Source organism: Panicum virgatum, chromosome 7N (genome assembly GCF_016808335.1).
Source record: "Panicum virgatum strain AP13 chromosome 7N, P.virgatum_v5, whole genome shotgun sequence".
In the NCBI taxonomy this organism is placed as follows: Eukaryota; Viridiplantae; Streptophyta; class Magnoliopsida; order Poales; family Poaceae; genus Panicum; species Panicum virgatum.
The window spans coordinates 31,491,559-31,552,894 of record NC_053151.1 but is presented as its reverse complement, the minus strand read 5'-3'; the positions used below and the strand labels follow the sequence as shown (position 1 = coordinate 31,552,894).

General features: G+C 49.2%; 7 protein-coding genes across 9 annotated transcripts; 3 read left to right on the top strand and 4 right to left on the bottom strand.

Annotated features, from left to right (window-relative positions):
• The first annotated feature begins 2,331 nt into the window (after positions 1–2,331).
• LOC120682829 (potassium channel KOR2-like) lies at positions 2,332–6,098 on the top strand. 2 transcript variants are annotated; one of them, XM_039964858.1, is made up of 12 exons: positions 2,332–2,542; positions 2,882–3,103; positions 3,241–3,304; positions 3,410–3,749; positions 3,834–4,129; positions 4,228–4,308; positions 4,407–4,505; positions 4,623–4,844; positions 4,913–5,101; positions 5,353–5,428; positions 5,561–5,855; positions 5,944–6,098. In XM_039964858.1, exons 1-12 carry the CDS (start codon positions 2,361–2,363, stop codon positions 6,038–6,040), a joined length of 2,163 nt encoding a protein of 720 aa, XP_039820792.1. In that variant the 5' UTR covers positions 2,332–2,360; the 3' UTR covers positions 6,041–6,098. The 2 variants fall into 2 exon arrangements, with proteins under 2 accessions (XP_039820792.1, XP_039820791.1); XM_039964857.1 differs by having other exon boundaries at positions 3,410–4,129.
• A 166-nt stretch (positions 6,099–6,264) lies between these two features.
• LOC120682831 (translation initiation factor IF-2-like) lies at positions 6,265–21,470 on the bottom strand. Of its 2 annotated transcripts, XM_039964860.1 has the most exons (11): positions 21,018–21,470; positions 20,841–20,933; positions 20,697–20,743; positions 20,509–20,580; positions 19,597–19,668; positions 11,705–11,795; positions 11,535–11,601; positions 9,932–10,248; positions 8,275–9,309; positions 7,944–8,093; positions 6,265–7,152 (listed from the first exon to the last, which is right to left on the bottom strand). In XM_039964860.1, exons 6-11 carry the CDS (start codon positions 11,750–11,752, stop codon positions 6,718–6,720), a joined length of 2,052 nt encoding a protein of 683 aa, XP_039820794.1. In that variant the 5' UTR covers positions 11,753–11,795; positions 19,597–19,668; positions 20,509–20,580; positions 20,697–20,743; positions 20,841–20,933; positions 21,018–21,470; the 3' UTR covers positions 6,265–6,717. The 2 variants fall into 2 exon arrangements, with proteins under 2 accessions (XP_039820794.1, XP_039820793.1); XM_039964859.1 differs by lacking the exons at positions 19,597–19,668; positions 20,509–20,580; positions 20,697–20,743; positions 20,841–20,933; positions 21,018–21,470 and adding an exon at positions 11,901–12,130 and having other exon boundaries at positions 9,932–10,262.
• Positions 16,574–17,198, top strand: LOC120681152 (serine/threonine-protein phosphatase 7 long form homolog). The gene is made up of 3 exons (XM_039962685.1): positions 16,574–16,792; positions 16,877–17,011; positions 17,085–17,198. The coding sequence occupies exons 1-3, from the start codon at positions 16,574–16,576 to the stop codon at positions 17,196–17,198; spliced, it is 468 nt and encodes a 155-aa protein (XP_039818619.1).
• A 2,416-nt stretch (positions 21,471–23,886) lies between the features above and the next one.
• LOC120682832 (PHD finger protein ALFIN-LIKE 7-like) lies at positions 23,887–26,617 on the bottom strand. Its single transcript, XM_039964862.1, has 5 exons — positions 26,297–26,617; positions 26,158–26,190; positions 25,259–25,487; positions 24,512–24,629; positions 23,887–24,418 (listed from the first exon to the last, which is right to left on the bottom strand). Exons 1-5 carry the CDS (start codon positions 26,403–26,405, stop codon positions 24,143–24,145), a joined length of 765 nt encoding a protein of 254 aa, XP_039820796.1. The 5' UTR covers positions 26,406–26,617; the 3' UTR covers positions 23,887–24,142.
• A 4,978-nt stretch (positions 26,618–31,595) lies between these two features.
• LOC120681466 (ferric reduction oxidase 6-like) lies at positions 31,596–37,103 on the bottom strand. The gene is made up of 9 exons (XM_039962962.1): positions 36,675–37,103; positions 36,476–36,566; positions 35,706–35,903; positions 33,977–34,211; positions 33,350–33,677; positions 32,991–33,261; positions 32,636–32,891; positions 32,081–32,534; positions 31,596–31,965 (listed from the first exon to the last, which is right to left on the bottom strand). The coding sequence occupies exons 1-9, from the start codon at positions 36,928–36,930 to the stop codon at positions 31,775–31,777; spliced, it is 2,280 nt and encodes a 759-aa protein (XP_039818896.1). The 5' UTR covers positions 36,931–37,103; the 3' UTR covers positions 31,596–31,774.
• Positions 37,104–39,980: 2,877 nt separating this feature from the next.
• Positions 39,981–42,096, top strand: LOC120681652 (probable methyltransferase At1g29790). The gene has a single exon (XM_039963239.1). It carries the CDS (start codon positions 40,526–40,528, stop codon positions 41,921–41,923), a length of 1,398 nt encoding a protein of 465 aa, XP_039819173.1. The 5' UTR covers positions 39,981–40,525; the 3' UTR covers positions 41,924–42,096.
• A 469-nt stretch (positions 42,097–42,565) lies between these two features.
• LOC120681653 (26S proteasome non-ATPase regulatory subunit 11 homolog) lies at positions 42,566–46,219 on the bottom strand. Its single transcript, XM_039963240.1, has 2 exons — positions 45,918–46,219; positions 42,566–44,080 (listed from the first exon to the last, which is right to left on the bottom strand). The coding sequence occupies exon 2, from the start codon at positions 44,069–44,071 to the stop codon at positions 42,791–42,793; it is 1,281 nt and encodes a 426-aa protein (XP_039819174.1). The 5' UTR covers positions 44,072–44,080; positions 45,918–46,219; the 3' UTR covers positions 42,566–42,790.
• Between the last annotated feature and the right edge of the window lie 15,117 nt (positions 46,220–61,336).

Here is a 61,336-nt window from a genome sequence, read left to right as displayed (position 1 = left end):
GGAAGGATGAAAGTCTACTATATATAGCATTAGAGCTTCTGACATCTAGCCTACTACTCTGTGTCCGGTGATAAATACCTACTCCCTCCATCCTAAAAAAAATACTCCCTCCTTCCCCGTTTATAAGGCATACACGTATATCAAGATTCAAATCTTCTCATCTTTGACCAATAATTTGACTATTAAATTTTTATTTTTATAATGCAAATTTCATATGATTGGATTCATAATCAAACATAGTTTACAATGATTATAAGTTTATAATCAAAAGTGATATAATATATGATAAATAAATGGTCAAAGTGTTGTTTAGAAGACCGTGTCATGTTCCACCATGCCTTATAAACGGGGAAGGAGGGAGTAAGTCACTCTAGGATTCAAAATTTGTCTTAAAATAAGTTATCTTACTCTATTTAAAAAGTGCATGTGCATGCACAAATCAATTAGTATCAAATATGAATAATATATAGGGGCAAACATTGTTATTTTACCTTCTTATTAAGTTGTCCTAGAATTCCTAGGATGACTTTTTTTTTTGGACGGAAGGGGTATATCTAATTTGGTAACAAAATCATAAAGGTAGATTTATCTTAAAAACGTTCATGACCTTTTAAAAATTGTTAAATATTCTAATTGTATTAAACATAAGTATTAGTCGTGCAAGTTTTTTTTACTGAAGGGGCTAAAACTTGAGAAGTCTTTTTAGGTAAATTCCAGTTTACCATTTAGTTATTCTAAAATTTTAAATGCACAGCTGCGCACTTTTTATCTGGAGTAGAAACAAATTAACAAATGAACATATGAGTTATCCTCCTCATCTGAGTCAGCATTGTAATTTGATATTCATGTCAACGTAAAAGCTAAGGTTAGTGAAAGGACTACGCTAATCGGTTCATCGGGCTAGTGTCACAACTCACTGCCACCTTTGACCTCCTCCCTTATCTTCTGTGGCCCAACAGGACTCGGCGGCACCACCGAGTACTCTGAAGCTCTGAAGACGCCACGCAGGATACGCACTAGCAAGATGCCCTGACACTGACTGACCTACAGTTTGATTCAGCTTTGACCCGTTTTTACCTAGATGCTGAATCTTCTCTCGAAAATCTTTCATCCGGCAAAGCCCGCAGCTGATGAATTTGGTTGATTTCCAACATCTAGACGAACTTGTTCTTCTTGTTTGAATGTTTGATCTTAGGCAGGCAAATTGCCCATTGTTGCTGGTCTGGTTGGCGTCAAACTTTGGGCATGGAAATTTGGCAAACGCCTCGATCTGAAGTTGCACATGCACGATGCACTCGTGGCTTGTTGGGAAGGCACGAATTTACAAGATCCAGTGATGTACCCGCGTTCCAAACGGGGCCTGAAATCTAAACTGACAGGATTCCTGATGCACGCTACTGACTGCAGAAAGCCCCAAAAATCAGTTGATCCCTGCTGCAGGATCTTTCACCAGCTATATCCATGTGACTCGTCCTTGAATTGCAATGCAGCTAAAGTGACTTGCTGAAGGCCAGGATGCATAAAGTTTGAGAAGACCATTGCAATGTTGCAGCAATTGAGCTGAAAAACATGTAAAACTTAGCTGTGCGCGATTGCAGTGTCCCAGCAGCTAGCAGCAACCATCAACAGTGGTCATGATATAGTAGCTGCCTACAGCTGTAGCTGATGATATGCATTACAGAAGCAAACTTGAATAGAGCTCCTGCATCGCAACTTGCAATCAGACATACGGCATTCAGCAGCAAAAGGGCCTCCGGATTGTAGGATACAACGGTTTGGTCAGAAACAGACGGCTCGGTTTTTAAAATGATCATCCATGTCAGCACGCCGTGGGAACTGGAAACAAGCAGCATCACAGCAAGCTGAAACCGCACGGAGCAGAGGGCGAAAAAGGCGCCGGCCGGTTTGCTCCATTGAGCAGAAGATAAAAGGCGAGTGCGCCATGCCATGCGCTGCAGAGCCTGCAGGTTTTAAAAGGGCGACGAGATGACAACATGTGCTGCGACTGGAGTCTGGAGTCTCCCGGCAAGGCCATCCCCAGATGAGCCCCGGCGCCCAACAAACCTTCTGCCGAACGCCGGTGGCTAGTGGCGTCTGCCTGTGCAGAGGCTGCAGAGCCCAACTGCCAATTGCTCGCTCCATGCGCAACAACCACAACTCCACAAGTGGCAGGGCCACATTGATGCCACGGCCATATTTGTACTTATATATATGCAGTGTGTGTGGCATTCTGGACTTGCATGGCACTGCACAGAGGAACGAGAAAGTGGTGTGTGAGAGAGAGAGAGAGGGAGAGAGAGAGAGAGAGAGAGAGAGAGAGAGAGAGAGAGAGAGAGAGAGAGAGAGAGAGAGAGAGAGAGATGTCCGAAGAGTATGAGCTGAACGAGATAGATGCCGACACCTTGCATGGCTCCGTGGGGAGCAGGCTCTCCCTGGTTGCGAGGGAGCTCAAGTCGAGGAGGAGCAGCTGGCAAAGTAGTAGCAGCGTCCTGAGGCTTCCACAGAGCTGCTATGGCAGCTTCGTCATACACCCCAATGGAAGGTAACTAATGATCTAACTCAATCTCATCAGTATCAGAGTTCTGTTCAGTACTTCAGTTTGCGTTCAAGGCTGTCAGTAAACTTCACCGAAAACAACTGAAGCTATACCATTTCATGAAAAAGTTAGTCTTTCCACGTGTGTGTATGACGTTCATGAGATAGAGTGAGAGCAGGGATGTTTTGTTTATAGCCAATCAGAGAACTTCTGCATGGAACGAGGTTTCTTGATTAAGACAGGAATCATGCAGAATAGCTGTACCATTTCGTATCATTTTCAGATGGATGTCGTCCAAGGATGCCAATGTTCTTGATTTGTTGCTGCCTGATCCATCCGTTGCAGGTGGTACAGGATCTGGTCAAACGTGATGTTTGTATGGTCCATCTACTCCACATTCTTTACCCCCTTCGAGTTCGGCTTCTTCCGGGGCCTCCCGGAGCACCTGCTGGACCTCGAGTGCGTGCAGCTCGTCTTCCTCGCCGACGTCGCCGTCCACTTCTTCCTCGCCTACAGGGACGCCCACACCTACCGGATGGTCTACGACAAGCGGAAGATCGCCCTGCGGTGAGGCCGTAGTGCTGCACTGCCTGTTGCTCTGGCAGGCCTGGCCTGGACACCATTGTTCTTTTCTCAAAATATCCAAGAGACCAAGACCTAGCTTGCATCTCTTTCTCAGTGTCTCTGAACATGCTGTTCTGCAGCTACATCAAAGGAAGCTTCGGACTTGACATCCTAGGTTGCTTCCCATGGGATTTCATATACAAGGTGACATCTCAATTCCTGCAACTGCGATTACCATTGTGCGTTCGGAGAGAAGGAATTTATGTTCATTACAGATTTTCAGAATTGTTCGTTCTTTGTGTCTATCAGGCCACAGGAAGAACGGAGATGGTGAGGTGCCTGGTGTGGCTGCGGCTGTACAGGGCCCGCAAGATCATGGCCTTCTTCAAGAGGATGGAGAAGGACATCCGCGTCAGCTACCTCCTCACGCGGATCGTGAAGCTCATCACCGTCGAGCTCTACTTCACGCACACCGCGGCCTGCGTCTTCTACTACCTCGCCACCACGCTGCCGCCGGCGCGCGAGGGCGACACCTGGGTCGGGAGCCTGACGCTGGGGGACACCAGCTACATCAACTTCAGGGAGGTCGACCTGCTCACCCGCTACGTCACCTCGCTGTACGTCGCCATCGTCACCATGGCGACAGTCGGTACGATGATGCTCTGCTCTCGATCGACCATCTTGTTGTCCACCATGAAATATCTGCAGTTTCTGATCGTGCAAAGGCATTCAGGTTACGGCGACATCCATGCGGTGAACCCGAGGGAGATGACCTTCACCGTGGCCTACATCTCGTTCAGCATCCTTCTCAGCGCGTATCTGATCGGCAACATGACAGCGCTCATCGTCAAGGGCTCCAAGACGGAGAGGTTCCGGGACAGGATGACAGACCTCATCAGGTACATGAACAGGAACAAGCTAGGCGCCGGCATCAGGTCCCAGGTGAAGGATCACTTGCTGCTGCAGTATGAGAGCAGCTACACCAAGGACAGAGTCGTCGACCATATCCCGGTTGCTGTTCGATCAAAGGTAGCCAATCTTCTGCATAGAACAGGAGATATTCAGCTAAATTGTTTTTTTTTGTCTGTGTGGTGATCAGCATCATGAGCCTTTGTTTCGTTTTGCAGTTGTCCCAGACACTGTACCTCGACATGGTTTCTAAAGTGCGCCTGTTCAACGGATGTTCAGAGGACTTCCTGAGCCAAATTGTAAGATTTTGAGTGGATTCATGTTTCTCAATAGTGGTGCATAAATATAGTTAGTATTAGCATAGTAATCATTCAAAATTTTCCACCGAAAATTTCAGGTGGTAAAATTGCATGAAGAATTCTTCCTCCCTGGTGAGGTTATCTTAGAGCAAGGCACTGTGGTGGATCAAATTTATATTGTCGTACACGGATGCCTGGTATTAATTTTCAGCAACAATTTTGTAACCATGAATCTAAAATTTCCACTATTTATTTTGAAGGAAAAGGATACATGAATTATGAGAAAATAGAACTCAGCTGTATCACTGTCACAGGAAGAGGTGGCCACTGGAGAAGGTGGATCAGAGGAGATCATCTCAGAGCTGCTGCCTTACGACATCGTCGGCGATGTTGCTGTAGTTTGCAATGTTCCACAGCCACACACAGTTAGGGTCTCTGAGCTTTGCAGCGTCCTGAGAATCGAGAAGCAGTCCCTGACCAGCATTCTGCAAATTTACTTCAAGGATAGCCGTCAGATCTTGAGCAACCTACTGAAGGTAACATGTCAACAACAGCGAGTCTGGATCAAAACTTAGCTGCAAATGAAATTTTGTTTTTCCTGTAGTGGAGGAAAACCGAATCCAGAGGGAAGCAGCTCGAATCAGACATCGCATACCTGACATCAAGGCAAGAAGCAGAACTTGTTCTCGGAGTGAACAATGCTGCTTACCATGGAGACTTGTTCCGTTTGAAGGGTTTGATCAGTGCGGGAGCTGATCCTAGTAAACCCGATTACGATGGAAGGACCGCACTGGTATGTGAACTCTCTCATATAGTAATTGTAATCCTTTATTTCGAAAAAATTGTAATTCAGAGTACAGAAGTTCATTTTCACTGAAACAAATGCAGCAGGAAACACATTTTACCCTTTCTGAAAATATCAAATAGCATACAATTGTAAATTACCTCCTCTTTTGGATGGAACCATGTGAAGAAAAAAATACCTGCAATTTTGAACAAATTGTAGATTTACCAAACTCTTTCCTGGCCTTTACGTTATTGCAGCATGTGGCCGCGTTAAGAGGATACGAAGATATCGTCAGGTTCCTGATTCAGAGTGGAGCAGACGTCAACAGCATAGGTATGCAAGCTTTTTTTAAAAAAAAAAGAAAGTATGCAAGCAATTTATTTATCAAAGGCAAACACAAATATTTAAAAACAACATTTTTTTATGAATCTCTCTTGTGATAGACGATCATCCCAAAACATGCAGATAAGTTTGGGAATTCACCGTTGCTGCTAGCCCTGAAATCAGGGCACGATAGGATCACCTCCCTCCTGGTGAAGCACGGCGCGGCCCTGAACCTAGAGGATGCCGGAGGGTACCTGTGCAGGGTGGCCACCGACGGCAGGATCGGCCTGCTGAATCGCCTGCTCAGGTTCGGCGTCGACCCCAACTGCAAGAACTACGACCGGAGGACGCCGCTTCACATCGCCGCCGCGGAGGGCCTGCACCTCGTCGCCAGCATGCTCATAGGCTTCGGTGCGGATGTTCAGGCTAAAGACAGGTAACCCAGAACGCTTGGATTTCACAAGGGTTTTTCAGGAATCCCAGAGGAAACCGTGTGATTCCGCTGTTGAAATGAAATGGTGCAGGTGGGGAAACACGCCGTTGGACGAAGGGCGGAGATGCAGCTGCAAGCCACTGGTCAGGATCCTGGAGCAGGCTACAACAGCTGCAGTCGCTCAGTGATCTGGAAATCAAATCTGCATCCTAATGTAGGAACTGCTGGCAATGAAATATTCTTTCTGAAATGATGAGACTGTCACAAATGCTGGCCCCAGAAAATCTGCAGCTGAATTTTTTTTACCTAAAACGGTCACACATGAACCAGCTTTTTCCGAATTATAGTAACACATAAAATAACAATAAATCAATAATCACACAATAAATTTTCCAACACCGCATTCACCTTATGATATAGATGCATCTTCAAATTTCTGGGCATGCAGTTAAACTTACAAGCGTCTTCCATACAGTAGTCAGCATAATGCAATACAGCATACAGAGTTCATAATACGTACAACATAAAAAGGCTTCAGTTCGACTCCAGAGAGCGGGGAATCAATCAAATGTGTGGCGATTACAATAGCAGATAACTTGCATTTTTCCTGCAACATAGTTTGGATGAATTATGAAAGGGAATATAGAACTCACTGATCCTTCTCACGTAGGCATGGCCCCGAAGGCTGTAAAAGCTCCTGAATGAAATAATTATGTGCTAGTTCATATCAGAATGTGTGTTGGTCACAGTTGCAACAAGTCACTAGGGAGCAAAATCTTGTTACACTCAGGAACCTTGGTCAGTTCAGCACAACTGGCTGAATTAACAGAAAACCAAACAATGTCAGGCGCAAATAATTACTATATTAGCATTCAATCCGAACCGAACCGCTCTGTGTTGAGATGAACTTGGGCTTCCTAATCACTTGCTCCAAGCACTGGATAACATCCCCAACCTGGAAATCATCACAATCCTGAATCACCAGTCCACAGTCATTACCCTTTTCGATTGTCTCTGCATCCTGCTTCTCCCGCTTCAGAGACGAACAGGGACCCTCAAATACAATATCTCCACTCCTCAACAGTCTCATGGTTCCAGATTTGCTAAAGTGGCCATCAGTTATACGGCAGCCAGCAATTTTGATGTCCGGTCCTTTCGACTTGCTGCGCCCTTTCAGCTCGAATATGTTCAGAACCTCAGCCTCCCCTGAAACCTGGGTTTCAGCAGTCCCTGGTGCCTTGTCTACAATGGCCCTTCCCATTTCCTCAAGGAGATGATAGATAACCTTGTGCAGCAAAACCTAAATATGAAACATTAATGAGCCAGATCCCCTCAGATGTATATAAAGATTAAAGATCAACTGAGAATATATAAATATTACAAATGAGTTCATGGAACTTGATTAGTATGTAAAGTGGTCATTGATACTTCGGCGTGTAGAGATACAGCTATACTAACAAACAAGGTCCCCTATCACCACACTCAAAGCAAACAACACATGTTGTGACAAACAATAGGAGACCAGATTTTTTGAATACTTCAACACATAACTGTTTCCTTTCGGTATGATGCTATATAAAAATAACCACATTTTTTGGGGAAGTCAGCTGATGGTAGAAAAAAAAATGTATATGAAGACGTGAGGTGCTGAAGCAGTGGAAGAAGCAAGCAGATCTGAAGCTCAGGCTGCTGTTCAAATCCAAAGAACGAAAAAAAGGGAACAGGTCACTCCACATTCAGGATGTTACATCTGTATTATGTACTTGAATTTTGAAGCTACAATCCACATTTCAATCCAACTAGGCAACTAATTCAATGATAGTCGTATCATCATTCCTCCAGGAGATAAATTACCATGATATCATTCTCCTGAATGATTTCCATAACATCTAAACAATATCTTTAATTGTTTACCACGGCAAAAGAAAAATTGTGCATGTATACTGTAGATTCTAGCATCTCTGCACAGAACCAAATGTTTCCAAAATTGAACATTTATCCAGAGATGCACTCAAACACAATGCTAACATCAAACTCACAAAAACAAATCACAACTGGCATTAGAGAAATAATGGTTCATGAACATGGTACCTTTATGTTAGCTCTTGCTGCTGCTTGAGTGATAGCAATAGGAGGCGTGCGAATGTTGAAACCAACTATATACGCTCCGCATGCTTGTGCCAGATCAATGTCATGCTGACTAATTGGACCAACACCTACATGAACAACATTCACAAAAACCTACAGAGAGCGAACTACGTATTAACATAAGAACTCAACCAAAAAAAAGGTGATGTAAACAGAACCGTATACCAAGAGATCACAACTGGCACTTAGGGGTCGATTAAACTTAAAAACTGCAATGTTATTGTGTTACAATATTTCCAAAAGAGATAAGCATCAAATCTGCATCAGAAAATACCTGTGCACTATTAAGACTCCTTAATGCATCTGTAACAGCTTGAACGCTGCCTTGAACATCAGCTTTGACAATAATGGGCATTTCTACTCTTTCAGGAGTCTCTTCTTTAATTTCTAGCTCATCTGCCATGCCTTCATCAATCTTTCGAAGTCTATCTTTCTCCTGCTTCTTCTTCCGCCCTTGACTAAGCATTCTTGCCCTTTCCTCTGAATCAACAACCACGACATCATCCCCAGCCATAGGAAGGCCCCTTAACCCCTCAATCTCAACAGGCATCGCAGGTTTTGCAGACTCTGTAATTTTTCCTGCTGTGTCTCTAAGAGATCTAATTCTTCCCCACTCTGCTCCTACAACAATGTGTTGCCCACTAACTAATGTGCCAGACTTGACTATAGCTGTTGCCAATGGACCCCTACCCCTGTCCACCCTTGCCTCCACCACAAAAGCCTGAGCAGGGCCATCAATTCTGGCTTTCAGGTCCATCATCTCAGCTTGAAGGAGCAAAGCCTCTTCCAATTTATCCAAACCAGATTTTGCTACGGCAGAGATTTCAACCACCTGCACATCCCCACCCATATCCTCCAAAAGCAAGCCTTCTGAACCAAGTTGAATTCTGACCCTCTCAGGATCAGCTCCAGATTTATCACATTTGTTTATGGCAACTACAACAGGAACATTTGCTGCTTTTGCATGAGACATAGCTTCAAGCGTCTGAGGCATAACACCATCATCTGCTGCCACCACAAGGACTACAATATCTGTAACAGCAGCACCTCTAGCCCGCATAGCACTGAAGGCAGCATGTCCTGGAGTATCGAGAAATGTGATAGATGCTCCTGATGGCATCTCGACAACAAAAGCACCGATATGTTGAGTGATACCACCAGCTTCCTTAGCTGCAACAGATGTTTGCCGAAGAGCATCCAAAAGCGATGTTTTACCGTGGTCAACATGGCCCATTACTGTTACTACAGCAGGACGTGGTTCATTCGTGCCTTCACCAGTGTGCATTCTTCTGGTATTAACACCAAGTTCCTGAGGAAGAAGCATGAAATATATGATTTCATATTATAAGAAACATGATTTTCCTAGTGGTGCTTGAACATTTCATGATGGCAAAGCTTGCCATAAAAATGAAGAAAATTGGAAGTATTTGGAACTATGCTACTTAAATAAAAGGTAGCATGTGTCTATTAAAATAAAAATTAATCAAATCAGCAGTGACGCATACTTAATTTTGCTACTGTCGAGTCATGGAATATACCACAGCCAGTCTGCGGTATTTCACACTATGATTGGAAAGAATACACCTATAATATAAGCAAGCTAAAACTGTTGAGATGGATTATAATAGAATGGGGGGGGGGAGCAAACTTCACTTGAAAAGAACCAAGTTTGCTCCAACAGACCAATTTTTTTTAGGTAGAAGTAATAAAGGCATAAGAAAGATACCAGATTTTAATATGATCAGAAAACTTCTGACCATTAGCATATCACAGATTGCAACAAAACATCATTGAGGTGCATTATGCTCGCATGGTATAATTAAATAGGAGTGAAGAATTATATCTATAGCTCATTTCTTGTATGCTTCAGGCAACTGAACAGAAAGGACAATACTGGTTTATGCAATATGAAGAGAATAATTAAGACATACCATTGCAACCAACTCAGCAAGATCAATGTTGATAGAGTCAAACTCTGATTCGACCTTTTCACCAAGATCTGCAAGTATGCCTTGAAGCCTACTAATATATGCACCGGTTCGTTTAGAGAGGTCAAGCAACGTCATCCCATCAAAAATCTCAACAGTTTTATCTGGTGATTTGGTAGCTATCTTCGGTTTTGGTGCAACATATCGTGCTTCTACAGGAGGTTGTGTTCTATTTTCTTTCTTCACTCGCTTCTCCTTTTTAGGAGCTTTCAGCCCTACAACATCCTCCTTTTTCCGACTCCATGTTAACATATAAACACCTGCATGAAAATTCCTATAAAGAAGATGGTATAGTCACCTGACATATAAAGCCTGAGAAATCAAGATAAAAAAAGTAATAGTAACAAGAACCCTACTAGACTGATGCTTGAACTTCAATGCTAAAAAATTACACAACATGAATTGTTTCGGAGGATGAAACAGATAATTTTTTTCTAGAACACGCAGGAGAGCTGCGTATCTTTTAATTAAGAGAGAAAGAGTGGTCCAAGTACAAGATAAACTCTCCTCACCTTGGACCAGAGTGAGGAGCGTATTGTGCTAGAAAAATAAGATTCACCTTGGACAAAACAGATAATGAGAAAAAGGAATATAGAATAAGACGAGGAAATGTGAGAAATCTGGAATACTAGTTACGAATTCTTTGTGACTGCACCAAGGTAAACAAACTGATTACATTCCTTTGTCAGTCCATAATGTTAATCATCATTATCCGCATATGCTAAAGTCAGAACAATACCCTATATCGGTCAGTCATCAGAGGACAAAATTAAAAAAAATAAGTTTAATAAAATAAGCCATGTAAGCCAGCTCAAAATAGACTCCAGCACCATTGTGATGAAAGAAACAACCCAGCATCATGTCATAGTGGTCCATCTATAAAATCTACCAACAAGCTTTCTCTTTAGCGGGATGTTAACTTCAACCCACCCAACAATATTCACTTTGTACTTCCTAGTTCCCACTTCCCAGTTAATGAAACAGATCTAAAATAATCAAAAAGTTCACATCCATATGCTCATCGGTCACATATATATCAGTGATAAACCTAAGATGATGTACTATATTCACTTGTTCAGCATTAACCAGTGTGGTGGAGTTCACATACTTGTCTAGCAACAACTGAGATATTACCAGGTCACATACAAATGTGTCGAATGTCACCTCAGGATACATGTGACGAATATAGCTTACAGCCATTTACATCTGTATGCACACATCATCAAATTTGGACAAAAAGGAGCCTTACCCCATGAGTTATCACTTTCCTAATTTGCAAGTCACATAAGGTCAAATAAGATAAGCTGTGAATTGTGCCATGCAGAACGACCATCGCTGAGAAGTTTGGAAGATTAACAATAATGTTCAGGTAAGTTTCGTCCAGAGGTGATTTCTGATTGGATCTAATAAATCATTTTGTCCATCTCTGATAGAATCCAATAATAATTCATTTATTTGTAATACTTGTGCTGGATACTTGAGATAGGTCTCGTATGTTTGCAGAAAATGAATGTGCAACCATGTAAATCACACAGATAAAACATACCTGATAATGAAATGGTTAGAGGGCATGCAACTAGCAGCATGTTTGGGCCTATCACTGCGGCAGAACCCTGCATTTCGGAAGCATATAAAACAGATGTAACCCCAATACTTCACTCTCTGAGAGGTTTATGCTAAAGTCGACAATGGGACCAGAGACTATAATCAACTTACGTGCCAGATTTCCAATTGCTCCATTGGAGAAATGCTTCTTACCCTCATGATCTGCCCGGAACGCCAAATTCAGAAGGCTCGTGTGGAACTCCTGCAATACCCAGGCGTCAGTACAGCCGCTGCGAAGCCTAGTGCCGGAAAAATCGGAGCCTCGTATGGATGCAAAGTACGCCCTCAGCTGTTAGCTCCGCCGTACCTTCCTCCGCAGCATCCGCCACGCCATTCCTCTGGCCGCGTCGGCGCCGACGGGCTTCAGCCAGGAGGCTTCAGATTCAGGCTCGCGAGAGTCGCGCTTGGCCGCCGGTATATTGGGGTTGGTGCAGGCTGTCGGCTGGATGTCCGGCTGGGGCGGCCGCACGCCGAGGGGCAGCGACCTGCGGCGGCGGCTAGGGAAGAACAGGGACGGAGAGGCGGTTTGGGGCTGGGGCTCCGGTGTCAAGTCTAGTCTAGACCAGGGTTAACCAAATCGGTGGGAACCGGTCCGGTTTGACCGGTTACCGGTTAAATCGGTCCGGGTCGGTTCCGGTTTCGGCCGGTACCTAACCGCCCAAAATTCAAAATTTAAATTTAAATTCAAAAAATAAAAAATTCTCAAAAAAATCCTAAAAATATTTCAAGGTGCGATGAATCTAATGGTGTCAAATTTTCTCAAAATTCGGACTTTGGGGGGGGAGTTGGGGGAAACGTTTCCCACCCTTCCCCGAAGGTATTGCTCCCATTTTTTCCTCTTTTATCCGTGCACATTTGTAGATATTAGGGATTCTTGGTGATTAGGGTTGGGTTTTGGATTTGAAAAATCATGTCGTAGTTGATTGTTTTCTCGTGATTAGGGCTTTAGATGATGCGTAGATAATACTCTGCTCTCGATTTGGACGTGAGGTAGTACGTGCATGCATCGATTAATATGATTTCTATGATTGATTAGTGGGATGTTAATATGGCTTTCACTAATGGATACTAGGCACCGTAAAGAATTGTTTTTTAGTTCATCTAGATTGGTGTTACCATAGCCATCTATTAGCATTGCTACCTGGTCCAAATCCTAGTATGAGGACAAGTAGAGTTCTGAGAGAGAAACAATTACTTGGACTCCTTTGGAGTTGAGCTTATTAAATTTGTGGTCAGGTTCGTAAAAATCGGATCATCTTGTCATGGTTGGTTAAAGATCCATCTAGTTGTTCTTAGGATAAGGTGCAAGCTCATGTGATGTAATACTGGTAATATTGTTTCAAGATCCAAGGGTTGTATAAGTGATGAAGGTACTCCGATTTTTTTTGTTGTAGATGGACGAATTAGTTCGGGTTTTTCATGGTGGTATGGTTAAGGAAACTGGGGAGTTTGAGAATATGGTAGAGGATATCGAACTGTTCGATAGTCCTCCATTGTTAAAGGATTTGGTAGACCGGGTGGTTTCGAAACATTCATGTGGAATTGATGAAATATCTCTGAAGGGTAGATTTGATTGTGGTAAAGCTAGAGCACATTATGTTTTGATGACATTGGAATCTGAGATGCATTGGAGAAAGTACAAGGATATAGTAGCTCGTGCAAATGTGATTTGTTTAGAGGTGGTTGTTGAAATAACCCGTAGAACAAGATTAGAAGAACCAGTTGGGATAGTAGATGAAGTTCAATTTCGTATTGAGAATATAACTCAAGAGTCAACTCTTGTAGAAGATGTCCCAAATCTCACTTGTGCTAGTGAATTTATTGCGGATTATGATATGGCCGTCGCTTGCGATCATTTCGACAGTGGTACCTTCGAGGAGGAGGATGAGAGGGGTGCTGGAGAGGATGATGATGTTTCTTTAGGTTCAGAGGACAATGAATACGATAGTAATGATGATGAGGACGATGATGAAGCCACTAAGGAAGAAGAACCGGAGGGTAATGCTAGGGTGCCCCAAGCAGAGCAGGAAAATGATGATGGCGACGGATCCAGCCCTAGTCATGAGGACATAAGTGGTGATGAGGAGTGTAGGGATGGGGCAATGGGTCGAGCTGTTAATAATGCTGAGACACGATTTAGTTATACCGCTGAAGAGTTGCGCATGATGAAGCTAGCCCACGTTGAAGTCCCGGCGGTTTCAAATGATAAGGATCTTAGTAGGATCCATAGAGCAATTTGTGACTCATATGTCTTTGAAACCGAGTATGTAATTGATAGTGACAGTCCAGAGATTCGCAAGGGTATGAAGTTTAATTCACTTTCAGAGTTGCAGTTTTTCTTAGCTGATTATGCAGTGCGTCATCATCGTCCATTTAATGTGATTCATTCGGACAAGAACGTACGGTACGATGTGCTATGCAAGCAGGGGTGCCTATGGGGTGTATGGGCACGGATTGTTAGGGGCACGGGTCAGTGGAAAATCACCAAAGTCAGACAGCCTCACACATGTGCATCCTCCAGACCGAAACAAGTTCACGCACAGTGCATGGCACGTTAGCTAGCACATCGCATTCTTGGTATTGTTCGGAAGGACAGCGACACATCCGTTCCTTCGCTTATGGAGTCAATTTTCGGCATGTGTTCTTACCGGGTGAAGTACTCGAAAGCTTGGCGTGCAAAACAGCATGCTATAGCTCTTTGCTGGGGAGATTGGCTTGAGTCATATGCAAGGGTGCCCAGAGTCTTGACGGGCATGTCCCTATACAATCCAGAGATTACATGGTTCGTACACACGGGAAACATGATGCTTCCTCACAATGGAGTGTACAAATATGTTTTACAAAGAGTGTTCTGGTGCTTTCCCCAGTGTGCTGAATCATTCCTGCATTGTCGACCTGTGATCCTCGTGGATGCCACATTCTTGACGGGTAAATACAAGGGGACACTAATGATGGCAGTTGCCGTGGATCCAGAGAGACAACTAGTTCCGTTAGCATTTGCTTTGACCGAAGGAGAAAACAACGACAGCTGGTCCTGGTACATGAAGCTGGTGCGGCAGTATGTCTTGGGTCCCTCCAGACAAGTTTGTATGATTTCTGACCGGCACCATGGCCTCTTAAACTGTGTTAAAGAGCACATGGATGGATTTCCCCCTCTTGTGCATAGGTGGTGCATGCGACATTTTGCAGCAAATATGTGGAGGCGTCAGAAAAAGAAGGAACTAATTGGGAAACTAAAGTTATTGTGTTCAGTGCGCACAGAGAAAGCTTTTGAAGAAAAACTTGCTGATTTAGAAAAGAAAATGAATGACACGGCCAAGGAGTGGCTGAAAGGCGAGATGGTGGACAAGGATAAATGGGCTCTTGCTTATGATGAAGGGGGGGAGCGGTACGGTATCATGACCATGAACAATGCTGAGTCATTAAATAATATTTTTAGGGGTATTCGGTCAAGACCTGTTGCAGGCATTGTAGAGTACTCCTTCGAGAAGTGGAACGAGTACTTCGTCGATAGATGGGGTAAAAGCAGGAGTTTGTTGGATAAGGGTGGACAATGGGGACTAATAGCGGAGGAACACCTGAAGGATGCTGAGGATAGATCGGTGAACCAGCTTGCAGCGCCTTACGGCCCTGAAAGAATGATTTATAGTGTTAGAGGTGCAGGTGGTACAAATATAGGAGGAGAGAGTCATGGAGGACGCCATTACAAAGTGGACCTCAGATCTGGCGAGTGCACTTGCATGACACCACAGCTGTTGCACCTTCCATGCTCGCACCTAATAATGGCATGTAGAGATCGAGGACTTTGTTTCAAAAGCCCACCTATTTGAGCCCGTACTACGCTCGGTCGAACACAATCAACATATGGGAGTCCAGTTTTGAGCCTTATCTCGATCCGTCCCAATAGCCCGAGTACAAGAGACTAGAGTATGTGCCAGATGCGTCGCTATTGAAACCTAAAAAAGGAAGGAGGCGGAAGAAAAGGCTCAAAGGTGACATGGACGAGTCGCAAGGTCGGGCTAGTGCGGACTATGGCACCGGTGATTTCGATGAGGACAGGAGCCAGAACCGTTGTTCCAAGTGCCATAGATTTTGTTCTCAGTGCAAGTGTAAGAAGAAAAAAAATCTAAACGAAAAAGAACATCCACAACAAGTGTTAGAAAGAGGACTAGGCATATCACACGGGGAGAGGTACAGTAGTTTGTGCTTCGCACAAATATTAATATATACATACAGTATTTTGCTAATCATTATTAGTTGGGTTTGTCTTGGTCTTTATTTTTGTCTTATACTCATCGAGTTTTGATTCATCATTGCAGGATGGCGCACCCCACGTTCCCCCTACTGGAGATGTTCTACGACTCCAAGCACCGAGCACACGTCCTAGTTGACCGTGCCGAGGTTAGTGTTACTATTTCTCAATAGTTCAATTTAACTTTTTAGCTGCCTGTAACGACTCATTTGTTCCCATATTAGGTGTTGGCGCCCCTCCGCGCACGTACCCACTCCCCCCTTCGGTGGGATGAGCGGTATGTGCCGTACCTTCGCCGGGCTGGGATGCTTCCTGTTGCTCGAGTGGTCTGTGCGGGCCTCCCAGCGATGGATGCGCCTCTGCTAACTACTTTTGTGGACCGTTGGAGGCCGGAGACACATTCTTTTCATTTACCTTGCGGGGAGGTCACCATCACCTTGCAAGATGTGGCGATGATTCTTAGGCTGCCTTTAGAGGGAATAGCAGTGACCGGCATTATACAGAATGATGGCTGGAGAGATATGGTAGAAGCACTGATTGGGATTCGGCCTCCAGAACCACCTGAGGGGGTCAAGGACAGGAAGACCTCAGGGGTTAGCTCGGCTTGGTTGAGGCAGAATTTTAACCATTGTCCTCAAGGAGCACCGCAGGGGGTTGTAGAGCGGTATGCTCGCGTATGGTTGTGGCACCTGTTTGGAGGTTTTCTGTTTCCTGATGGTTCGGGAAACATGATTTCATGGATGATACTTCCAATTGTGGGCCAGCAGTGGGAGAACATTGCTCAGTATAGTTGGGGGACGGCAACTTTAGCTTGGATGTACCGGCAGCTTTGTGACGCATGTCGGCGGATTGCTAATGATTCAAACCTAGGAGGTTGTGCATACCTCCTGCAAATCTGGATTTGGGAGCGCTTTCCAGTAGGCCGGCCGTACCGAGGCGAACTTGAGGTATTAATTAGCGTTGCAATCTCACTTTTCGTTTGCGGGACATTAAATGATTTTTGGATAACCATAATTTTCCTCCTTTTGCAGCCGTGGCCACACCATGATGAGGAGTCCAGGCCCACCGTTGCTTACTGTTGGAAGAACGTGGGAGCTGTAAGAGGGGATCCTGCACGCCGCTACATGCGTTACATGGACGACCTAGACTGCCTCACTCAAAATCAGGTTATAACCTTCATACCATTCGGTAAATAAATGCTTCTGTCTACATGATTTCTAATGCGTACGTGGTATGCAGATCTTCTGGACACCGTACGGTAGAGCCGAGCTGGACGAGTTGGAACTGAGTGATATTTGCACACGCGATGCCGAACTGTGGAGGACTTGCGTGCCTTTGATTTTTTCTTTGTAGTCGAGATGCACTTGCCGCACCGTGTCAAGAGACAGTTCGGCAGATTGCAAGACTTCCCTCCGGAAGGAATTTCGACCTCCCACGCGATCCTAAAAATCATATTAATCGATGCATGCACGTACTACCTCACGTCCAAATCGAGAGCAGAGTACCATCTAAGTATCATCTAAAATCCTAATCATGAGAAAACTATCAATAACACCATCATTTTTCATATCAAGAACCTAACCCTAATCAAAATAACCACCAATAACTACTAATGCACACGGTTAAACGATGAGATATTAGGCGCAATACCTTCGGGGAAGGGTGGGGAACTATTCCCCGTACTTTTTCCCCTCAAAAAATCCGATTTTTGGGGGAATCTGGGGGGGGTGGCGGCGGCCAACGTCGACCCCTGGACACGCTGTGGTCGGGGTGGAGCGAGGGAAGGAAAGGGAGGGTGGGGGAGAAGGGGCCGGCGGCCCAGGACATTGGCCTTGTCGCGCCAGCCCGCATGGCGCGACAGGCTTGTCGCGCCAGTGCATGTGGCGTGACAGAGAGGGCCACGTCATCGCCATCGCGGCGCTGCGCTGGCTCGGGCCGCCAGCGTGGCCACACTGTCGCGCCACATGCACTGGCGCGACAGAGGCTATTTGTCGCGCCATGCGGCCTGGCGCGACCAAACGGGCTACGCGCTGCAAATAAAAACCAATACGGGTTAAACTTAAAATATTATTAAAAAAAGGTTAAAAATAAAAAAATTCGCCATACGGCCTGTCCCTTTTTGGCAACAGATGTCCGGACCCGCTACTGTTTACTCTTTTTAGAAAAATTAACACCGCAGCCCAAATGCAATGATGATTGAGGACCAGAAAAAAAAGCAAAGGCATATTAGAATGTACATGTCTTGATATACAACACATGATTTTGAACTGCAAATGATTGTAAACCCAACAATTTGGGTAATAATTGGTTATTTACACAAACATATTTGCCTCCCTAAATCCAATACTACATCACATGCAAAACTAAACATCCATGACTCATGGTGTTGTGCATGTATGTTACTAAAAAGAGATCTACCAGCATATTATTACAAATGCACGTTATCGACGTACTTGCATAACTGGTGATCTTTTTTATGACCTGTCGTCCAATGAGAAAAAAGAGAAGCAGATCAGTTAGTTTATAGCATGCAAGAAATAGGTTATGTATCCTAATAGTCAATGGACAATCAATAGGCACACAAAAAAATGTTATTATTAAATTGCTTAGGATGACCACTTTGAAATTGCCTACCAAATATTATTAAATTGCTACCTCCGTACTACTTAAATACCAATTTAATATTGTTAAACTACTTTGTCATTGCAAAAGAATGTGAACATGACCTCTAAAAATATCCTGAAAAGGGTTAATGCCAATGTGCACTATTAGCTGTAGTTTTACAGAGATATGACATGGATAAAAAAAAGGCCGAGTAGGCAGGCTACATGATGTGTATAGATAAGGCTACATAGTCTAACAACCAGATATTAGTCTTGTGTAAAAATCCGGAAGCGTGCGCTTGAAATAAAGGTAGGATGGAGTGAATTAAGTTTATCCATGCTCTCATGATATGTTTGCCAGAGGGCCTGCTACCCCTCCATACAGAAATAAGGAGAAACATATCTAATGAATGGAGAGCATGTTACAGTGCCCATTCACCAAGAAAACTTGCAGGCAGAAAAAGGCATATCAGGTTTCAGGTCCTAAAAATGAGGAAAAAGGAGCATAGATTAGAGAAAGAATAGCAAGTGCAGAAAGTATTAGGAGTAAATAAGCAAGGCTGGATAAACATTGCTAGTTCTATATGATCTGATTCATGATCATATTTTTTGCTAATTTCATAAACATATTATTGCCTAAGGAAATGTGTTGTTTTGCTTGTCTATAACCAACATTTTGCCAATACTAACAGCAATTTTAACAGTAATTTGCCTAAGAATGATACTTTGACTAACTGAGAATAAGACTTTGCCTGACCAAGAATAACACTTTGCCCAAATATGAGAGCAATACTTTTGCCTAGCTATAAGCAACATCATTAACTAACATAAAATAATACTATTGCTTGATAAACCATGTTATTGCCAAATGAAAATAATATTATTGTCCAGTGAAAAACATGTTGCCATATTTATTAAGCTTAAAGAATAAGCATCATCTAATATGCAGGTCAACATGTGCTGATCACTAATTTAGGAAAAGCAATCATGTACCTTGAGTTTTCTTGAGTTTTCATTATGCTCTTTCAACGAGCCTGTTCATAGCATGTCGCTCGAAAATCCTGTCAGATAATCTTAAAGTTAGCCATTACAGTTACTCCATGCGCTAATCTTTAAGATATAATCAAGAAATATGATTCACTCGGTACCTCTTCTAAAGATCCTTTGTATCTTGGAATGGATTTATCTAGCTCGAGTAATCTGCATTTCTTTTAATTCACCTGCAAACACAAGGATGTTACCATTTTAATATGCATTGGTGCAACTAGAACAAAAAATTGTTAGACTGAATGAACAATTTGTATGTTGATTTAGCATAGATGGTGTACACATTACTGCAAGCAGTGATCACTGATCAGTAGAAACGAAAAAAAAACACACATTGTCACAATACGTGAAAAATACTAAAAATTAAGGCACAAGAATGCTTAGCTAGTATAATTAATTTTCTTGTTGACTCAGCATAAGTTGCATATATGAAATCCAAAAAAAATGATTAGTAGAAACATGGGAAAAATGCTAGAATCAGAATGTAGAAATGCTTAACTAGTACAAATAAATTGCTTGATGATTTAGAAAAAAACTTGCCTACAAATAAATTCGAGAGGGGTATGATCCTAGCTACCAATCTGTTCTTCTTCCTGTGCATCAAAGCTGAGACACATTTCTATTGTCTATGTACATGATACAAACTCCCTACAAACTGAACTGTGAATATTTCAGTAGTGCATTGATCCCAAAATATAGAAAAAATAAAGGAAACATCTATCATTGACAAGGGACAAGGAGGAACCAAACCTGAAAAAGAGATGTGATTGTATTGATAAATGATGCATAAAACAGAAAAAGATGGCTAGTCCAGCTAACACAGAAAATAGATGCCTAGTCAAGCTAAGATAAATGATGCCTAGTAAAACGGAAAAGGAAACATCTATCATCTATCCCCAATGCAGGACTAAAACACAAACAGATGCCTAATCAAGCTAAGAAAAAAAATCTAGCAACTAGATATACCGTTTCTTATACTGAATTGAATAGGGAATGGGATCTACTTGACTAACCTTTCCGCAATTTCTCACCAGCAGGAGCCAGCCCTCCCACTAGCAGCAAAAATTCTGACGTTCTCCAGGGGCCTTGGATTCCCAACAAATGAAGGTTGAACAAAATGCACAAACACTCATGGATTGGGGGATAAAAATGTGTAAAGAAAATGCTGTAAAGTTGAAGAACGGGTCAAGAAATCTCTCACCTGATCTCAACCGGATGTGAGCGTGGATGCCTCGCCCGAATGAACATCTACAAGCAAATCCCCTCCCACAAAGTTAGTCGATGAACTTGATGCAGAGGATTTGGGATGCTCGATACAGAGGATTTGGGATACGCATGCCCCCACCTGGATCCGGAAACCTGCGGTTCCAGTCCTTCTCCCCACCGTGAATACCTCGTCGAAATCGAAATGTGGATGCCAATGATCTCGTCCCCAAGCCTAACAAAACACGAAAAAACATCAAAAATCAAATTGATAAACCAAAAGCGAGAGGATTTGGGCATGCGTGGGCCATGAACTCACTTGTTTGAATATGCGCTTCCCAGTCCCTCTTGCAACCACCGTCGAAGCCTCGCCGGATTCCAGATGCGCTCATCGGCGGCGAATCTCGTTGTAGGTCCGTCAAATCGGCGTTGGGCCATGGCAGTGCGCATCTGCGGCCGCCTTCGGGTGGATAGAGACATGGGAAGTGATGACCCGGATCCGATACCTGGGCACCATCCTGTTCCTCCCCAACCTGCACAAGTGCCTGCTGGCGCTGCTGCGCGCGGCGCAGGTGGTACTCCGGGCCGTGGCAGCGCCGCTGGCCAACACCGCGGTGCCGCTGCTGGCCACCTGCGCCGAGCTGGGCGGTCTGCTGGCGGAGGGCCTGGCCCCTGCATGTGCGCTGCTAGTGGATCTAGTGGAGGTGTTGTGGGTGCCCTTCGACCTGGTCCTGGACGGCGTGGAGGGGTGCCTGGGGCCGCTGCTGCAGGTTGCGATGCTGCCGGCATGCAGCACTCGGCCTGGGCATTCGGTTCCTCGGTTCTCATAGAAATTCGGTTCCAAGAAATAGGAACCGATCGGTACTTTATATAGTTAAGAACCGAGCAAATTCGGTTCTCGGTTCTTCGGTTCGGTTCTCGGTTTTAACCGAGGAACCGAAATATCAGAAGACGGTTGGGGACGAGCGCCGAGCGGAGCTGGGAAAGGCACTCCGCCACGCCGGACAGGGTAGCCGGGCAGGGGCTGGCTTGCGGCAGAGGTGGCCGGGGCCGAGGCAGGGGTGGCCGGACACCAGCCGGCAGCCGTGACGCGCTCGCAGAGTCGCAGGAGGGCGGGCGTCGGACGCGGGCGGGGCGCCGCCGCGCCGGGGGCAGCTTGGCGGCTGGCGGCCGGACGCGAAAGCCGAGCCTGGGCGCGGGCGGTGGCGGCTTGGGCAGGGACCGACGGCCTGGCGACGGCCTTGCCGGCGGGGGTTGGGGGCGGGGGCGGTGACCGGCGATGCAGCTTGCTGGCAGCCCGCGGCCGGCGCGGTCTCGACCCTGGACCTGAAGGCTGGAGGCCTCGAGCAGGGGTGCTCGTCGCTCGGTGGGCGCCGGGCGGGGCGGCTGTCGCGTCCGCCGTCGGCGTCGGGGATGGGAGTGTCGGTCGGGTGGGAAAGAATCAGGGGGAGGCCGGGAGGGCGGAGGGGATCTAAGGATGGGGTTCTAGGGTTTGTATTGGGCCGACTTGGGCCTTTCCCAGCTGGGCTAATTTGGGATTTGGCATAGGGGTTCGGTTCTTCGGGTAACCGAAGTCAAGAATCGAAGTTACCGAGGAATTTCGGTTCCTCAGAACGTGGAACCGAAGTAGAACCGAAATTTCTCGGTTCCGGTTTTTTCGGTTCCGGTACTCGGTTCTTTCGGTTCGGTACTCGGTCCTCGGGTATATTTGCCCAGCCCGATGCACCACCATGGGTGTTGGGTGAAATCCCAAAAGAGGGTAGGGAGAGAGGAACCCTAGAGAGAGGGGGGAAGACGTACACTGCGTTCGGCTGGTCTCCAGCCATCTAGCCCTACAGTTTTTCCCTCTCACATCACTCCAGTTCCAGCCTCCAGCCACCAGTCAGGTAACCGTGTTTTTCTCTCACATCACTTCAGCTCCAGCCTGCCGAACGCGGTGGTAATGAACACGCGGGAGGGAGGAGCGGTGGAGACCTAGAGAGAGAAAGGGGGAGAGGGTCTAATGGAAAGAGCAGAGGAATTGGCCCTGTTTGGTTCGGCGCTGCATTCTATGCATGTTTTCTGAGAGAATAATCTCGCATACATGAAGTACTAAATGAAGTCTATTTGCAAAACTTATTCAGAAATGGGTGTAACTTTTCGCGACGAATCTAATGACGGTAATTAATCGATGATTAGCTACATTGATGCTACAGTAACCATCCTCAAATCACGCGGTCAAAGACATTATTAGAATCTTTAGGGTTCATAACGCGGGGGTTCTGAAGTTGGTTTTGTAAACTGATTTTATTTGACACTGTATTTAACGGTCAAAGTGTATTCTAGCTTATTCTAAAAAAACCAAACAAGGCCAATCAAGCGGCGCATGTCCCAATGTTTAGACGTTGCGGCTCTTTAATTAATGATGGACCGATGGATTGAGCCGGCCATTTCGATGAGCAAAATTACGGCCAGCTGGAAACAAGTCTTTAACTTATCAGTAAGGTCTTACTGGTTTATCAGAAAAGGTCTTTGATGTAACTTATTTTTTTACATCTTTTTGTATCGAGCTATCTTTATTCTGTACTGGCTATTTGTTGTAATCCTAATTTTAATTATAGTCCTTTCATAGGCTGCCAGGCTTATACATGAGAGCTTGAAAAGTTTACTGTCGCATCACTATGGACCTGTATTAAGCGTCTTGTTAATCACCTTGTTCGTATACATCAAGCTTTGGTGCTCAAATTGGCTCGTTCAAGAGTTGGTGCTTAAATAGGTTCATCCACCTTGTTAACACACTGTAAGCAATGGCGCTAGTCCATGCTCTAAACATCTTGAGCACTTTACAAGCACATGATCCTCCAACTAAATGTTTGGAGGTGAGATCTTCAACGGTGATGACTTCGACAAAACAATGCTACCATATGCAGTAGCCACGTAGCCCAATCTGATCCCTTTATTTCCTGCAAGCAATCGGGGTACGTAGCTAATCTAGTAGGTCCGTTTTACTCTTCTACTTCTATCTCCAGTGTCAACAGCAACAAAGACAACTTACAAAACCACTGGGAATGTAATATTCGCTACGAACCATCTGAATCGAAAACATGCATGCAGATTACGTCAGAATATTTCCAGGTAAAATGTGGCTACTGAAAAAAAGCATAAAGCAGAGACATCTCTTGTAAGTTGCAACAAAGGAATCACAGCGGTGCGCAAGAAATGGGTCATTACCTACTAAGAAACCACTTCGTTACTCATGGAGAGTTTTGACAATCCATTAACATAACACTTCTAGGGCACTAGGAGAGCAGCAGCGGTCTCTACAGTACTAACAACTACGCCCAATGTTTTGATGACACTAATACAACTGCCGGGGCAACTGGCGCTGCTGAAACAGCAGGAAACAAGAATGCCCCGGCTCAAGCCCTACCAACCCAAACTACATCAGCCAGGAGCATCCCACGCTCAGTCTCTGCTCCTCTTGGTGCTGCAAGCCGGGCACTTGTACTGCTTGATGTGCTCTGCCTTGGCGGGAGTGATGCGGACACATTCGCCATGGTACCAGTTCTCACAAATGTCACAGCCTATCCAGAATTCACCATTATTAGAATAGCTCCTACCACAGGTTCCGCACAGGTAAGCTTGATCCTTGTCACCTCCCTCTTCTTTGACCATCTGTTCCTCCTGCTTTGGCAGGGGCTGCTTTGCTGGCTTGCTATTCGAATTGGGTTTCTTGGATGGCTGGAGTTGAAGGAAAAATGAACGAATTGTCAAAAACCAGTGTGAATATTTGAACAAGAAACAAAGCATGTTATGTTGAGCATGTGTGCTTACTTTAGAACCCGACTTGCTTTTGCCATTGCTGTTGGGGGGTTTTGATTGCTTCTTCCCACTTCCTGTCACAACTTCATATACAGTGGGAAGATTACTGATCATCATAAAGAGCCGTCTCCTGTAATGGCCAATATCAGATTTCCCAATAACTAGTAACTTTTAGCAAATACAACAATGTACTACTACCTCAGAAAGCAGGTTTCTTCACAAGCAACAATTTAAACGTCATCATGCAAATATAACCAGAATTTACTATTAGCACTTGGACTTTGGAAAAATAAAAAAAAAACAGCTGAAAAGGTGGGCCCAACTCCCAACTCTTTACTGCTATGCAAGAATTAAGTTGATGACAGTGATGGTGCCTTCATCTTGTGCTATCTTTTATAGATAGATCTGTGCATACATGTGCACCCTAGGAGGATGGGATCATATGGATATGTACCACATATTGATGCTTGTTTATGAATAGGTTGACAGTTTATGGTTACTACAGGTATGTGCTGGGGAGACCCAACTATCCTTTCCAATATTGGCAATGCCCCTAGCAGCCTAGATTCACAGATTTAATGCTATGAAACTGGAACCTAACATACACGGCATTTCTGAATGACATCCTGAGAAGAACCGTAGCAAGCAAAGTAAGCATTCTCTAACACGATCATATTGGACACATGGAAATAATCTATTCAAGAAGTTTGGACTTTAGAAATCGAATATAAAGACATTGCAATGAAAACTAAACCAGACCTGGCATCTTTATCAAATCCAAAGCGAGCTCCAAAGTAAAATGCCACAGCAATTAACCAAGCATCACTGTGTACAGCAACCAGCGTGAGCCAATCTTTCTCAGCCATTCCATCACGAGCAAAGTTTATTCCCAGTGCTGGCTCTGGAAGTTCAGGAGGAACTTCCTCAGCTGGAAGGGTCACTTCCCAGGTTTCATTAGATAGTCCATAGAGGCACAAGTTCTCCTTCTCTGGAAAAATAAAGACCACTTTACATCAGCATTGTGAGTACGAAAGAGACAACAAGGCCCATTCAACGAAACTGCCCACGACACAAAATGACACATAATGTGTAAGACAGTAGTAGTAGGTTGATTAATTAAAGAAAACAAGGAAGCATGTAAAAGTTAATTCTGCCAGAACCAACAGAACAACTAATCTGTCTTGCCAGAAGCCAGTAACAATGCAATGCAATTGGGACAATTCTGCAGCTTCAGGCACAAAAGGCCTGTCCAGTCTAAGCTTGTGGTCAACTGGTCACTGCCCATAATTTTTATTTTCCTGATTCCCAGATAAGCATAAATGCAAGTGAACGCTAGCATCCTCTAACTCAGATTAACAATTGCCGAAGGTCAGATAAACAATACAAACCTTCAGGGCGCCCTACAAGTGGCCCATATTTGCAAGTATTTACATAGACTTAACGCCATCAGTACAGTTGACTAACTATAATTCCACTCCGTCGATACAGACGCCCGTGCATCCTAATGGATTAATTAAACACCACAGAAATCAATCCTGCCACAGCGGCGCACTGGAACTTCAACTAGCGCCACAACCGCAGTCCCAATCCAGTATCCCAAGCTGTAAAGCAATTGAACACCGAAACCAGCGGAAATAAAGGAAGAAGCAAATCCTCACCTGGGTCGCACATCTTGTAGAACTTCTCCACATCTGCGCGCCACGAAAACAGCCAAGCAAACGAAACCGTAAGCCACGAATCCCGTACCAAAATCCAGAGGAGACGACCGCGGGAACGAGAGGGGGGAAGGGGGGTCACCGGTGGTGAGGGCCTTGATGATGCCGGCGCGGCGGCCGCGGAAGTCCCTGAACACGTCCTCGGGGGTGCGCACGTTCGGGAAGATGGGGGCCGAGCCGGATTCGTCCATCGCGGCCGTCCGGCCGCACCACGACCGCCCGACAGGAGCGGCGGAGGCGGCCGAGGCGAGGCTAGGGTTCCGGCCGAAGAGGCCGCGGAGACGGCGGCGGAGGTGGTGGGCGGCGGTGGTGGGGGCGGAGAGGAATAGAGGAAAGAGGATTAGAAATTCGGAGCCGGGTGAGCGGAAGTTGAGGTGTTACTCTAATTTTGGTGAGGGAGTGGGGGATTGGTGAAGGAATCCGGCCCCGAGGTAATCCCTCAGGTCTGAAGATGGGCCAGGCCGTATCTATTGGGCCGATTTGGTTAACTTGTCTTCTCGCGTCTTTTTTATTTTTATATTTTTCAAAAAAAAAATTACAAAAATATATTTTTGGTTTTAGATTTTACAGTTCTATACCCCGCCCTCGAGTGCGGTAGGTAGGAATCTATATGTAAATAAAAAAAATTTACGCAGATATCCTTGGCGGGTGCCTGCCGCCCCAAATATAAAACTCCGCCCCTTCCCTCTGCGCCCTCATTTTCTGCCCACGAGATCCAGAGAGGGGAGAGGGAGAGAGGAGGGGTGATGGAGGTAATTCCACTGGCGAAGCCCTGCCGGATTTTGGATCCGAACTGCCAAGTGGGCGGCAGGGGGGCAGCAGACACCCGCCAAGAACCTCTGCGCAAAAAAAATTATTTTTATTTACATATAGAACTGCAAAATCTAAAACTAAAAATATATTTCTGTAAATTTTTTTTTGAAAAATATAAAAATAAAAAAGACGTTGTCTTCTCTGATTCGACCTTCCATAGGATTCTGGCGAGGGATAAAAACAAAGTGGATATATGAACGAATATATAAATATGAATATAGATATTTACTTTTATTTGGATTCGAAATCGAATAGCGATAAATGTACCGAATTGATATCATCTTGTTCTTATACTGTATATCTTATTTAAGTATTTAGATAAGCATACGGTATGGATATTAAATAACCAATTACATATATGGTATACTCATTTTATCTCTAAACCCATTCGATTGGACAGATGGATGCAACCATACCATTTTCATCCCTAGGAGTGAGCACCGAACAACAACAACATAGTCTTTTTTCCCAAGCAAGTTGGGGTAGGCTAGAGATGAAACCCGAAAGAAATAAGTTCAAGATTCAGGCACATTGATAGCTAGTCTCCAAGCGCTCCTATCCAAAACTATCTCTTTAGAGATATTCCAATCATTAAGGTCTCTCTTAACCAACTCATCCCACGTCAGTTTAGGTCTACCTCTACCCCTCTTTACATTATCGACCCGCTCAAGAACTCCATTACGCACCGTCGCCTCAGGAGGCATTCGTTGGACATGTCCAAACCATCTCAGCCGATGCTGAGTAAGTTTCTCCTCAATTGGTGCCACACCGACCCTATCCCGAATAACTTCGTTCCGGACTCTATCCCTCCTTGTGTGCCCGCAAAACCACCGCAACATCCGCATCTCTGCTACACTCAGTTGCTGCACATGTCGCCTTTTTGTAGGCCAACATTCAGCACCGTATAACATCGCCGGACGAATTGCTGTACTATAGAATCTGCCTTTTAGCTTTTGTGGCACCCTCTTGTCACAAAGGATGCCAGAAGCTTGCCGCCATTTCAACCAGCCAGCTGAAATTCTATGCCTAACATCTTCATCAATGTCGACATCTTTTTGTAGCACCGATCCTAAATACCGAAAAGTATCCTTCTGGACTACAACTTGCCCATCTAGACTAACGTCTCCCCCCTCATGCCTAGTCGCACTGAAATCGCACATCATGTACTCGGTCTTGGTCCTACTAAGTCTGAACCCTTTCGACTCTAACGTGCGTCTCCACAGCTCTAACTTCCTATTAACCCCTGCCCTACTCTCGTCAACTAGTACCACATCATCAGCAAAGAGCATACACCAAGGGATCTCACCTTGTATATCCCTTGTGACCTCATCCATCACTAAAGCAAATAAATAAGGGCTCAATGCTGACCCCTGGTGTAGGCCTATGTTAATAGAAAAGTCAGTGGTGTTGCCATCACATGTCCGGACAAACGTCGTCGCATCCTTGTACATATCCTTAATGAGGGTAATGTACTTAGTTGGGACTTTGTGCTCTCCAAAGCCCACCATATGACATTTCTCGGTACTTTGTCATATGCCTTCTCAAGGTCAATGAAGACCATGTGCAAGTCCTTCTTCTGCTCCCTATATCTTTCCATCAATTGTCGTATTAAGAAAATCGCCTCCATGGTTGACCTTCCAAGCATGAACCCAAATTGGTTTTGGGTCACACTTGTCACTCTTCTTAGGCGATGCTCGATAACCCTCTCCCAAAGCTTCATCGTATGGCTCATCAGCTTAATCCCACGGTAGTTAGTACAACTTTGAACATCGCCCTTATTTTTGAAGATAGGTACTAATATACTTCTCCTCCATTCTTCCGGCATCTGTTTGACCGAAAAATGAGGTTAAAAAGCTTAGTTAACCATACTATTGCTCTATCTTCTAGGCATCTCCACACCTCAATGGGAATACCATCAGGGCCCATCGCTTTGCCTCTCTTCATTCTCTTCAAAGCCTCCCCGATCTCTACCTCCTGAATTCTCCTCACAGAACGTCTGTTTGTATCGTCAAAAGAGTCATCTAAGTCAAGGGTAGGGCTCTCACTCTCCCCATTAAACAACTTGTCGAAGTACTCTATCCATCTATCCATGATCTCCTCATCCTTCACTAGCAGTCGATCTGTCCCATCCTTAATGCATTTGATTTGGTTGATGTCCCTTGTCTTCCACTCGCGAATCCTAGCCATCCTATAAATGTCCTTCTCCCCTTCTTTCGTGCCTAGCCGCTGATACAGGTCATCATACGCCTTACCCTTTGCTAGACTCACAGCTCGCTTTGCAACCCTCTTCGCTAATTTATAGCCCTCGATGTTGACTGCACTCTTGTCAAGATAGAGGCGCTTGAAACACTCCTTCTTCTCCTTAATAGCCCTTTGCACCTCGTCGTTCCACCACCAGGTGTCTTTCCCCTCCTGTTTGCCTCCCCTACTCACGCCAAACACCTCTGAGGCCACCTTCCGAACACATGTTGCCATCTTTAGCCACATGTCATTTGCGTCTTCTCCTTCTTCCCAAGGCCCCTCACCTAACATCCTTTCCTTAAACGCTTGTGCCGCTTCCCCTCTAAGCTTCCACCACTTTGTTCTCGCAATCTTGGCACATTTGTCCCGGTGGACACGTACCCGAAGACGAAAGTCCGCCACCACAAGCTTGTGTTGAGGGACAACACACTCCCCAGGTATCACCTTACAATCTAAGCAATCACGTATATCCTCCCTCCTAGTAAGGATAAAGTCGATCTGGCTCGAGTGTTGTCCACTACGAAACGTCACAAGATGGGATTCCCTCTTCTTAAACACAGTATTCGCTATCAACAAGTCGTAGGCTAACGCGAAGTTCAACACATCCTCCCCCTCTTGACTCCTGCTACCATACCCAAAACCCCCGTGCACTCGCTCGAACCCTAAATTAGTCGCACCCACATGGCCGTTGAGATCTCCCCCTATGAAGAGTTTCTCGCTGGTAGGCACGGTACTAACCATGCTATCTAGATCTTCCCAGAACTGCATCTTGGTGCTCTCACTAAGGCCTACCTGAGGGGCATAGGCACTGATCACATTCAAAACCGAATCTCCAACTACCAACCGGATTAGGATAATCCGGTCGCCTTGCCTTCTAACCGAATCTCCAACTACCAACCGGATTAGGAGTGAGCACCGAAGACGAAGGAAAAAAAAAAAGGAGGGCACTAAGAGCTTACTTGGTTCGATGCTAATTTTTGCCTAGCTAAAATTATGGCAAACTAATATCTGGCTTGCCAAATTGTTGGTAAGAAATTTAGGTATTCACTTGATTTAGTGCCAAAATATGCCAACCAATACTTGTTCCTCTTATATGGTTTATGAAATTTCGAATAACTTACCATGATTTTGTCACAAATACTGAGGTGACCAAATTGTAGACATGAAACAATTGCATGCCAAATATTATTAGCATGTCTTAATTTTGGCATAGCAAAAATTGGTAGCAAACTATTTAGGCTCTAAAAAATGATGGAGACGGGGAATTCAAAAATCATCAGATGCACTGGTATGTCGGTTTTCACACAATGCAATGTCTAGTACCACTGCTTAGACTCCCGAACCTCTGTGCTTTCCCCCTCAAATACGTAGGAGAGCAATGCATCTCTATATTACATGGCAACGTATCTGGTGGAAATCACAACATTCGTGAAAATTTGTGCAAACCACGACAAAAAAAATCATCTAAATTCACCAAAAAATCACACATGTAGATGATATGATAATACACAACCGTAAAAAGGTTGTGTATTATCATATCATCTACATGTGTGATTTTTTTGGTGAATTCAGACGACTTTTTTGCCGTGGTTTGCACGAGTTTTTATGAAGGTTGTGGTTTCCACCAGATACGGTGTCACATTACATATTATATTAAGTAAACGATATCTTGAGTCTGATTTACAAACACAACGTGCCACACTGGTAGTGGGCGCTCCCAACTCTACTGCTCACTATTACACAAGAGCAACCACAAGCATGATGTGGGGGAAAAGCAGAGGTAAAGCCAGAGAGCTATTACTCGACAAACAGACAACCTAGTTTCATCGCGCCCGCTAAAATCCACTGCTCTCCGAAGTGCGTGATGGTCCGAACCAGCTGTGAGGGAGAAGTTTCAGCGTTGCGGAACACTAGCATTCCGTTCTTTCCACAGCTGACAGCTCTCACGCAATCAGCCAGAACAAAGTGTCGAACCCTTCTCGCTTGGTCGGAGGCAGGAAGGATCTCCAGAGCCTGTGGTGTGCGACATCTCGAAAGTGAAGAGGAGCAAAGGAAACACCCACCAGACTTGCAAGGAACCCTCTGTGTTTCGATCATGCATGAATATGCTATACGCGTACACATACACATGCTTGTCTAATTAGTAACATTTTTAACTTACCATCTACGTATAATAATATACACTAATTAACTATATACTCCCTCCGTTTTTTATATGACACCGTTAATTTTTTTCTTCAACTTTGACCAATATTATTTAATTAATCAATTAGTTAAATGAAGTGAAATGAGTACCTTTACGCCTATTATCAAGAGTCTCTTGAATCTAACTTGAAGATTTGGTTATTTGTATAAATATTTGTAGAAAAGACGAATAGTCAAACGAAGAAAAAAAGTCAATAGTGTCATATATTTAAAAACGGAGGGAGTATACAGCATAATTACAGAGGCAGCATGCATGTGTGCTTCACGGGCCTATCCTATATTCCTATCGGCGCGTGTGTAATCAGAGGTCGAAGCTGTGGCTGTTGAAGTGGAAGACCGCGCGGCTGCCGCTCTTGCCCGCCCCGCCGCCGCGGCGGAGGTTCCGCGCCCGGCACTCCCTCGCCACGCTCGTCTGCAACCCCTGTGGACCGCACACCAGCACGCCCACGTCCGCCGCGTCGCCGGCGCGCTCCGCGAACGCCGCGAACTCCGCTGAAAAAACCAATCCATCGCATACAGATTAAGCCCGGGGCCGTCCACCCGCTGCAACACCGCCACCTTGACTGATCGCCACACAGCCAGTTTCCGTTTCAGGATAGCAAGTTACCTTCGAAGTCTGGCCGGCACCCGTACCGGGTCGTCCGCAGGGCGGCGAGGCCGACGCCGGGGGCGGCGTCGGCGTCGGCGGCGGCGGCGTCACCACCTGCCGCGGGCGCGGCTGCCCGCGGCGACTGGGAGGCGGCGGCGTCCCACTTCTCGTCCTCGAGCCTCCGCTTCTCGGACAGGTGCCACAGGAGCACGACGAGGCCGCCGGGGAGGGCGACGCCGGCGGCCATGCACAGCATGAACAGGAGGCCCAGGTACCACCACGCCACCACGTTGTGGGGCTTCACGTAGTACACCTGCACCAGGGCGTACGCCAGGAGGAACCCGAGTGTCGACGCCAGGAAGTACATGGCCGCCCAGAAGTTGTCCCCGGTGCCGACCAGCCCGGACATGGTCGTCCTGTTTTTGACGAACATGCCAGGGACTTTCTGGTCATCGCCAACGATGCCATCCTCCTGGTGCCATCGCCATGGAACAGTGAGCTAGCTACTTCTTCGGGGTCGTGGATAAAAAGGAAGCGAATTCTTTGAGCAATAATGGACTGCGTGATACTTACCAATGGAGCCTGGGTTTCTTGGGTCACGAATGCCTGGATATCCAAGCGCAACTTGTCAGAGACAGATGAACTGATGGTCTGCGCATCGACGGCCAACAAGAGAGAAAGCTCCTTGGACTTCTTCACTGACCACAGGACCAGCACGTTCTTGGGCATGCATTGCTTGCCCTCCTCGATCCTGTGGATTATGTCACTCAAGATCGCCAAGAATGGCGATATTCCAATTCCTCCTGCCACCAGGATGAGATTCTCGTACCTGGATGTGTATCATGCTAAAGTCATGAACTTGAACTTTTAACCAATGCCATTTTTTCAGCTAGTAGCTAGGCAGTCTTTGGGTTAACTGAAAACTCACATCAAGTGATAGGGAGATTCATGTCCATACGGCCCTTCCACACAGGCTGTTATGCGACCACATTGCAACTCAGAGTCACCCCTGTTCTGCTCCTGGACATCGGTGATGATGCTCCTCAGCTTCTCAGTCCATGTGCCCAGTACTTTTATGAGAACCGACATGTGGTACCTCCCATCCATTGGACTCGAAGATACGCTGAATGGATGCCACTGCAAGAACGACAACTCGCGCACTTGAATGAAGATGAAACTGAGAGCATTGTAGCGGAGACCTGTAGAACAAGAAGCAACTGTTAAAGAAACAGTAACAGCAGAAATGAAACAGTGATTAATGCAGTACAAGGGAACTAAGCACTTTACTTGCTGGTTTTGAGAAGACTAGCTCCACTGTCCCGCATGGGCGGCAGGCAGCTGAAATGATGTCAACTTTGGCCCTTGACTGCCAAAACCTTAGGAAGCGATCGAGCATGAAGAGGAAGACGGCCCCAGCTGAAATGCTGAAGATGAAGTCGCCGACGTGTAATGCCAAGAACACGACAAAGATGACGTAGAGTTGGTGGGTGTAGAAGAAGAGCTCAAAGAACTTCTTCCTCACTGGGTGAAGTGAGGTCACCCACATAAGTAGGCCAGCTGCCAAGCTGATCACGCCAGGGAAGTTTGCAATTCCAACTTCCTTCCATCCTGCCATCTAGAAAGACAAAACCATGTACACTTAATAAATCACAAGTACTAAGATATAGAACACTAGTAACAACAAACTTTGCCATCAGCCACAACTCGTATACTTTTTCGGATCTGAGAGTGTTTTCAGTCATATTCTAGTTATTGACCATCAGTATTTTATATGTTTCAGAAACATTTCCAACATGAATTCACTAGTCAATAGCAATTTCTTATAAACCAACAAAACAGCAAACTAAAAGACAGGTAAGGCATCGACCATGCAAAATCATAATCCGGAATGATTCTACATCACTCTGTACTTACCTTTTTAAGTAGGAGCCCTTGCATGGACCATTCGATCACATAGCACAAGCCATGCAATGTAAAGAGAGCCATCGTGAGATGTCCGAGCCAGACGTGGTATCTAGTAGCATGCTCAAACGGAATGTCGATAAGCCGAAGAAGAACTGAGCCCCTTGCAACTGGCAGGAACAGGAACAACATGCAGAACAGCCCAACTGATCCTAAGCGAAGACCGATGACATGCAGTATCAACTCACTGCAAGGAAAAACTTATAATACCTTAGAACTTTGTTGATCAGATCATCAAGAAACCTATCTCACCGACTACATTAGGCTATTCAACTTTTAGTTGTACGAGCATGGTACTTATCTTCAGACTCGACAAATCATCAACTTTTGCGGCAAATTACATTTTCCCAGATTTTCCAGCTATTTTTAGAATATCCTTACTATCTACTTCCACCATTAAAACATTATATGCATCATTCTCCGTATTACCATGAGGCTAAATTTAAAGTATTGCAGAGACAAAGCTGCGGGGAATATAAGTTATTACAAGGTAAATGGGACAGGGATATCGTAATAAACAACATTAGATAGAAATATCGATGAAATAGTATCTGTGCATGCTCCAAAACTCAACCAGTGACACTGCAATCAATATATAATCATGCATCACCCACAGCAGTATTTTCTGAAAAAAATGGATCTTCATTGTGGAGTTTTTTTAAAAATAAATTACATGGTGGAGCATTAGAAATACAACCTTTTAGCGTCAGCAATGGTCAACTATATATAGTGGCAAGGTACAAATGATGAGTGGGACACGGCTAATTTACGGCCGGCCGTAAATCAGACTAGTCGTACGGCTGTTCGGACAGTGGGTGTTGCATGCATGTGAGGGACAATGACAAAACCAAAAAGTGCATGCATGCACATAATTTCGAGATAAAAAATACTATAGTTTCAAAATCGAGCGTCGAAATCAAAATCCGATTGCACAATTGTGTTTGTTTCAATAAAAACTTCAAAAAAGGATCTCACAACACTATATTTTAATGATATATTTTCTTTGAGAGAAAATGCTTTTTCATGTATTCTAATTTGCTTATAGTATTTGCGAAAATTGCTTATGGATTTACATAATATTGCTTCGCATGCTTGAGTTCAGTCAAGTGGATATCGGTATTAATATTTTGAATATAGATTGTTTGGTGTCATTAGTGGATAAGGGTAAACAAGTTTGTTAGGTAGCTGAATGTTGATTGCATGGATCAATAATAGGCAAATTTAGCAAATCGATTGAGCATTTTAACCAATTTACTTTGGTATTTTTTCATTGTACATAAAGCAATTTATGTGATTTTGAAAATATTATCGAAACATATTCAAGTGGGGTCTTGTTTTGAAGATCTTATCGAAAGAAATACAGTTGCGCAATCAGAATTTGAATTTGATGTATGGTTTAAGAACTACAATTTTTTTAAGTTTTGAGATCGTTTTTGCACGTGTCACTGCCCGCACGGTGGAGGGCTAATTTAGACTGCCGTGCAGTAGTGTAAATGTACGGCAGGCCTTAACGAAGTCATTACCAAAAGTAAAACTTAGTTCTAGAGCCTAATAAAGTGTTGCTGGCATGCCTAACATTGTTGACTTCAACAGGCTTTCAGTCTGGGCCACAAAATTTAAAGAAAAGCAGAAGAAACGGGAAATAGCTTTCAATCAATCTATCCTTCATTATTGTACATACCTATCAGTCTTTGATGGTGTATCAAATTTTGAGACAAGGCTCACACTCTCCAAAGCATAGTAGGTCATTGAGTAGACAACATAAACGATAAATAGGACAATTCCGATGAATTCAACTGCAGAAACAACTCCAAAAGGGCCATCGACAAGAACAGGGAATGTCCAGAGCCGGAAACTCAATGACCTCAGCTTCCTCTTCCTGGTATACAAGTAAGAGTAATGATGAGTTATGGAGATGAACCCAAAGCAGGCACAGGTCACTCTTCGAGAAATGTATGTAAAAGTCCTGCAATTCAGTGATCTGAACTTAAAATGTTCAGATTGTTCTGAGCTTACAATATCAGGATCTGAACCATCGTGCTGTGTTGGTTTTGCTGTAGAATGAGAACTATTTACAAGCGTTGTAAGCCTGCTATTTAGGCGTGTAATATAAGCGCTTGTGTGAGTAGGCGTGTGGCGAGTCAGCTCGTGTTGTATGAAAAACTCTATTCTTCTTGTTAATATAAAGATGGGCAGCTCTCCTGCGCATTCGATTAAAAAAAGCCTGCTATTTCACCTAAAGAATTTTTTTTTCACCTAAAGAATTGGACTAGAATACCTAGGTTTGTTTTAGTTAATGAAATAGTTTAGTACAGCGCACTAAATAAAATATTCCCACAATTCAGTCTCTTCTAAGCCTCTAGGATTTCTCCAAACGCCTATCATGGAGCCAGTAACCAAATTCCCCCACAAAAATCTCATAACTACATGACAAGGGAAAAAAAGACTTACTCCATATGATCACTCGGGAAGAAGGAGATGTACACATATGCCAGAAGCGCAATTATCAGGATGGGTGCGCTGAAGGTCAGAAAAATGCTACCTGCAAGAACCAGAAACAGAAAAATGGGGAAAGACCAGTCACTTACTTTCCCCTGCTTTCACATCGGAAAAGGAAGAAGAAGAGTACGATTTCTTGATGAGAGCGTACCGGCGATGCCCGTGGAGTCCCTGGTGAGCCCAACCCACTTCTTGAACACGGCCTGCGCGGGCTTGGTCGGGTAGAAGAAGATCCCCGCGGCCCAGGAGAGGAACACCGCCCACATCAGGAACTTGAGCACGGTCCTGGCCAGCGACGGCAGCGGAGCGGCGGCGGGCGCCGAGGACGAGCCCTTGGCACCGGCGGCATTGCCGCCGCCGCCGCCGCTCTGCGGCTGCTGCAGGAGCGGCTCCCGTTCGTGGGCCATGGCGCGGGGAAGGCCAGAAGGAGAAGGTAAAGTGGAGGCGCGAGAGAATCTGGGGGCCGCGCTAGCTTGCTTTGCCCGCTCTCCAATGGGGCTAGGCCCCGCCGCTTTTATACGGCCATGGTACCAGGCGCAGGCGACGCCGTCCGCGATGGCGACGAGTTGGCGCGGAGGGCGCGGCACGGCGCGCAGGGGATGCCGATGCCATTATCAGGTGGTTGAGGCTGCGGCTGCGGCTGCGGCGTCGGCGTCGCTGAGCAGAGTGGGAGTGGCGCGGTGAGCCAAGCCACACAACCAACGTGTGCTTCAGGAAGGGCCGCCCGTGAGATCGGAAACGCAAACGCCCACGTCGTCTCCAGGTGAAAATTTTTACTGCAAAAGATCGTTTCCCGGATGAATTTTCGGTGGAGCTCCTTCGTTTCAACTGCCACTGTCAAAACTCAAGATGCTCACCGAACTAGAATCTGTACAGTCTCGAGGCTTAAAGACGCACTGACGAGCGCCACAGAATAACTGAATCTAGCCAACATTAGAAGAGGGGCTCATCTCCTTTCTCATTTTTCTTCCTCCTTTTTTCTTCTTCTTCCTCTCTCCTTCTTTATTTTTTTTCTTCCAAAAAATAGAGGGAGAGGTTTAGAAGGTATCAAGTATCCCTTGATCTTAGGGAGGTAATAAGGGGTTTGATCCCCTAGCACCCTTTTGGATCCGCCCCTGCTCTCAAGATAAGCGGAGAAAATGTCTCTCTCTTTTTTAAAAAAAAAGAAAAAGAAAGAGGAGAAATGATTTCCTTTTCCTAAGGTTAAAAGAGAATGAAATTTAGCATTCACTTGCCATCATCCTTCGTCTTGAATGTCGTAGGGGCGTTATCTTTCCCCAAGAATAATTCCTGCTAAAGACCCTTTCGTCCAGCGACATCGCATTCATCCTCCGATAAAGACCCCATTAACTCTCCAGATAAGCTCTCAGAAAGGAAGAAGAAAAAGAAAAAAAATCTCCAGCCACGGGAATTAAGTTGGCTGCCGTTGTCGGGGGAGACCGCGCTGTGCGGTGGCCGCCGATTGACCATCCATCCAGCCAGCCAGCCCCAGGCCGTCCATCCGTCACGGCGATCTCCTTTCAACCTGGGACCTCCAACGAAGACAATGGATGAATGATGATAGATCGGAGACGGGCCCTACGCGGGGCGGCGGAGGCGAGACGAGGACCGGTGGGCCCGGACCGTAGCTCTCTCGCCGGTGGCCCAGGCGGTTGTGCTAGAATTCTAGCACACACACGTTCCAAAAAAAAAATCTCGCATGCATGAAGCACTTCAAGAAATCTATTTGTAAAATTTTTTTAGAGATGGGTGTAATTTTTCACGACGAATCTAATGACAGTAATTAATTGATGATTTGATACAGTGGTGCTACAGTAACCATCCTCTAATCGCGCGATCAAAGATCTCATTAGATTCTTCATGGTCACTAGCGCATGCGTTCTGAAGTTGGTTTTGTAAACTGACTTTGTCTGACACCGTAATTAGCGGTCAAAGTTGTTACTATTCACTATGGCTACACAACCAACCAAACGACTATTACTCGTGGGCCCACCGGACCGTACAGACCGGAATGGCTCGGCCACACAACCCCCGGGCTCTCTCCTGGGCCACTAGTTTTCCTGGCGATTTTTTCCTTCTACCAGAAAGATCAGCAGGCCGGTACGATGCGGGGGGTCACACACGGCCTGGTCCATTAGATGGTTTCCAAGGCCGGGCCATGTCTTTTCTATTGGTTTGGAAATACCAGCCTGCTGCTCTCTCAAGTACTCCGTAGATTACGCCTGGAAATGGCCCATTATTCCATGTTCTCGTTCTCTCGACAGGAAAGCTCACGATTTCTGAAGTTTTTTTTCCTTTTCTTTTTTTGAAGTCGAACCTTACCACTTTTATAGAAAGCACATAGATTTGGGTACAAAGAATCAAAGACCAGTAATCCAGCTTACGTGAGCATACAAGATAATGAACTTTTTGGTAAGGAAATAGGATGGACAAAGTAGATAGGGAGAGGAATAAAATAGACTTTTTCTAGCTACATAATACTCAACTAATTAAATAGCTATATTTGATTTTCATGCTAAAACTAACTGTACGTGACCAACAAATTGGAGCATGAGTGTTTTTTCACATCACCACTAATGTGTCTGAAAAAAAAACTAGAATTGCATTTTCCATGAGCCGAAAGGAGTAACAATTAGATAGGCACCTATACGAATTCACAACACAGGCATAATAATCAAAGAACAGCAAAAGAAACTACAGCAGATCTATTACCTACTAATCAAAGGACAGCAAAGCAACTACAAAAATAAACAAGGGAACGCATCGTACAAACCAACATCTTCGTGCAAACCGTGCAAACTTCAATCTGGACCATCGGATCAACATCCAAGGGGTGCACAAGGGGAGTGGGAGGGGAGATTTGCAAAAGTGTGATTAGAGGCGGATGGTTAATTGTAAAATTACCCTCCCCCATGCCCCTTGGATGTTGATCCGGTAGCCCAGATTGAAGTTTGCACGGTTTGCACAAATAGGTTGGTTTGCACCTTATATATTCCCAAACAAATCTACTTATACACCCAAAAAAAAAGACAAGGTCAATGTTTTGATGTAGCCCACAAAGCTGACAGTTTCTTTTAGATCAATCTCAATGAGTGGTTTTATTTTATTGTTTCTAAGAGTGTCACATCAACAAAACACAAATGAAACCATAGATGAAAATCACTCCACAAAACATTATTTCATATTTGCTATTTCAAATGCTCTCATCACATTTAATTCCAAGACTCATCAAGAGTTGGTACCCGTGCACATATGGTTTCATCTAGATAAAACTCATTTCATATCTCTTCTTATTAATCTAGTGCCTCATCATCTAAACTGGTGACATAACATTCTATTTAATATGCATGAAACTACAATAAAACCTCCGTTAAGAATAATCTTACCTTTCCGCCACTTCTTGTTTCTCGGAGCCACACATGTCTGAAGCTTGCTTTGGAACGCCAGGCAAACAAATACTTTCAGCTTAAGCGGCATTTTTTTTTTCCTCCCAGAGTTTCTTGACTCTCTTACTGGCAATCCCCATCCTCCCGTGTCTTACCCCCAGCAATGGCGGATTCCCCTTTCCAGGCCGCAGACCAATGCCCGAGGACGTGAAGGCCATCCGCTAAACTCTCGCCGCGGTGGCGGACCCACAAGTCGGCCACGGAGCTCGCCCCCAAGCGATGGAATGGCCGTGCCCTGTGCACAGTGCGTCAGTGACGTACCACGAACAGGAACAAGCTGCTGGCTTGCGAAGCAAAAATGCCCACCCTTTTCTCCTCCCAAAGCAAGCGCCCACGGCGAGGAGAGGGCGCCGATGTGTAATCTGCAATCCACGCACACATGCAAAGGGCATCCAAAGTCAAACGCGCAATGCATTGAGCACGCGCCCTTCTGCCGATGCGTCAGGAAACACCATTTCTCATGTGGACGGTGAACACCGAGCTGATCGACGCGCGCAGCAGCTAGCCGATCGTTGTCTCCGATCGCCGGCACCATCCGCCAGGTGGGCAGGTGGCCATGTACGCGGCCAAGCACCGGGGCCACTCGTCGCAGCATCAGCAGCAGCACGTCGACGAGGCGGTGATGGGCGGCGTCGCGAACGGGCACGGGCACCGGCCAGCGGCGCAACGGCCGGCGCCCCGGCGCGCCAAGCTCAAGATCCTGCTCGTCGTCATCGCCACCAACCTCGTCTCCGTCTACCTCTTCTCCGGGGCGTCGCTGTCCGTGCACCTCCCGGCGTCGGCGCCGCGGATCCACCTGTGGGACTCGGCCGCGCTGCTGCGGGACCTTAACGCCACGCGCGCCGCGCTCGCGGGCGCCCGCGCGGAGCTCGCGGCGCTGCGGGAGCAGTGCAACGCGTCGTCGCACCTCCTCGAGTCCGTGCTCGCGGGCCTCGGCGCCGTGCACGGGGACGCGCCGGAGGCCCGGGACTTCGGCGGGTGGCCCGAGGAGCCCACGGGCGAGCTCAAGCTCGCCATCGAGCCCCACAGGCTGCCGCTCGGCTTCCACGCCAACTTCGGCACGGACGAGCTCTTCCCGGGGCTGGGCTTCGCCTGCCGCAACTTCCAGGAGGAGCTGGCGCAGTACATGGCGTACGACGCCGGCGCCGAGTGCCCCGACGACGACGCCCTCGCGCTGCAGCTGGCGCTCAAGGGGTGCGAGCCGCTGCCCCGCCGGCGCTGCCGGGCGAGGTCGCCGGCGGGGTACGTGGAGCCGGCGCCGCTGCCGCGGAGCCTGTGGTCCGTCCCGCCGGACACCACCGTGCGCTGGGCGCCGTACACGTGCAAGAACTACACCTGCCTCGTGCAGCGCGCGCGCGCCCGGGGCGGTGCCTACTTCTGCAAGGACTGCTTCGACCTGGAGGGGAAGGAGCGGCGGCGGTGGCAGGCCGACAACGGCGGGCCGGGGTTCAGCATCGACAGCGTGCTGCGGGCCCGGGCGCCCGGCACGGTGCGGATCGGGCTGGACATCGGCGGCGGCACGGGCACGTTCGCGGCGCGGATGCGGGAGCGGAGCGTGACGGTGGTGACCACGACGCTGGACCTGGACGCGCCCTTCAACGGGTTCGTGGCGTCGCGCGGGCTGGTGCCGCTGCAGATCACGCTCATGCAGCGGCTGCCCTTCGCCGACGGCGTGCTGGACATCGTGCACTCGATGAACGCGCTAAGCAACTGGGTGCCCGACGCCGTGCTCGAGGCCGCGCTCTTCGACATCTACCGGGTGCTCCGGCCCGGCGGCGTCTTCTGGCTGGACCACTTCTTCTGCCTGGGCCCGCAGCTCAACGCCACCTACGTGCCCATCTTCGACCGCGTCGGCTTCCGGCGGCTCCGGTGGAAGGCCGGACGGAAGCTCGACCTGGGCGCCGAAAGGAACGAGTGGTACGTGTCGGCGCTGCTCGAGAAGCCCATGACTTGAATCTACCGTGTGTTCTTCCCTTCATTTGCTGCTACTCTTTGGATTTTCATGACACATTGACACCTAAGAGAAAGAATTAGCATTGTAGGGACAAAATGGTGAGGCTGTAACAAGAGTTATAGACAGTTTTTGAACATTTTTTCATGAAATAATTCAGTGAAATTGTCCCCAAACTCCGACTGCTGCCGCTGCTCATGCTGTGTGGTTTTTGTCGTCAGAAGTGTTCCCGGAGCAGCAGAAGTTGTGATTCATTTCATCATGTACTCAACTCAAGTTACTGGGTCAAACACTCCCACGCTAGTTTTTTTCATCATGTACTGGAGCAGCCCAGTATACTTGGCACCATAGGCAAGGTGAATGGGTAAGAACACAGATTTATCAGAAACTCGTTTATGAGAAACCTCAGCTCTTCAGTCAAAGGTCCGTCAGCTCCAGGATGAATTCACATGACGAGCACAAGACTGCGAGTACCAACAGGCTTACATTCCGACAACATAAGCAGAGTCTACAGACATGAGACAAGTTGAATTAGGCCGAAAACTCGGGTATGCTTTAGCTTTTCCCTTTATTAAATGGTCCGCATTTCGTCTGAATATATGTTTGTTCAAAAAGAAGACAACCCGACCGTGGGACAAATGATAACACAGCAGCACAACGAATGATAATGCTAGGGCAGTATTTCCACCATGAAGAAACAACAAGCTGTCTTGTTCGTGAGCAAGATGGTATGTTTCAGTCAACTAAAACGAGGGACCAACATGCAGAGTGAAATGCCAATATTATGGGCTAAATGTCTGAAGACACCAACAGAACTGAAACATGGTGAAATCAAAGCAAACATGTAAACTAGCACACGACTAGCTGCTCTCAAGCCATGATCTTGGCCGACCTCATGTAGAGGCTGTCCACAACCTTCCCCACGTTTGAAATGGTTTCGAGTGTAGCAGGGAAGATTTCCTCGGTCTTGGGATCCTCAAAGATGATGAGGCAGCCTGCACCTTGATCTAGAGTCCCAGCAAATTTCTTGTCAAGGATCATCTGTGATAGCTTCTTCTCAACGTGGTCAACTGGCAATTCGATCATCTCCGCTATGTGGACAATCTCCACCTTGGAATAGGGCTCAATCAGCCTGCAGAGATTCTGCTCCAGGAGCGTATCATACAGAGATGAAAGATGCCTGTGGACAATAGGGTCCTCCTCCAACTGGGACTTGTAATCGCGAAGGGCGGTTTCAAAATACTTGAGAGATCTTTTAGAGTATGCATCAGCTACAGCCTTCATAGCATCAACATCAGGACCCAGATACTTTAGGCCAGCCTTAGATGAGATTATTCCTGTAACATCATCAGCTTGGTTAACCATTATCTTGCACAAAAGCATGTACTTCAGGCTGAAGATGGCCTTCGGGTCCTCCAGGGCACTGAATGCTTCAAATGCTTCAAAGAAGTAGCTGTAAGCAGTCTTGTAATCCTTCTCTTCAGCATGGAGGATACCACTCTGGAGATCAATAGTGCCCTGCTGAGCAGGTGGAACATAAATGGCATTTGCTGCTGTCCTGGCAGCAGTCAACGAGGCTTTGGCCTTTGGCAGGTTTCTCAGGGAGAAATGAAGTTTGCTTTCCAGAAGGTCAATGTCCACCAAAAGTAACTTGTCATCAAGCCTCCTGACTTCCTTAATAAGACTAGTAAGGAGAGTAAGGGCTTCTGTATACTCCTGATTCTCTAACAAGAGAGCTGCCAACCTCGCCTCCACTCGCTGCCGGAGGAAGGTACGCTTCTCTGCACGGGTCCAGTCCACCATCTCCTTGCAGAGTGAAATCTGAAGATCAGATGTTCCAGGTATCTTGGCAACAGCATCAATTATCCCACGGACAATTTTTGCAGTCTTTGCCTTAGGTATCACTGCGAAAAATGGCCTGAGCTGTGTCAAAAGATTGCGTAGCTCCTCGGCTCGGTTCTCTTTAGTGAGGTAGTTTGTAAGATTTGTAATTGCAACTTCTTTTGTTCTCAGCGCATCAGCAGAAGAAGATGGGTCCTGAATGACACGGTAAAGGATTGAAATGGACTCTGATGCATCCTTAGCCTCTTGAGCCTTGGCTAATGACTCAGTTGTAGCAGGAAGGTATGATGATTCTATTGAAGAAGACATGATCACTCCCTACATGCCAACATAACAAATACAAGGCACCAGCTGTTAGAAAATGATGAATCTAGCAAGCATATATTTCTTTACAGCCATAAATTAAGCGTCAACATAGTGGTACATGCATGAAACATATGATCCAGCCACCATTTACAGATGGCCTCTGGCTCCAAATAAATCTAATTTTGTGCTATTAATCATTTAATTAAAAATGCACGATTGATCCTTATGTGACACCAACCAGTTAACATAAGAAACAACAAAAATAAACACATGCTTCCATGTTATGACTGACAGCAGCAAAGTTACAAACTCAGAAGGAGAAAAGCATAATCAGGTTTTGCGTGTGCAAAACATTATCAATGCAGAAAAGACCAACTATCCAGAGTTACTGTAAATGGAAGATTGACACAGCAGCAAATAAATTATCATTGAGAGGCCACTATGACTGACAACAATATAAAAAGGGCGTACCCAGTGCCGTAGGCTTCCCGCACTGTGCGGGGTCTGGGGAAGGGTTGTTTTTAAGCCCCAAGCCTTACCCACACAAATGTGCAGAGGCTGAGGCTCGAACCCAGGACCTTCCGGTTACAGACGGTAGGCTCTACCGCTGCACCAGGCCCGCCCTTCACTGACAACAATATACTATTAACTTAATAGATAACATCCAGGACAGTGGCAGATATATATATGCTTTTCAATGGGTGCACACAGTAACCAGAGTAGCAGAACTAAGAACTAAAAACCAAGATTCTAGGTGCATATCTAATTATTTTCTATTGGTAAAAAAATCATAATTTGGAAGCCTCATGCCAAAAGCAAGTTTTGAATGGGAAAGATTCCTTAAAGCTTATCTTATCTACGAAACCTCGACTACCACCTGACTCCAATCAGTAATCTACCAACGTGAATCATCAAATTGTGGGACTCATATCATCGGAGTGAACAGCAATTGTGCTGCTACTTGTTGTTAATTATTTACTACGAAGCCCTTTCCTTCCTTTCACAAGTTTTCTCCTATCCAATCTGCTACTTCCCTATCAAATGTTTTCCTTTTCTGATTGAGCATTTTCTTTCCTCTGCAGACTTGCAAATCAGAAGGGAACACTCCTCTCCTGTCAAGCTGTTATCGTTAAGCCGCCTTATTTTCTTTCGTAAAATTAACTTCAACTATAACTATTTGTATCAAAATATGATTTCTGAAGTTATTCAGAAGTAATTCGTCGAGTTCCCTTTCCATTATGAATCGCGATTGTATGGCCAACCATTGCGGGTAGAATGCTATGAGGAAACCGTTATGATACTGAACCTCATGCCTTATCGAGCGTCTTATCCCATCTTAAAGTTGGTTTATTCGGCAGCAGCAAATGCTACTCATTATAGGGATTTCGTTGTCCTCTGGTAGAACCCGTCGGGGAGGCCTGAGAGGCGGTGGTTTACCCTGTGGCGGATGTCAGCGGTTCGAGTCCGCTTATCTCCGGCCCGTGAACTTAGCGAGCTTGAAGACTCATCTAATAGAAGTGGAAGAGTGCTCGTTGGCATAGGTAAGCAAGGGCTTCAGGTTTGAGCGCCAGACTAAACCACAGATAATTTGGCTCATCTGCTCACTGGGACACCACCGAGCTCTATATTTCTCGGTTGGACTCCACACCTAGTGACCCCGCCGTGACCCCGTTGGATACTTGGATCCAGGGGCCGACCCAGTAGAGGACATGGATAATTTTTGCAAACGGAATCGAAGTTAGTAGGTACTAATATTGTAACTGGATTCAGATCCGAATACAAATAGTTTTGTTAGGGTTTGGGGTGCTCCGTCTCGCACAGCAGAAGAAAAGAGAAGGGGCAGGCATACCTGGAGGATGCGCTTGTCGCCGGCAAAGGGCTGGGCGAAGACAGGACAGATGGCGCCGCCGATCACCCAGTCGTCGCCGCCAGGGAAGGAAAAGGGTTCGAGAGAAGGGAAAGGAGAGGAGTTCTGGGCCTCAGATCGTCTGCAGCCACGCACAATGACTGCAGTCGCCAGTCGGCAGTCAACTCATTACTCATCTACGCCCTCCAGAATCAATCCAACAGCGAGCCAGCGAGCCAGACAAACTCCTTCGCAAGCCACACAACAGCAGGCCGAGTGGCCCATCTCGGCCCATAGGGACAAGTACAACGGATCGCCGAGGTCGTCGACTTTCACGTGTATGTCATCGAAAAATTGAGTAGGTTATCTGTGCGCGCGAATTTTTTTTTTGACATAAATGCTATTTTAACGGATGGAGACTTAATGGTGACTAAAAGAGGTGCAAAATGACCCTAACACCCTTCTTCTCTCCTCCCTTGCTCTCCTTCCTGGGTTTTTTTTACATTTTTACCATTATAACGAATTGCACTCATCAGATTGTCATCCTTAGAATATCACCTACATCTATAGCAGCAGTGAGAAATTTAACTTACATATTTGCCACTTTTATGCATGTGGCAGCCACGGTGGCATGCCACGCGAGCGCCGAGTCAGCAGGACCCCTACGCCGTGCTCCCGCCGTTACTGCGCGCTGGGCCCAACTTGCTCATGCTCGGCGACGCCATCGCATCGAGTCACTCGCTCCCAGCTCCCCCAATCTGGCGACGCCATGGCCGGCACGTGCGCCCACGTCGAGTTCCTCTGCGCGCAGCCCGCCTCGGCGCTGGCGCTGGCCGTCGTGGGCCTACTCATGGCCGTCCGCGCCGCCATCCGCCTCGCGCTCTGGGTCTACGCCCGGCAAGCCCCTCCGCGCGTTGCTACGGCGCCTGGGCCGTCGTCACCGGCGCCACTGATGGCATCGGCTGCGGCCGCGCGCGGCCTCCTCCCTCGTGCTTCCTCTCCCCACGCCGGCTCCCTTCTCCCTCCCTCCATGGCCGGGGCTGGTGGGGCACGCGCGCGCGACGCGGCCGTGTTCGCCGCCGGCGTGGCTGCGGCCGCGACCGTGCTCGCGCTCTGGAGCTCGGCGTCCATCCTCGAGTGCGGCGGGCGAGCGCGAGCATGGGAGGCGGGCAGGGATGACCGGAGCGAAGGCCCGCGCGATGGAGGTTCGGCTCCGGCTCCAGGCGGCGGAGCTCCCGGCGGCGGCCGGACCCGAGGGCGAGGGCGGCGAGCGAGCAGAGCACAGCGGGCGTTGCTGCGGGCGCGGGAGCGGAGGGTGGCGTGACCGGATGTGGAAACCCGGAGAAGCTGGCCGCCGTGGCCGCCGAGATCAAGGCCAAGCACCCCAAGGTCCCCGAGGTGCGCACCTTCGTGCTCGACATCGGCTCCGGCTCCGCCTCCGTCATACCCTCTGATCCGATGTACACCATCTACGCCGCCACCAAAGCGTGAGTTCTTGCTCACGGATTACTACTTTGCTTCGTTTCCATTGTTGATTACTGTCGCAGTTGTACATATTATAGCTTGAATTGGCTCGATTTTAGGATAGATGCCGTTAGTGGAAGTAAAATTGACTGACTGAGAACAAAGAATCACGCCTTTGTTACCCACGGTGCAGGGACGGGGGTGGGCATCTGGAGGTGGCGGTGGCTCGGGTCGGTTGGGGAAGAAGGTCGGGTGGGCATCTGGAGGAAGAAGAAGAACGCGACAGAGGGGAGGGGGGCCAAACGGCATAGGGTTAGCGGCGGCAGGTTGGGCCCAGCGCGCAGTAACGGCGGGAGCACGGCATAGGGGTCCTGCTGACTCGGCGCTCGCGTGGCATGCCACCGTGGCTGCCACATGCGCAAAAGTGACAAATATGTAAGTTAAATTTCTCACTGCTGCTATAGATGTAGGTGCCATTCTAAGAATGACAATCTGATGAGTTTAATTCGTTATAATGGTAAAAATGTAAAAACCCCCTTCCTGGGCACCCCGTTCCTCTCCTCCTGTTCTTCTTCCCCGAGCTCCCTCCCTTCTCTGTTCTTCAATCTCGGCACCTCCATCCTCCGGCGCAGGGGCGGCCAGCGGCGGTCACCAGAGGCGGCAACGGCCACTGCGGCCTGCACCCTCGGCCACGCGGCCAGGGCGCGCATAGGGGGTCCTCCATGGTGCACGAGAGGCCCTGCTCTTGGGGTGCCCTCCCTTCGTCCTCCTCCTTCCTGGTGCAGGGGCGCCAAACGGGGAGCGGTCACCGGCGCGCGGCCACGGCGCCCAGGGGTGCACGGCCGTGGCCACGGCGGTGCGCAGGGACGCCGGCGACGGGGCTGAGCGGGACGCCCACGCACGCAGGGCTAACGGCCGGCGCGAAGGAAAGCGTCGAGCGCCCGGCCATGGCGTGCTCGACGGCGGCGGCCTTGGCAGGGGGTGGTGCAGGGCCGAGCTCGCCCTCCTCCGGCTAGTGGCGGCAGCAGATCGGGAGGTGGTGACCCGCGGCGGGGGCAGATCAGCGCGTCCTGCCTGCGGCAGCGTCGCGCCCTGCCCGCGGCGGCCGGCGCTCCCAGGCGGCGGCGGTGGAACGCCCTACCCACGGCGGCGGCGCGCCCAGCCCGCGGCGAAAGCAGATCCGGAGGAGGGCAGCGGCGCCCTGCCGGCGGCGGTGCACGGACCGTAGGAGCGAGGTGGGAGAGCACGGGCACGGGCGGACATGAGATTTTTTTTCGAGGGTTACGCTCATGTGAACTATAGACCCAGGGTAACGATGGGCGCAGGTGCACCGTGGAGCGACCATAGAACTATCCAACAATCCATTCAGCGAGGCAAGAAGCACCATGTGATCCGTTGTTGCATCAATGGTTCTGGTGGATCGAACCATTTATCGAGGGAAGGAGGCCTGTCTCCGTGGAAGGACGACCAATTGAGAAACAGGGCAGCCGCCGCCAGTCTTGCTACGAGGCGCTTGCTGTTGCTGGGAATGCGGACGGTTCATGCATGAGCTGCGCCTCCTCCTCCTTCACCTTCTCCGCCGCACGTTCTGCCCCTGCTGCCACGCCGACTCGTCTGTCTCGCCCTTCCTCACAACGGCATCACCGGCCAGCACCCACACATGCTTGTCAAGCGGGCTGACAAGGAGCCGGAGCTCGCGGTTGCAGAGGGGGCCGAGCTCCCATGGCAGGAGGCGCTGGCCGCGGAAGTATGCAAGGACCACACCGCACGCGGGCGCTGCCGATGGGAAGGGGCCGGCGCCAAGGACGACAGTCGTGACAGGCATGAACGGGGCCACAGAGAGGCTCGCCGCCTGCACGCCAGCGACGAGACGGCACCAGCGGCGGCACACAGCGGCGCAACGGATGACGTCGCGTAGCGGCGGTAGGCGCTTAAACACCTCCAGGCCTTGACCTTGAGATCTGCCGCCTGCTCCGTCGTCACCGGAGTCGGGCGCGTGCGCTGCGACGGAGTCGAAGCCGGGCGGCGGGGACAAGTGCTTGCGGCGTAAGACAAAGGATGACGGCATAGCGAGGCGCAGCGTGGTAGTTGGTGAATCTCAGTGTTGTTTTTGTGGTTCGCCGGACGAACTGATTTTACGGTCAATCCGTCCACCCATCCATCCATGCGCACACGGTGGGCCCTACTGAACCCTTATCACATTCACTCGGTTCTCTTCATTTTTCTTTCCACAGGCCTCCTCTCTATTTAGGGCCTGGTTGGCAGGGCTCCCAAACCGACTCCAAACCCAGCTCCAGCCGGAGCCCTGACAAAGGGTCTAAAATGGAGCCGCTCCAGACTTGAAGCCGCACTTGGAGCCCGTAGCAGCTTCCACACAAGGGGTGGAGCCACCAAAACGTAGCTCCTCGCGGCTCCACCCCTCTGTTTCCACCGGTGCCCTCGATGGGCCCACTAGCAGGAGCGGCGATGATTTCCGAGAGCTGCGCCGGGCGCTGGAGCGGCGGTGTCGACCGTCGGACATGGGCGGGAGCGGCGCTGGGAGGGAGGGAGGGGCGCTGGGCGGGTGGCAGCAGCACCGGGCGGAGAGGAGGCGGACGACAGAGACGGGCGCGGCGACGCCGGGCATCGGGCCTGGGCGGGAGCGGCGCTGGGCGCGCGGCAGCAACGCCGGGAGGAGGGGAGGCGGACGGCGGAGGTGGAAGGAGAGGGCGCCGGAGGAGGAAGGCGGGGGAGGGAGCCGCCGCCGGTGGGAGCTCGAGGCTGGGGAGGGGGCCGCCGGCGGCGGGATCATGAGGCTGGGGAGGGAGCCGACGGCGGCGAGAGCGAGGTGGGGGGGGGGTTGGGCGGCGGCGAGAGCGAGGCGGGCGCCGGGGAGGTGTGCCGAATGGATAAGGAGGAGGAGGGGAAAAAAGAAAAGGGAGAGGAAAAGAAAAGGAGGGGAAATAAAGGAAAAGAAAGCAAATGGAAAAAAGAAAAAAGAAAAAAAAGAAAGGGTAGTTTAGACATTTCACAACCTCAATCCAACTGGTGGAGCTGTTTTGCCAAACGTTTTTCAAAACGACTTCGGCTCCACCCGAGAAGCCGCTCTACTAGAGGAGCCGGAGCCAGAGCTGTTTTTCGAGGAGCCGGAGCTCTACCAAACGGGCCCTTATTCTGCCTCTTTTCTGTCTGAGCGCGGCATGCGAGCTTCCCAGACGGAGCACTGGCGACCTCCTCTGCGCGAGCTCGCGATGGCAGCAGTTGGACGGAGTGGCGCGACTGGTGTGGGGCGGCGGCAGCGCAACGAGGTGAGCTAAGATGCGTGGCAGGGCGGAGGTGGTGCGGCAGCAGGCTTCCCAGCATAAGCTCCGTGCGCGACGCCGCAGCGCGCTCCCCGAGCCTTGCCTCCGGCGACAGCGGCGGCGAGCTCCCCGAGCCTTTTCTTTTTTTTTGGATGCATTTTTTTTACTTTTTTTCAAAAAATTTTGGTTTTGGATGCAAAAATTTGTTTCTTCAAATTTTTTCTTGAAACTTTCTCTTTCAAACTTTTTCTCATAAAAAATTTCCGATCTCTTTTCAATTTTTTTCTTGAAAAGTTTCTCCGAAGAATTTTTATCGAACAAAAAAATATTGTACAACTTAATATTGGTGAAAAGAATTCAATCTGTAGGAGAAAAAAATTTCTCTTTCAAACTTTTTTCTCATCAAAGCTTTCCAGTCTCTTCAATTTTTTCTTTAAAAATTTTAATCGAAAAAATACTGTTCCGACATGTGAGAAGCTGCCGGTTGGAAATCGACCGTAAAGAGATCCCTTTCGGGCGACCGTAAATTAGATGACCCCTTGGTGAATCGGGGGCTGCGATGGGAGAATGGGGAGTAGGAATTTGGGGCTCCGGTTCTTGCGGCCACGGCGGCGGCGTCAGAAGAATACGGCCAAGCCAGAGGAGGTGGCGGCGGCGGGCATGTCGAAGGGGTGGGTCGAACCTCACGACCCTTTGGTTCGTTGGTTTTTGAGCCTCTGATCCAATAGGAGCCCATTAGGGTTGTTTTGATGGACTGGATCAGTGATCCATCGGTTCGACCCGCTCCATGCCCATCTTTAACCCAGGGGGCACAATGCTCATTTGGATTGGTGGGTCCCACTTGTAAGGGCTCTAACTCTGTTAAGTTCTAACGGAATATGGATGGAATGACACACATGTCAAAAGAAGTTCGAGCGATAGCACAGACGACCCACTCAACTTTTCAGTGGCATACACGGCGCGGTGAACTTTCTTAATGGCATACATGTCAAAGACTCTGATTTACGTCGGGAGGAGCAAAATACGCCTTCGCCGAGCGCCTTCAAGAGAGAGAGAGAGAGAGAGAGAGAGAGAGAGAGAGAGAGAGAGAGCAGTCGGCGCTTTCCTCGTCTATGGCTTCTTCCTTGTTCTGCCAGGATGTCGACGGCTCCCGGCACCGTTGTAGGACGCGCTGTCGCTTGATGCCGGCGGGGGGATCCGGTGCGCGCGCGTGAATCCGTTTGGCGGCAAAGTGTCGTGTACCATGATTAGGGGCACCCTAATCATGGGACTAGATCACCCTTAAAATGCAAAACATGTGACAAGCGACCAGGCCCAAGAAGGCCTACAGTCTCCATCCGACCGGAAGGAAAGGAAAGGACTCAAAGAGGCCCACTTCGCACTCGGCCCATGGTCCAGCTCAAACAGTACAGCCCATTCACACCCCCCTAAAACCCGCGGAGCAATCTCCGCCTCGCTCGAGGCCTCCGTGCCAAGGCCCTTGACGACACCCCGCACCTCCGCTTCGCTTGAGGGTAGCGAACCTACCCTCGGGGTAGCAAACCAACTCCGCCTCGCTCGAGGGTAGCAAACCTACCCTCGGGAGAGAGGACTAACTCCGCCTCGCTCGAGGCTACCCCTCGGCCGACGGAGTTAACGATCCATCGGCTCACCCGCCCGCCTGACAAAGGCAATAAATGCCAACCACTCCACCGCGGAGTGGGGAGTCAGGCGGCGTCAGGCCTCCACGTCGCACAACGGCTATGACCGAAGTCCCGTCCACCAACTCCGGTCACTGCTCCGCCATTCCTGACACTGTGACGACACTGTGGGAACCTGCGACGCCCCATCCCGACGTGCTCGGCACTATTATTACCACTATGCCGCCAACTCCCTGTACTTCCCTCGTACTTTCCCCACCGGGGAACCCTCGAACAGCATGGGTGCAACCCTCGAAAGTAGCCCGGGCCTTGACCGGAGCAAGACTCCCGCCTGCAGGACCCTCGAGACACCGCCACGTCGCACATAGAGGACGGTACCCTCTACAGGAGACGCCACAATGCCCGCAGGAGCCACAGCGACGCCGGCGTGATCTCCGCCGGGCCAAAACACCGCCCAGGACAACCGCACGCCCGGCGCCATGATCTCTGGAGCCCCACAGTGTACTCTCTACAGTAGTTGACCACTGTGCGCCCCCGATTCGGGGAGGAACGGCGAATTCTTCCCCCTCCTGTACATGTACTCCGCCCCTCCTTATGTCTATGAAAGGAGGGGCAGACTCTATCTTCATCATCTTCTACTCTCTTATTCTCTTCCTCCACGCACGCACACACCCGCTCCCCGGAGCACGATATTGGCACTTTCCTCAATCACCTAGCAGGGACTTGGGAGCTTCTCTCCCTCTCTCTCGCCTCGCTTGTACCCCCTACTACAGGCACCCTTGGTGCAGGATAGTACAGTGCATTCGCACACCCCTTTGCTGGACGTACGGCCTCGCGGCCGGAACTAGGATAAACCCGTGTGTCCCTGTGTTACCTCTTGCATCAACCATCTGGAGTGAGGGATCACGCAGCATCGTACTAGTTGGTGCCGGACCGCCGGGTCAGGACACTGACAATTGGCGCGCCAGGTAGGGGCTGCGCTGCGTGACATCTTGTCTTCATTCTCTCTTGTTTCCTGGATGGCGGACGAGCCACGCCCACTCCCGGCGGGCACAGTGCTTCGGTTCGGGAGCCTCGACTTCGTCGCGACCGGCAACAGTTTCGACATGGAGCTTCTCCCGCCCGAGGCCAACCCTGACACTCTAACTCCGCCGACCCGGCGCAACAGGAGCTCGGGCCAACGCGCGTGGAAAGCGCGCATGGAGCAGCGCAGGGCGGCACGACTCAGCTCCCCCACGTGGGTTGAGGCTGACGTATCACAGCCCAGCGTCACAGCTAACGGCATCGCCACTTCGTCACCACGTTCTCCGGCACTATCTGTGCCGGCACCACCACCGAATGCGGCCCCGGAGCCTCCCGAGGAGGGCGCGACTGCGCCGTCGCTCTTTCCCTTCGGGATGCGTAACGCGGCAGCTACCTACGCTTCGTCGGTCAGCACCAGCATGAGCGCGTACGAGGACTTGCCGGGTCACCACCTCCTCTCGATCCGCAACCTCATCGCGTCATCACCCGACGACTCCTACCCCGACACGGCGGGATCGATCGCCGATGACATCAACTTCTTCATGGACAACTTCATGGCCACAGAGCGGGACTACTCCGGGGGTCCGTGACCTCAACGCCTTCCGATCGTTTCAGCTCGTGGCGGACTACTGCCTCACCTGCTTCGAAGACTCCAGCGAGGGAGATTACGATCCAACCCGGGAGTGCTTCATGGTCGAGCTGGCAGATGGGGTGGTTGACGAAACGCTGAGCGACGACGGGAACAACGAGGAGCCCCCACCAGTGAACCAAGTGGTGGCACCCCGTCCGAACCCCGCCGCTTTGTCAAGCTCGGCGGCGCGGCGGGCGCAGCTGGCGCAACTCACGGAGCTCAAAAAAAGGCTCGAAGAGGAGCGTCGGCAGACACGACTGCTACGTACCATGCTTGAGCAGGAGTGCACCACGCACGGTGCGCGGGCTCAGGCAGCGGGGCGCATCGCTCGGGAGCGGATCCTGGCCGACGACAATGTCGACAAATCACTGGAACTGAAAATCGCTTATCTGCTCCAAGCCATGCCGGAGCCCTCTATGACCGAGGGACGCAACCTGCGCAATGAGGCGAAGGTGCTCATTGAGCAGGCTGTAGTGCAGCAGGCTGAGAGCTCTGTGTCTCGCATGCGCTCGGCGGTTTCGAAGGCCAGTGGGGCAGCACACCAGGGCCACGAGGCCTCAGTGCACACTCTGCCAGGAGGAAAGGGAAAGACGGCCGGGGTGGACGACGCAAGGGCACCCTCGATGCACGATCGCATCAAGAAGCCTCCTGTGAGGGAGTGCCTTTACGATGCGCATGGGCACGTCGACGACGGCGACGGTCGCAACATCATCAACAGGAGGAAGTACACCCCTCGATGGGGTGGCCACTTCAACCCCGAGCACGACAGGGTCGTGTCACCGGAGCCGCCAGGCACCCGTGTGTTCAGTCGGGAGATTCGCACCGCTCCCTTTCCCCCACGCTTTCACCAACCCACCACCCTCGTCAAGTACTCAGGAGAGACCGACCCCGCGGTCTGGCTCAACGACTACCGCCTGGCATGCCAGCGGGGCGGCGCAACGGACGACGCCGTGATCATCCGCAACCTTCCTCTCCACCTCGCCAACTCCACACGAATGTGGCTCGAGCATCTGCTCGCGTACCAGATCCACGACTGGGCCGATCTAGTCAAGATCTTCGTGGGCAACTTCCAGGGCACCTACGTGCGCCCCGGGAACTCTTGGGATCTTCGAGGGTGTCGACAAAAGCCCAACGAATCCCTGCGCGACTACGTGCGATGCTTCTCCAAGCAGTGCACCGAGCTCCCTTTGCGTCATTGACGTCGAAGTCATCAACGCCTTCCTCGAAGGCACGACGTGCAGGAACCTGGCGCACGAGCTTGCGCGAAGCCGTCCCGCCAACATCAATGAGTTGTTCGATGCCGCCACCAACTACGCCGCCGGCAAGGAGGCAGTTGGTACCATCTTCGACAACAAGACGAACAAGCACAAGGAGGATGCGCCCGCAGAGGGTAGCAACAGCAAGACCAAGGCCCCCGCCAAGAAACAAAAGCGGGGGAAGAAAGGAAAGAAGCCGGTCCCACCGAATCAGCACGGACAGGGGCAAGCGAAGGACTCCGACGAGCCCTTCGTCGCTTCCCCAGACCGCAAGGGCCCTCGAGGCCCCCCTCGAGGCGGTGGCGGCCTGTTCGACGACATGCTCAAGAAGCCGTGCCCTTACCACAAGGGCTCGGTCAACCATACCCTCGAGAAGTGTGAAATGCTCCGCAAATACTACAACCGCATCGCGAATCACGACAAGGACAAGAAGAAGGATGCGGGTGACAAGGGTGGCGATGGCGAGTTCCCCTCGGTGGAGAACGCCTTCTTCATTTTCGGAGGGCCGATGGCGAACATGACCTCTCGGCAGCGCAAGCGCGAGCGCCGAGAGGTCTTCTCCATCACCAAGGCCACGCCATCCTACCTCGATTAGTTGGAGGACACCATCTCCTTCGGCCGCGAGGACCACCCCGACTACGTCCCGAACCCGGGACAATATCCACTCGTTGTGGATCCCATCATCGGCAACACCCGCTTCTCCAAGGTGCTCATGGACGGAGGCAGCAGCCTCAACATCATGTACGCCCACACCTTGGAGCTCTTGGGGATCGGACTGGACAAGCTCCGCCCCAGCAAGTCGCCGTTCCACAGCGTTGCACCGTGGAAGCGAGTCCAACCCCTCGGCCAGATCGACCTGCCCGTCTGCTTCGGCACGGCGGCCAACTTCCGCAAGGAAGTGCTCACCTTCGAGGTGGTGGGGTTCCGGGGAGCCTACCACGCCATCCTTGGGCGTCCCTGCTACGCCAAGTTCATGGCGATCCCCAACTACACCTACCTCAAGATGAAGATGTTGGGCCCGAAAGGTGTCATCACCATTGGCTCCTCGTTCGAGCATGCCTACGAGTGCGATGTCGAGTGCGTCGAGCACGCCGAGGCACTGGAGCTCGACAAGGCCCTCGCCGCGCAGCTACAGGAGATGGCCGAGAAGGCCATGGACTCCAAGCAGCGGCATGCGGGCAACTTCGAGTCTACCGAGGGTACCAAGGACGTCCCCCTCCACCCAAAGACCCCCAACGGCAAGGCGCTGAAGATCAGCGCTACCCTCGACAGCAAATAGGAAGTGGTGCTCGTCGACTTTCTCCGCGCCAACGCTGACATCTTCGCGTGGAGCCCCTTGGACATGCCTGGCATCTCGAGGGAGGTCGCCGAGCACTCCCTTGATATCCTGCCGAACTCCAAGCCGGCCAAGCAACACCTGCGGTGCTTCGACGAGCTCAAGCGACAGGCGATCGACGAGGAGGTGCACAAGCTTTTGGAGGCCGGATTCATCAAGGAGGTATTCCATCCCGAGTGGCTAGCTAATCCTGTACTAGTTAAGAAAAAGAGTGGGAAATGGAGGATGTGTGTAGACTATACTAGTTTAAATAAAGCATGTCCTAAAGTTTCCTTTCCTTTTCCACGTATTGATCAAATAGTCGATTCAACTGCGGGAGGCGAACTTTTATCCTTTCTTGATGCATATTCCGGTTATCATCAAATTAAAATGAAAGTGTCCGACCAGCTCGCGACTTCTTTTATCACCCCTTTCGGTATGTACTGCTACGTCATGATGCCCTTTGGCCTTAGAAATGCTGGAGCCACATACCAGCGATGTATGCTCCACGTGTTTAAAGAACATATTGGGCGGACTGTAGAGGCATATGTCGACGACATCGTTGTGAAATCCAGAAAGGCAGATGACCTGGTAGCCGATCTCAGAATCGCGTTTGATTGCCTTAGGGCTAAGGGGGTGAAACTCAACCTCGAGAAGTGCGTGTTCGGAGTCCCTCGAGGCATGCTCTTGGGCTTCATTGTCTCCCAGCGGGGCATCGAACCCAACCCTGAGAAAGTCTTGGCCATCACTCGGATGGGACCAATCCGAGACCTAAAGGGGGTGCAGAAGGTCATGGGCTGCCTAGCGGCCCTCAGCCGATTCATCTCACGCCTCGGTGAGAAAGGCTTGCTTCTGTATCGGCTCCTAAGGAAATCCGAACGCTTTTCGTGGACCCCTGAGGCCCAGGAAGCCCTCGACAAGCTCAAGGCATCGCTCACTAGCGCTCCAATCCTAACGCCACTGATGGACGGCAAGCCCCTCTATCTCGACGTGGCAGCCACGACTCAGGTCGTCAGCACGGCCATTGTTGTAGAACGACAGGAGGAGGGACATGCTCTGCCAGTCCAAAGGCCGGTGTACTTCGTCAGTGAAGTGCTGTCCGAAACCAAGACATGGTATCCACAGATCGAGAAGCTGCTCTACGCAATAATCTTGGCACGGCGCAAGCCGTGCCACTACTTCGAGGCTCATCCCATCACCGTGGTCTCGTCTTTCCCCTCGGGGAGATAGTCCACAACCGGGAGGTCACGGGTAGGATTGCCAAGTGGTCAGTGGAACTGATGGGAGAGACTCTCACCTACGCCCCTCGCAAGGCAGTCAAATCCCAGATCTTGGCAGAATTCATTGCCGAATGGACCGACACTCAGCTGCCCCCGCCTCAGATTCAAGCCGAATGCTGGCTCATGTACTTCGACGGGTCAGTGATGAAGACTGGTGCGGGTGCGGTCCTGCTATTCGTCTCACCCCTCGGAAAGCACATGCGGTATGTGGTGCGCTTGCACTTCTCGACGTCTAACAACATGGCGGAATATGAGGCCCTCCTCAGCGGCCTCTGCATCGCCATCGAACTCGGCATCAAACGTCTCGACGTCCGGGGAGACTCCCAACTCATCATCGACCAGGTGATGAAGGAGGCTAGCTGCCATGACGAGAAGATGGAGGCGTACTGCAATGCAATGCGTCGCCTCGAAGACAAGTTCAATGGGCTCGAGCTTAACCACATGGCACGCAAGTATAACGAAGAAGCAGACAAACTGGCCAAGATCGCGTCTGGACGAACCACCGTTCCCCCGAACATTTTCGTCCGTGACCTCACCAAGCCATCCGTCGACTTCAAGAATCCTGCGGAAGCCATCAGAGCAGCACCCAAACCCTCGGGGGCTGCGACCACGGAGCCATCAGCCAAAGACCCCTCGACGGAGGAGTCCGAGGCCATGGACACTGACATCGAGACCACCTCAGTGGCCGAGGCTGAAGCAATGGAGATCGACGAGGCCTCACCTCCGCAAGATTGGCATACCCAGTACCTCGACTAGATGATCTAAGGGGTCTTACCCTCGGACCGCGCTCAGGCGTGACACATTGACAGGCGAGCCAAGTCCTTCGTGTTGATCGACGATGAACTATACAAGCGCAATCCCTCAGGCATTCTGCAACGGTACATCCCCATCCCCGAGGGCAAGGAGCTGATCCGAGACATCCACGCCGGCATCTGCGGTCACCACGCCGCGCCGCGCACCCTCGTGGGCAACGCATTTCGGCAGGGCTTTTATTGGCCCACCGCGGTCGCCGACGCCACCGACGTCGTGCAGACCTGCGAGGGTTGCCAGTTCTACACTCGGAAGATGCACCTCCCGACACATGCTCTGTAGACCATCCCCATCACGTGGCCATTCGCCGTGTGGGGACTGGACCTCGTCGGCCCGCTGCAGAAGGCGCCCGGGGGCTTCACCCACTTGTTGGTAGCAGTCGACAAGTTCTCCAAGTGGATCGAGGCTCGACCCATCGGCAAGACAAAGTCCGAGCAAGCTGTTCTGTCTTCACCGATATTGTCTTTAGGTTCGGGGTCCCGAATTCGATCATCACCGACAACGGCACCCAGTTCAAGGGCAAGAAGTTCTTGGCGTTCTGCGACAACTACCACATACGCATGGATTGGTCAGCTGTGGCACATCCATAGACAAATGGACAAGTGGAGCGTGCCAATGGCATGATCCTACAAGGCCTGAAGCCAAGGATCTTCAACAAGCTGAACAAGTTTGGCCGGAGGTGGCTCACAGAGCTACCCTCGGTTATCTGGAGCCTGAGGACGACCCCAAGCAGAGCCACGGGCTTTATCCCGTTCTTCCTTGTCTATGGCGCCGAGGCCATGCTCCCCACAGACTTGGAGTACGGGTCGCCGAGGCTCAAGACCTACCAAGAACAGCAGAACCAGTAAGCCCGCGAAGATTCGCTAGACCAAGTGGACGAGGCTCGAGACGTGGCTCTCCTACACTCAGCACGTTATCAGCAGTCCCTACGAAGATACCAAGCACAGAGGATCCGGCGTCGAGACCTCAACAAAGGGGACTTGGTGCTGAGGCTTCGACAGGACAACAGGGACGCCACAAGCTCTCACCGCCATGGGAAGACCCGTACATCATCGCTGAGGTGCTCAAGCCCGACACGTACAAACTAGCCAACGAAAATGATGAAATCTTCAACAATGCTTGGAACATTCAGCAGCTACGTCACTTCTAGGCTTAAATTTCCAAGCTATTCGTACATAGTTTGTACTTGTAATTCAAATTTCCCGAAGCAATAAAGAGTATGCTTTACTTATTTATTATTTGGGAACCTTCCGAACCCTCGGGGGCTCGGATGTGCACGAACACTGAGGTAGGCTCGGCTTTACCCTCGGCAAAGCCCAGCCTCCCTCGGGGGCTACTACGGGGGGAACCCCCGAACGTCCCCAAAAACGTCAATGTTTTTTCGAAAAAATTTCCGTACCTAAGTTTCTCGTATACTTAGAAAGGTAGACGCAAGGCATAAATAACTATGGAACGGGATCGGCCGAGCCGCGGGACCGCCTACGCCTCCGAGATAAAGCATCCCCACTCACCTCCCTACGCTTAAGTTGCTTATGAATGCAAACTTCCTCGCTGAGACCTATCTAAGGCGCATACGAGAACATGGAAATTAAAGTAGAGAAAACGAGGGCTCGAACGCACAAGGCCTCGATCGGCCACACTGTCAATATGCAATAAGTAGTCTTCTCGCTCAGAAATAGTTACGACAAAATACTAATTCATTTACATGGGCTTCGAGGCCCAGACCTCCTACATGTTATCCTCTCCCCCTGCGGATCTTCAACAGCGTCGATTTCGGCTATGGGGGGATGTCGTCCTCAAGCTTCTTGGCCAGAACGCCGGCGAAGTCCTCGACGGCGGCGTCGGCATCATCTATGGCACCCGCTGCGGTATCCCCAACGACCCCTTGCCCGACAATGTACCCCGACGACACCAGCTTAAGGTCCATGTCGTAGTGTGTCGAGGCCACGGCAAGGGCCCGTTGAACACCGAGGCGGAAAGTGCTTTTGATATGCTCGGCCACCTGACCGTCCAGCGACCGAAGACGGCTGGCCACCGAGCTACTAGACAAGGCACCCTCCCCCTCGAGCTCTTGGCACATGGCCACGACGGTCTGCTCCAGCTTTGCGTACTCAGTTTGTGCTGCCGTAAGCACGATGTGGACAGCTTCCTTCGCCGCGGTCTCATCCGCCACTGCCTTCCTCAGTTCTGAACAAGGGAATAAAGATAAGTCTCAGGCAAATCGAGAATCAACCTAAGAAAAAAATCTCATATACTCACCTTTGATGTCTCCTTGCACCTCCTCCAGCCGAGCCAGCGCGGCATTCGCCTGCTCCTGGAGTGTGGACAAGGAAGCCTCCTTCTCCTTGACCGCAGCCTCCGCGCTCTGAGCGGCCGCCTCCTGTTTCGAGAGGGTGGCATCCTTCTCCTCGAGGGTCGCAGTGAGCGTGGCGACGACCGCCCTCTCGCGTTGGAGCTCAGCCTCCTTGGCCAGGAGCTCGGCCACCTTCGCCTCGAGCGCCTGATCCTTCTGCTCAAGCGCCGCTCTAGCTCGTCGCAGCTCAGCCTCATGCGCCTCGGCCTCCTGGGCCTTTTGGTCAGCTGTGGCTCACTGTGCATCGCGCTCACTGTTGGCTCGGGCCAGCTCGAGCTCCAGCCCGCAGATCCGCTCCTCCAAGGGTGTCGTCTGCTCGGCCTGGGCATTGGCCTCGTTCAGTTGCCCAACCAAGGTGGCATTGTATGA

What these genes read in the sequence shown, in the direction of transcription:
- LOC120682829 (XM_039964857.1), top strand. Translation starts at nt 2,361, where the DNA reads ATGTCCGAAGAGTATGAGCTGAACGAGATAGATGCCGACACCTTGCAT. An exon ending in GTCATACACCCCAATGGAAG is followed by an intron (nt 2,543 to 2,881) that starts GTAACTAATGAT and finishes CATCCGTTGCAG; the next exon opens with GTGGTACAGGATCTGGTCAA. An exon ending in AGGACTTCCTGAGCCAAATT is followed by an intron (nt 4,309 to 4,406) that starts GTAAGATTTTGA and finishes CGAAAATTTCAG; the next exon opens with GTGGTAAAATTGCATGAAGA.
- LOC120682831 (XM_039964859.1), bottom strand. Translation starts at nt 11,927, where the DNA reads ATGGCGTGGCGGATGCTGCGGAGGAAG. An exon ending in TCTAACCATTTCATTATCAG is followed by an intron (nt 10,263 to 11,534) that starts GTATGTTTTATC and finishes TCTTCTTTATAG; the next exon opens with GAATTTTCATGCAGGTGTTT. An exon ending in CAGCAAGAGCTAACATAAAG is followed by an intron (nt 7,153 to 7,943) that starts GTACCATGTTCA and finishes TTTCATATTTAG; the next exon opens with GTTTTGCTGCACAAGGTTAT.
- LOC120681152 (XM_039962685.1), top strand. Translation starts at nt 16,574, where the DNA reads ATGATTTCATGGATGATACTTCCAATTGTGGGCCAGCAGTGGGAGAAC. An exon ending in CGTACCGAGGCGAACTTGAG is followed by an intron (nt 16,793 to 16,876) that starts GTATTAATTAGC and finishes CTCCTTTTGCAG; the next exon opens with CCGTGGCCACACCATGATGA. An exon ending in ACTGCCTCACTCAAAATCAG is followed by an intron (nt 17,012 to 17,084) that starts GTTATAACCTTC and finishes CGTGGTATGCAG; the next exon opens with ATCTTCTGGACACCGTACGG.
- LOC120682832 (XM_039964862.1), bottom strand. Translation starts at nt 26,405, where the DNA reads ATGGACGAATCCGGCTCGGCCCCCATCTTCCCGAACGTGCGCACCCCC. An exon ending in CTACAAGATGTGCGACCCAG is followed by an intron (nt 25,488 to 26,157) that starts GTGAGGATTTGC and finishes TTATTTTTCCAG; the next exon opens with AGAAGGAGAACTTGTGCCTC. An exon ending in GGATTTGATAAAGATGCCAG is followed by an intron (nt 24,630 to 25,258) that starts GTCTGGTTTAGT and finishes TGGCCATTACAG; the next exon opens with GAGACGGCTCTTTATGATGA.
- LOC120681466 (XM_039962962.1), bottom strand. Translation starts at nt 36,930, where the DNA reads ATGGCCCACGAACGGGAGCCGCTCCTGCAGCAGCCGCAGAGCGGCGGC. An exon ending in AGTCTTCTCAAAACCAGCAA is followed by an intron (nt 33,262 to 33,349) that starts GTAAAGTGCTTA and finishes CTTGTTCTACAG; the next exon opens with GTCTCCGCTACAATGCTCTC. An exon ending in AAGAAACCCAGGCTCCATTG is followed by an intron (nt 32,535 to 32,635) that starts GTAAGTATCACG and finishes CGATGGCACCAG; the next exon opens with GAGGATGGCATCGTTGGCGA.
- LOC120681652 (XM_039963239.1), top strand. Translation starts at nt 40,526, where the DNA reads ATGTACGCGGCCAAGCACCGGGGCCACTCGTCGCAGCATCAGCAGCAG.
- LOC120681653 (XM_039963240.1), bottom strand. Translation starts at nt 44,071, where the DNA reads ATGTCTTCTTCAATAGAATCATCATACCTTCCTGCTACAACTGAGTCA.